This window comes from Rhinatrema bivittatum, chromosome 12 (assembly GCF_901001135.1).
Source record: "Rhinatrema bivittatum chromosome 12, aRhiBiv1.1, whole genome shotgun sequence".
Lineage (NCBI taxonomy): Eukaryota > Metazoa > Chordata > Amphibia > Gymnophiona > Rhinatrematidae > Rhinatrema > Rhinatrema bivittatum.
In genome coordinates, this window is record NC_042626.1 from 29,489,250 (window position 1) to 29,557,514 (window position 68,265).

General features: G+C 44.3%; 3 protein-coding genes across 6 annotated transcripts; 1 reads left to right on the plus strand and 2 right to left on the minus strand.

Moving 5' to 3' along the window:
• Positions 1-626: 626 nt before the first annotated feature.
• On the minus strand, positions 627-31,538 carry SDHD (succinate dehydrogenase complex subunit D). Of its 2 annotated transcripts, none has more exons than XM_029572259.1 (4): positions 31,390-31,538; positions 25,844-25,951; positions 21,326-21,470; positions 627-2,106 (listed from the first exon to the last, which is right to left on the minus strand). In XM_029572259.1, the coding sequence occupies exons 1-4, from the start codon at positions 31,436-31,438 to the stop codon at positions 1,941-1,943; spliced, it is 468 nt and encodes a 155-aa protein (XP_029428119.1). In that variant the 5' UTR covers positions 31,439-31,538; the 3' UTR covers positions 627-1,940. The 2 variants fall into 2 exon arrangements, with proteins under 2 accessions (XP_029428119.1, XP_029428118.1); XM_029572258.1 differs by having other exon boundaries at positions 21,326-21,473.
• A 44-nt stretch (positions 31,539-31,582) lies between these two features.
• On the plus strand, positions 31,583-35,707 carry TIMM8B (translocase of inner mitochondrial membrane 8 homolog B). The gene is made up of 2 exons (XM_029572260.1): positions 31,583-32,032; positions 34,998-35,707. Exons 1-2 carry the CDS (start codon positions 31,907-31,909, stop codon positions 35,163-35,165), a joined length of 294 nt encoding a protein of 97 aa, XP_029428120.1. The 5' UTR covers positions 31,583-31,906; the 3' UTR covers positions 35,166-35,707.
• A 2,419-nt stretch (positions 35,708-38,126) lies between these two features.
• On the minus strand, positions 38,127-45,255 carry LOC115074560. 3 transcript variants are annotated; one of them, XM_029574128.1, is made up of 2 exons: positions 44,581-45,255; positions 38,127-39,904 (listed from the first exon to the last, which is right to left on the minus strand). In XM_029574128.1, exon 2 carries the CDS (start codon positions 39,881-39,883, stop codon positions 39,227-39,229), a length of 657 nt encoding a protein of 218 aa, XP_029429988.1. In that variant the 5' UTR covers positions 39,884-39,904; positions 44,581-45,255; the 3' UTR covers positions 38,127-39,226. The 3 variants fall into 3 exon arrangements, with proteins under 3 accessions (XP_029429988.1, XP_029429987.1, XP_029429989.1); XM_029574127.1 differs by having other exon boundaries at positions 44,639-45,250; XM_029574129.1 differs by lacking the exon at positions 44,581-45,255 and adding an exon at positions 43,864-44,115.
• Between the last annotated feature and the right edge of the window lie 23,010 nt (positions 45,256-68,265).

A 68,265-nucleotide genomic window follows, 5' to 3' on the forward strand; every position in this document is an offset into this window, starting at 1 on the left:
TAGGGTCCCCGACCCCTGCTCGTCCACCTCTGCAACCAGGTCCTGCCATCCTCCTGGGAGAGAAATCTCCATTCTTATTTAAATATTTTTCTCTTTCTTTTTTTTTTAGTTACAGAACTGCAGGTTTTGCACTACCTCCATCTGCTGGAGACAGAAAAATACTAAGGAGCTGCAGGTGGCACACAGCGTTAGAGGCGGTACCTGTGAAACTCTCTCTGTCTCTATCTGCTGGAAGGGATGCAAAACCCAGAAGTCTGGACTCATCTGGGTACGTACAGGGAAAGAATTTATATTTTTAAATGCATCTAGAAAGCCTTACTCCAGTTGCAAGCCATAGGATGCTTCTGTTTTGTAGTCAGGGGCTGCTACTGACTCTCCCTGCAGCAAGTTGCTTTTCAACTTTTTCTAAACTCTCCAGACAAGCAGTCCTTTGCCAGTCCCCTATTTGACAGCATAAGGGAGCATGGAATGAATGACTGGATCAATGCCCTGCAGGGCTTAACACTGTGAACAAAAGCCATTGCAAACTATGCATACTGCACCTGGATCAGACTCTTGCAGAGATACAGAGTCTGAACTACAGAATAAAAAAATACACCTATAGACTGGCAGTTTTATGTAAACTCTTTAATATAGCAATTAAAGAAAAAAATCATCCCTTATACATCATTTTGTAAATTTTTGCCTTTTTTTTTTTTTAAAGTTAAATGAATTAGTTTAATGAGAAAGATGTTCTGCAGGACTCAGTTCCAATGTTAAAATATTTGTAGTGATCGTTCAACCCTTTCATGGCCAAGTTCCTTAAAAGAAATTCAGCAGAGTAGGTGAATCTCAGAATGGTTATCTTTGTTAAATCAATGATTTGAGCAGTAAACTGTTCTCTGTTCTTGCATTGTCTGCTCTAACAACAAGCATTGGGTGGCCGGCTGTTTTGGACAAGCATCACTAGGTTTTAGGGGCCCTGTCGGTTTTTTACAAACATTGAGGAGACCCAAGCATTAGATCATGTACAGAAGTTGTAAGAACCAAACAGAAAGATGACAGAGCTTGGAATAGCCCACCAGGAGGTTGCAGAGGCCAGGACTGAATTGGAGGGACAAAACTGACAAGCCAAAAAACCAGGAAGGGGGGAGCTATGAAGAATGGGGATTTATATGCTCACCTACCCGAAGCAGTAGAAAACCAGTGAGGAAGCCATCTAAGCAGGCTGGATGGGCCAACAGGACGTTATGTGCCATAATTTTATGTACTGTGTCATGCATGGGGAGGCAGGCCAGGACAGGTGTACAGTAGCAAACAGATGCATCTTGGGCATTTTACATGAAAACACAGGGAAATGATGTTCTGGGCTCAACCCTAGCTAGATCCAATAAAGATGCAGCAAAGATTCAGTCATTAGAGTTACAGGAGAGGAACAAAACCAGAATTCTGTGATACTGAGCAGGAGGAGCATGCAAAGGAGCTACACCGAGGGAGACAGAAATAGTACGAGCTCCCTGCCACAGACCCATAAGTGCCGAGAATTTATTCTGAAAGAGCTCAGGCTTGGCTTCCAGCACCCAGAGGAGATCCCTTCCCCCCAGCCCCGCTGTGGTTTCAACTCCATGTTTTCTAGCTTGCCCATAAGCTGGAGATATTAATTAGCCTTCTGCACCAAAATGCTTTGAGTCTTTGCTGTAATCTTTAGCACTGATTAATACATTCTCGCTGTGACCAGCTGGTGATATAACCAATCATGCTGAATCTTTCGACAGTATTAAAAAAAAAAAAAAAAGAAAATCAGACATTTTCCATCAAGCTCTTTTTATGAGTGAAGAGCAAAACAGTACGAAGTTGCTGGTCTGCTTTGCTGTTTGTTCAACTGTCTCTTATGCATTAGAAGTGCGCATTAAAGTATTAGCGTCATCATGTGATCGCTTCTCCTTGTGTTCAGCTGCATCTCACACTTTCCACAGCATGGCCACCGCCTTGCAGATGCCCACATCATGATAATTAAAATAGCAGAGGCCTGCAAAGGTCACCACAGAGAGAGCAAACAGACCGATTTTGGCCATTTTGACCTTCAGGTCGCCATGGACGTAGTCAGTTATCACCTGCCCCAAGCCCCTGGAGAAGAAAAAAAAAAAGGAAAAACCTTTGATAAGAAGCAGAGAAACAACTCAGCCTTCAGTACCACTGAGAGACACAGAAGCTGATAACATCACTTGACAATTTCAGCGCAGTTTCCAGTACTTCTCTTGCACAGTCTTGCTGGAGACTCTGCGCAATGTCAACTTCATAGGAATAAATACACTCTCCTGTTTTTTTTTTTTGTTTTCAATTAAATGGAGATCATGAACAAAACATGCTAACAAGTTAGCAGCCTCATTTTCAAGGTCATTTACAGGCATAATGCCTGGATTTATAAAATAGCCCAGGCAGGGCGCCATGGCCATTCTTTTACATGACTTAGGGATAAGCGTTATGGAAGATAAGAGTTGGGACTCGCATGCATATTTTTGAATTTTAAAATAAGGCGTGTAAGTCATGGGGTGGCCAGCTCTGTTCCACAAGAGTCATAAACAGGCCCGTTTTCAAGATATCCACAATGAATTTGATTGAGAGAGGTCTGGATGAACTGCCACCACTGTATGCAAATCTATCTAATGCATATCCATTGTGGAGATCTTGAACCCTGGCTGGTTTGTGCCTCTGGAGGACCAGAGCTGGCCACCCCTGACCCAAGTTCACCCAGACGAATTATGCTCTCGCTAAGTCTGGCCTAACTTTCTGCAAGTTAGTTTGTGTACACTGCAGGCCACCTACCCAAGAATTTCACAGCAAAGTAATTAATGTGCATGTGTTCGCAAAAAGAAATTCACAGATTTTATCCCAACATACCCAATTCTAAAATTACCCTCCCTATGTCTGCTCTACTAATACATACGCCAATCAAGCGAGGAAGACAAAGAAAAAGTGTCATCCCCACTAAGCATGACCTTTAAAGTTAAACCTCTCTCTTCCCTAAGAATTTAGCAATAGACTCTCTCATCTGCAAATTCAGCAAAAAGTTTTAAAATGGCCCTGTAAGAGTCTTCTCTCGTGTAGAGGGTCAACTTTTCCTCTGCACAAGTATCCCAGAGTGAGCGCATGCAAGATGCAAAGGAGGAGTTTCTCAGGGGAAAGGCCGTGTAGCAAAAATTTAAAAAAAAAATCTTAAGAACAAGTAGAGAGGGTGAGTTTGCTTTTTACAGCCTGCTGTCCCTTGACTATAATTGCAGTAAAATCTAGGCCAAGCCTTAGTACGGTTTATCAGCCTCAGCAACTTCTTCCTTGCTGCAGTAGTAGCCAAGTTTATACTTATGGTAGCAGTTTTCAAAAGGATTTTGACAGGAATATAGGCATTTACCTGCAAGCAAAAACCCTTTGAAAAGTGTCCCCTCACTCATTTCAAGTGAGAAAAAGCAAACATGCTGTTCACAGCAGGGTTAGGGCAGGTCCAGTGAAGAATGCACAGGGATTTTGTTTTGGAGTCTCCACCCCTTCAAAGCACACAGGTTAAATCCCCCTGCCCCACCAGCCTGCTGAAGAATGCACAGGGATTTCGTTTTGGAGTCTCCACCCCTTCAAAGCACACAGGTTAAATCCCCCTGCCCCACCAGCCTGCTGAAGAATGCACAGGGATTTCGTTTTGGAGTCTCCACCCCTTCAAAGCACACAGGTTAAATCCCCCTGCCCCACCAGCCTGCTGAAGAATGCACAGGGATTTCGTTTTGGAGTCCCCACCCCTTCAAAGCACACAGGTTAAATCCCCCTGCCCCACCAGCCTGCTGAAGAAGGCACAGGGATTTCGTTTTGGAGTCCCCACCCCTTCAAAGCACACAGGTTAAATCCCCCTGCCACAGGAGCCTGCTGCAGGGTTTTCAATGGGGAACTCCACAGGGAGTTTCCCTTTCAAAACTGGTTTGCATGTTGGCAGGAACAAAGTACTCACGGGCTTGCAAGCACTGTGGGAAGAATGACTACTGCTGTCAATTTCCCTAGCGAGAACGATGGCCCAGAATGTAATTCCGAAGGAGTTTTAAGAAAAGAAGCTACTCATTAGAAAATGTGCTGGAATGACAGCTGCACAGGAAAGAAAAAAAAAAAAATCTGACATGCATCTGTTTCTTTACCAACATGGTGATAATGATGGTGGTAACCCAACCAATATACCACAAAGCCGTAAACTGGCTCTTTCCAGTTTCTTTTCCTTCTGAGAGCCGGATCTAAACACTGAAAGGTGTGCTGTAGGGCAGGTCTCATTTCTCCAACTCTCTGCCATCAGGACAGATGTGGCTCTTCTGCCATCATTTCACTTCAAAAGGGAATGCTTAGCTAAATGGTATCTGCCATGAAATAGCAGTGCAAAAATAAGATCACAATACTCCCATTCTTTAATTATAAACAGGGTTGGAAGGTTGCAGTATTGTGTGTCATATTTTGTGAGTGGATAAACAAGGCCCATCCAGTCTGCTCCCCCGCCCTGCCAGTGCAATGCCACAGACCCCAGCTGCTCCCCAGCCTTCCCTCACACCTGCTTACCACTAAGGATCTTCTATACTTATCCCACGCATTCCGTCACCATTTGTGTGTCCACCACCTCCACTGAGAGCCCATTCTATGCACCCACCACCTGATGTTGCTCCTATGCCCCCTGGCGATTCATTCTGTGATCACTTGCTCTAGGGCATTCTTGCCTCTGAAAAAGGTTTGCTTCTTTTGCCTGATTTATACTTTTGAGGTATTTGAATATCTCTATTCTCCCTCTCTCTTGCCTACATATTTAGGTGCTTCAGTCTCACTGCGTATGGCTTTTTATACAAACACCACACCATTTTGATAGCCTCTCTCTAGACTGCGTCCAGCCTATCTTGTTGGACAATATTCTAAGTGAGGTCTCACCAGCGACCTAGGCAGAGCTTCCTCCTTTTTGCTGTTGGCTATATTTCTCCCTATGCACCCTAGCACCCCTCTGGCTCTGGCCACTGCCTTGCTATATTGAGATGACTGGACATGATCAGCCTAATGTTTCTCTCCTGATCAATGCATATCTGTACCTGTGCCCCTATTGTATACCGCACTATTAGATTTCTGCTCCCCAAATCCATGACTCTACCCTTTTTTATAGTGAATCTTAACTATCAAGGACTCGATATCTCCTGCTTTCTTAGCTCACTTCTCATTCTGTTTGTTCCCTCAGTAACATCTATTCTGTTGCAGGCATGGGGACAGTGCCCATCTGTGCTGACCGACAGCATAAGCCTAGTTTATGAGCAAGGAGCAGTCCCCAACTATGCTGAGACACACAACACGGGGTGAGTTTATACAGGGGTGGGACAGTCTCCAACTGTTCTGAGACACACAACACGGGGTGAGTTTATACAGGCCTGACAGTACTGCTCAGTCTGACAGGAGTTGCACTGGCAAGTAGAATGGGCATTGTGAGCATATGCATCTTTCAGGACCAGTGAACACATCCAACTGTTGTGTTGTACAAATGGAAAGATGGTCCCCCAAGGAGAGCATCTGAAACTTCTTTTTTGGAGATAAGGAAGAATTGAGCGTAAAATCCATTCTGGGCTTCTGAGATAGGGATATACTGAATTGCATTTTGTTGAAGTCTTTGTCAAACCTCAAGGTACAGCTGAGAAGTCTGAGATAGGTCAGTTGGGGGCAGTAACAGTTGGGGGCAGTAACAGATAAGGAGTTTAGGCAATATCCATTTCCACAATGCTCAAGACCCACTGGGCGCTGGTGATCAGCCCCAAGGCTGGAAGAAAGAGATATTTGTCCTCCCACTCGAGAAGTCAAGGCTAGGGGCAGGGAAATCCTAAACTAGGTGGTTTGGCAGGTTGTTGTTGCTATGGTTGTTTCTGCTGCCAGCACTCCTTGGGCACAGGGAGGGTCACTGGCCCTGAAATGGCTGTCTAGTTTGTTGTAGAGATTAAATATGATATTGTTGGTACAGCCTGAAAAGGTTCCCTGGGGTAGTACAATCATTTGTAGGAATAGTAAGGCCATCCCCTGAGGCAAAATATGGACTGCATTCCAACATTTTGCTCCTTAATCCAAGACACAATCGCCCGGAGTTTCTCTCCGAAGAGGTTATCCCCACAGCATGGAAGATCTGCCACCTTCTCATAGATGCCTTCGCCGATGGTGCTTGCCCGTAGTTAGGCCAAGCAGGGGGCACCTATTGAGCCTAACCTTGTAAAGTCTGAGGTGTCAAAGGCCTCATAACCAAGTGCAGAAGATGACACACAGCTCGATATAGAGGGGCTGGAGTGATAGTCTCCTCGGAGAAATGGTTTTAGGTTCTGGACGCAATTGTAGATATAGTGTACCATACAGAACTGGTGCTGTGTTAGTGGGCAGTCAATATGGATCCTTGAAATCATACAGCAACCAGTTATTTTTTCCAGGCAGAGCACTGGAGTGGAGACAGGCCTTTTTAGCTCTCTTCATGGCCGATTCTATGACAGAGGTGTGGGAACTTCAAAGATTCCCAACCCCAGTGCCTTTTCCATGATGAATTCGAGGTCCAGCTTCCGGGCCACCATAGGTCCCGAGAAGGGGATTTCCTCACATCTTAAGCAAGACGATGTCTAGTATCTTATGGGTAAGTAAGGCAGTGGGTTCTGATAGAATGGTGAGGATTTTGAGTATATCCAGGGCTTCCGCTCTGGCGTGTGGAGTGTTGCGAGCTTCCAGTTTGAGCATTGTTCCCATCTTTTCAACTAAATGCAGGTATGTTAAATCCTCAGCGGGCAAGAATGATCTGATGATTCTGGGGTGGAATTGGAAGAAATACCCATAGAACTAGAAGAGGATTCCTCTAGTGAGACCAGTGCCAACCATGTAGGCAAAGGAGATCGGAGGGCTTTGTGGAGATGGAAGTGGAAGCGTGATCCGTTTCGAAGCCTCCAAAAAGGAGAAGCAGTGATCCGAACAGGGTGAAGGAGACCAAGGTGGTGCACTCATTCTAACCTTCTCTGGTTGATTGGGTAGGCTGGAGATAAAACCAGAGGTTCCAGTATGGGAAAAAGGAAGAGAAAAAGGAGCAATATCAGTGATCTGCTCCATCACCTGCAGGTGAGACATCTTCCTCCGAAACCAGAATATTTATGTATTTCTCAGTTCTCTATACAAACAATCTGTAAAAATATACAATCTTAACAGTTTACAATACAATAAGTATGAAAAAAAAATACAAAGTAAAAAGAAAAAGATACATCCAATTAAATATCTAAAATAATGTTGATCAAATGAAAATAAACATTTAAAAATTTAGATTGTCCATCTGTGAAACTGTTCTCTATTCATAGTTGCAATTTAATTCTCACTTATCATAAGCTCTTTTAAAAAGCCAGGTTTTAAGGGATTTTTTTAAATTTTGTGGATTCTTTTTGAAATCTCAATTCTGCCAGGAACATATTCCATAATTTTGGACCAGTTATCAATAAAGCTCTTTCCCCTTACCTCAGATAGGTGTGTCTGCCGATCTTAGATTCCTTTCTGGTACATGTAAGTGAAGAGCAAAATTTTACCATTTTATCGTAATTTAATGATTTATGAACTAAGCATAATACCTTGTATTAGATTCTATCTTTAATGGAAAGCCAATGCAGAGATACCAAAGTGGGAGTAATATGATCAGATTTCCTTCCTCACGTTAGTATTCTGGCAGTTGCGTTTTGCAATAACTGCAGTAGTCTAATAGTAGAGGCAGGCAAAGCGAGATAAAGAGCATTACAGTCATCTACAGTAAAAAAAACAGACTGAAGAACTGTTCGAAAATCATTGAATGCTAAGAGTGGCTTTAAACGTCTAAGAACTTGTAATTTAAAATAACCCTCTTTGATCTTTCTATTGATATCTAGTTTAAAAAGGATTCACCTTCCAGAGATGATAGGAGCAGAAGCCAACGCAGTGGATCCAGATTTGGTACCAAAGACCTTGAGACAGGAGCTGTGGTACTGGCAAAGCCCTGGTGATGGGTGGGGGGTAGATGCAGGGACAGATCGCACAGAGGAGCCATGTACCTCTGTGTAGGTAAATGTAGCTCACGGGATATCTCTTGTGGCCACTACTCCTGGATGCCCTAGAAGCACTGGGAAGTGCACGTCCTGACCCCACGACTCCTTGCACGCCGTTGACTGGGGAAAAGGCAGATAGATATCGGTCAGGGTCGTTGTTAGAGCTGGTAGAAATCAGAAAGGCAAGTCCCAATGACTGCATCCAGTTTGATGTAGAAACTGGTGTGGGGTGAGCTCAGGACTTTAAGGTCAATTTTGATTGTGTCAAGGGAAGCGCCATTTGCACTGAATGCTCTGGAGCATGCAAAGACGCTGGCTTCGAGGAGGTTCAGCACTTCTTGCCAGAATGCAGTGCCGACACCAGATGATTTCAGCACATCATGCGTCGACTGAGCCAGGGCATCCTGCTTCAGCCTCTTGGTCGCAGAGTACATCGGGTGATGCGTTGAGTGACTCCACGCAGAATGTGTCAACACATTCTTTGGTCGATGCTGCGTCAACTGTGTAGCCCTTTTTTGGCGGCAAAGAAACAGCATGCGAGGTGAGTGTCAACCTTTCTCAATATATGGATTTTGGGGTCTTCTGGCCAGCTTCCTCCAACACATTCTAACGTGGTGTTAAAGCAACTCTGCCTTCACAACTCAGTCTCTAGCGCCTGACTGCTTACTGTTGCTGCTACCAGGAGTGGCAAGAGAGCTGGGTCACACTTGGAGTCGAAGAGACACAATCTTTGCTGCTCTCATCTGCTGCATCGGTTGGGACATCTGGCTGCAGGGCTGGCACTTACCTTGGTCATGATCTGGGTCCAAGCATAAAGTAGCAGTGGTCATGCCCATCAGTGAGGGACATGATCTGGCTGCATGAGAAAGCCTTAAAACCATTAGCAGCTCTCTTCAACAATATATATATTTTTTTTTTTTTAAAAAGGTAGCACTAAAAAATATTGTTTTAGAGCCCACAGAGTGAGGTAAGAGAGAACTGAAGAAAAGGTGTCCCAACACCAAAAAAAAAAACACTAGAGAAACAAGTAATATTGCCAATGCGGAACATAGACAAAACAGACTGAGAAGCTACATTGATGTCTCCTATGCATGCTCAGTAGAGCTAAAAGCTCTAATAGCTTGGAGAGACAGGGGGCGCACTATCACAGAACATAGCTAGTTTAGGTCTGCTTATCAATGGAAAAAATTCTCTCACTCAATGCACAATTAAGCTCTGGAATTCATTGTCAGAGGATGTTGTTAAGGCAGTTAGCTTAGCTGGATTTAAAAAAGGTTGGGACAAGTTCCTGAAGAAGTCCATATACTGCTATTAGTCAAGTTGACTTAGGGAGTTGCCACTGCTTATTACCAGCATTAGTAACATGGGATCAGTTTCATGTTTGGCTACTTGCCACGTACTTGTATCCTGGATTGGTTGGAAACAGGATGCTAAGCTTGATGGACCCTTGGTGTCATCCAGTATGGCAATTTATGTTCTTATTGGTCCCCAATATATTAGGGAACACCTAATATCTTACACTCCATCTCAGTATTTATAGTCTTTCAGCTACATTCTTTGCAACTTGTCTGAAGAGCTTTCTTTGTTATTGGCTCATCCCTCCGGAACTGTATCGTGGGGAAAGGGTATTTTACTCAGAATTATTTGGCTTTTAGTAGGATAATTAAAAGCACCAGGCCTTTGGATGAATAATATATGGAATTTATTTCTGTTTGTTGGGTTTTACCTTTGTTTTCTAATTGTTAGTCTATTGCTTTTATTTTACTGCAGTTCTTGCTGTTTACCTTGTTTGTTTTTATTGCTTTTATTTGGTTTTTAAGATTTTATTCTTTTGTTACTGGTTTTGATTGTCTTGTTGTACTTATCTGTATTGTTGAAAATCACACTTTCAGCATTTGGAAAGGCATATTAAAAGGAAACTATGCTGAGATGCACAGCATATAGGGCAAGTTCACAGGGCAGTGTCAAACTGAGATGCAAAAAGAGGCAGAGATATTTAAAAGAATTTGCTTTTCTGTATTGTGCCCGCTTTATCCCTCAAACACAGGGACCTGAGAGACATTGGGGGGAGGGGGGGGTCTTTTCTTAGTTATTTTAATTTTTTTTTAGATATTCCATAGGATCCTACCACTTACTAAAAATGCTCTCCCCCATGATGGAATGAGCCTGCCACACTACTATGTCAAGTCCAGTTAACTCGCTGGAAACTTTTACTATTAGGAGAATGGCTGACATATCTATTCACAACATCCTCTAAGAAAAAAACAAAACATGAGTTTCTGGAAATCTCTCCCTGGGTTCATTTTCACTTCTGTTTTATGCAGAATACAGAGGATCTGGTTTAGGAGAGAAAAGCTGTTCAGACACTGAAGTTGGGCATCACTGCTTTGTTCGCACAGAGCCACATAAGCACTGTGCCTTCCTATTTCCAAGTAAAACAAAAAATAAGTATGACATCTTGCACATTCACACTGCAATAAGCTGAGACATGCTCCTGGAAGCACATGGGCAGTTTTAAGAACCCGCTGTACAATTTTGCTAGTGAAGAGAAAGCACAGACAGTGGGGCTGATGTAATTAGCCGAGCTTTTAATTGTGTGTTGAAACTCCGCACACAAGCTAATGGGATACTAATACATCAAGAGTTAAAAAAAAAAAAGTGCCCAAACCAGAAAATGTGATCAAAATACACAGAAAATATGCTTTTTGTGCACAAGGCATGTTTTCTGTGCATAATACTGACTCTACAGAGGTCCCAGCACTGGAATGCTTGCTTCTGGCTCATAGATTACTACTAACACCGCAATCTTCTCTACCTCAGACCAGGAGCAAAATTTTGAGCATTAAGGAAATATCAGTTAGGCCACAGCACATTTCTGCATGGAGGGCTAATAGCTAATGCCTTCATTTGTATGGGATTTCCATGCGAGGCTGCTAAGAGGTACATGTAGTTCTGTGCACAAAGCTTGCTGCATCGGGAGTAAAGTTTGTGCACACAATTGTGGGGAGAGCCACTGCTGCCTTTTTTTTTTTTTTTTTTTAAACAGCACCTACTGTGGAGGCTTTGACCATCTATTTGTATGCAGGCAGGTATGGCCATGGATCGTTTTGGAAGTGGCTGCATACGTTGCAAGTCAGGAAGCCAGGGCCTGAAAGGACAGCAGGCTGTGCAAAGGGAGCCTGTGCCAGCACCACTGCCCATCTCAGTGGGGGAGCAAAGGGGGGGGGGGGAAGAGAGGAACATTGGCTGTCCATCCCGTAGTTGCCACTATTCCTCCAGCAATTCTATCCCTGCAAGCTTTGGTAGGGGAAGGATGGAAGTTAGCTAAGAGAAAAACACCACTGCATGTAGGCCCCTTACAATTTGTTTATGCTGGAAAAAGAAAACTTTTTTTTTGTTTTTTTTGCCTCTAATGAAATTAATCTCAGATAAGGATCTTGAGGCTCTTCCTGTGCAGGTAAAAAACAGAGCTCTTAGTGAAACCGAGACTTTTGGGAATGGAGTAGCCTCACATACTAGTTTTGATCGTCATCTATTTAGTGTGTTGAGTGAAAACGCTACACAAAAATTCAGGTCAACTGATATCTATGCGCCCACATCTTCCTACAATTTACTTCCCTTTTCTTATAGGGGGCACAGGGAAGAAGGTAGTGGTGTACCAGAGTCAGCATTCCCCAAAAATATCTTTGTTCTACCAGAATTTGGGGCAAGGAACACAATAGCCTATCACACTCTCAACAATTCACCTCGCCTGCAAACATGCACTCTGTCCTCTCCACAGTTCCACACCCTGCTCCCACATGAGCGCAAAATGGAATATTTCCAGTAAAGCTCATTCCCAGAGCTTCTGCAAAACAGGGAAAAGAGAAGAAAAGGAAAAGTGGTTCTTACCTTCTAATTTTCATTCCTGTACCACCACAGATCAGTTCAGACTCCAGGGCTTTACCTCCCTTCCAGCAGATGGAGAGAGAACAACTTTGCAGGCACTGCCTCAACCTGTGGTGCCACCTGCAGCTCCTCAGTATTACTCAGTACCCAAGTCTAAAATATTTAACAAAACTTCTAATAAATCAACTCTATAATATGCCCCAGAATGAGCAGAGGAAAAGATGAAACCAAAATTTGGAAATTTTCTTAAAAAGACTAATGAGAAGCCTATGCCATTCTTCAAATTCTCCATAATCATTACGGTAAACAAAACAGAGTGGACGCTCCAAGCCTCCCCTCCACTACCAGGTGGGACTCTGGACTGATCTGTGGTACTACAGGAACGAAAATTAGCAGGTAAGAACCAATTTTCCTTTCCCTACATGTACCCAGATCAGTCCAGACTCCTGGGATGTACCAAAGCTTTCCTAACCAGGGTGGGACTGTGAGAGTCCCGCTCAAAATACACCTTCACCGAAATTGCCAGCGTCCGAGGCCTGGACATACAATCAGTAGTGTCTGGCAAAAGTATGCAAAGACTTCCAAGTAGCTGCCCTGCAAATCTCTTGTGGCAACACTAGCTGACATTCTGCCCAGGAAGCTGCCTGGGAACGAGTAGAATGAGCCCTTAACCCCTCCGGGACGGGTTGACCGCAACAAATATATGCAGAACCAATAGCCTCCTTCAACCAATGTGATATAGTGGCCTTTGTGCTTTCTGACCCTTTTTTTGCATCACTCCATAGCACAAAAAGGTGATCCGAAGACCTGAAACTGGTCGTGACCTCAAGATACCACAACAAGGCCCTTCTGACATCCAGATGTCTTAATTCCTTTGCATGAAACGTACAATTCTCCAAATCTGGAAAGGCCAGAAGCTCCACTGTCTGGACTGAAGTGGAACGCTGAAACGACCTTCGGCAAAAAAAGAGAGACGGAACCATCCACAGAGACACTCCGGAATCAGAAATCCTCAAAAAGGGTTCCCTACATGATAGGGCTTGAAGTTCAGAAACCCTTCTGGCTGAACAAATCGCCACCAAGAAAACCACCTTCAAAGTCATATCCTTGAGGACCAAATTAAGGTTCCAAGAATGACATCTTATGAACCAGGGGATGCAAATGCTTCTCCCCTCAGAGGAAACATACCACATCTGGAAGTGCCGCCAGAGTTGTTCCATGAGCCTTGCCCTGCAAGCTGCCCAAGGCTGACACCTGCACCCTCGGGGAACTAAAGGACAAACCTTTCATCAGGCCTCTCTGCAAAAAGGCTAGAATGTGTGCAATTCATGTTTGGCAAGGATCAACCCCCTGTTCCATACACCAAGACTCGAAGACTCTCCAAACCCAGACATATGCCAAGGAAGTAGAGGTCTTGTGAACTCGCAACAGAGTAGAAATAACATCCTCCAGATATCCTCTTTTTTTTGATTGCCTCCTTTCAAAAGCCAATCCGCTAGACAAAAATGATCCGCAGAAGATTTGGAAGATAGCCCAGCCTCAGGGGACCATCCACTGCTAGACTGACCAGGTCTGCAAACCAAGGCCTTCGAGGCCACTCTGGAGCCATGAGAATCACCTTTCCTGAATGGACCTCTATTCTCCTTGCAACCTTCCCCACCGGAGGCCATGGAGAAAACACGCAGATCAGAACTTCGTGTGGCCAAGGAAGTACCAGAGCATCGACCCCTTCCGCTCCTTGCTCTCTTCTGCAACTAAAGAAACGAAGTGTCTTGGCATTCCTCCGGGTTGCCATCAAATCCATGTGAGGCATGCCTCACCTGTGAGAAATGAGGATCATCGCTTCCTGCAATAGCTCCCATTCTCCGAGATCCAACTGTTGTCGGCTGAAATAATCTGCCTGCTCACTGGTCGGACCCCACTATGAGAGGGGCCACTATTGAGGCCAGATGCTGTTCCGCCCAGGACATTAGCATTTCCGCCTCTTGAGCACCCACTTGACTCTTGTACTTCCCTGGTGGTTGATGTAGACCACCATAGTCGCATTGTCTGGCAGGACTCTGCCTGCACGGTTGCGTAAAAGGGGAAGAAACTCCCGCAGAGCCAACTGCACCACTCTAGTCTCTAAACATTTGATGGACCAGGTTGCTTCCTCTGCTTTCCAATCGGCCTGCACGGACTGGGACTGACCCACAGCTCCCCAACCAGAGAGACTGGCGTCGGTAGTCACCACCATCCATTGAGGAACCTCGAGATCCACCCCCCGGCACAAATGGTCCCGACCAAGCCACCATTAAAGAATGGACCTGGCGAACTCTGTAAGCGGTGGCAGGAGATGAAACTGCTCTGACATCGGATCCCACCGAGATAGCAACACTTTCTGAAGAGGTTGCATATGAGCAAATGCCCATGGGATCAGCTCCAAGGTCGAGGCCATGGAACAGAGGAACTGCAAGTAATCCCAGACCCTGGCACTCGGGCTCCAACAGGTTCCAAACTTGAGCCTGCAGCTTGACCATCCACTCCTCTGTGAGAAACACATTCCCCAGTTGGGCATCTAAGCGTGCGTCCAAGAACTCCAGCAGCCACAAAGATGAAAGGTGATTCTTGGACAGATTGACTATCCATCCCAACGATCTCAGGCATTGCAACACCACTTCCACCGCACCTTGGCTAAGAACGTCCCACTTCGCCCAGATGAGCCAGTCGTCCAGATGCAGGTGGACCAGCACGCCCTCCTTTCTGAGAGCCACCGTCACTACCATCATCACTTTGGTGAAGGCCCTCACGGCTGTTGCCATTCCCTTCCGCCATTGACGGGAATCAAACACGTTCCCTTTTTTTTTTTTCAATAAACTTTAGAAAAAACAGACAGAAACAGCCAGAAGCAGCAACTAATAGCCTTATCTGAAAGTGGCAGAGGCTTCTCTCAAGTCTCCTGAGGGGAGGGAACCGGACCACCAGCTGTCACCCCTGACAGGGATCAGCGAGCTATGAAGGGTCCCCAACCCCTGCTTGTCCTCCTCTGAAAAACCAGGAGGGATGGTCCCACCAGGACTTGCCAACCTCCTGGGAGGGAATTTCACCTAATCTATCCTCTTCTATTTCTTCTTCCTTTATTTTTTTTTCCTTAGGTACAGAACTGAAGGTTTTGCATCTCCTCCATCTGCTGGAGACAGAGGAATACTGAGGAACTACAGGTGGCACACAGAGTTAAGAGGCAGTGCCTGCCAAGTCTCCATCTGCTAGATGGGAGGCAAAACCCAGGAGTCTGGACTGATCTGGGTATGTACAGGGAAACACAGGTTTGTGGTTTTCAACATTTGACAAGCTCTGGGCAAAAACTACACATCCAGAACTAGCTCCAAAAGAGAGGATGTCAGGTTAATGGATGAACTCTCATCGCAGTACACACTGTGCAGATTCTGGAGCAATCTCTGCTCTCAAGTGTTTGCTACATCTTACTTAATTTCAAATATTCTGAGCTTCAATTGCACATCACAAAATGTTTGACAAAGTCTGACCACTTCAGCTTGTCAAGATAGCATTGTGCAATCATCTGCTGCAGAGGTTTAATGCAAAGTCAGCACATCAAAGATGTGTTAAGCAATAGGAAAATCTGAGAGTACTATAGCTCGGCTTGGGGCTGTGGACATCACAATATGCTCCATTTCCTCTGCTGTTTCAAGCATGCTGGCTGAAAGATCAGTGAAAAAGGTTTAAAAGCTAAAGGAAAATTGGTCCTTACCTACTAATTTTCGTTCCTGTAGTACCAAGGATCAGTCCAGACCGCTGGGTTGTGTCTCCCTTCCAGCAGATGGAGTCAGAGGAAAAACTGAAAAGGCACCACCTGCGATCCTTCAGTATAAACGATACCATAGCAGAATAACCAATTAGAGAATAAAAAAACCCCAAACATAACAACCAATGGCTACAATACGTTCGGTCAAAAAACAAACCCGTATAACATACATATAAGGAAGACTCCTTCCTATCCCTGTGAAGAATTCTGCCGAACAACATACAGAACGGACTCTCCAAGATACAAGAGCGGACATCTGGACTGATCCTTTGTACTACAGGAACAAAAATTAGCAGGTAAGGACCAATATTCCCTTCCCTGTACATACCCGGATCAATCCAGACTGCTGGGATGTACCCAAGCTGCCCTAATTGGAGGGGGGGGGGGGGTACCTGGAGAGTCCCGCGCGAAGAACACTGCTGCCAAAGCAATCGACATCTGGATCACGGACGTCCACACGGTAATGCTTCGCAGAAATATGCAACGATTTCCAAGTCGCTGCTCTACAAATCTCCTGCAGCGAGACCAACTGGCTCTCTGCCCAAGAAGCCGCCTGGTGGAATGCGCTTTCAGGCCTTCAGGGATTGCGCGGCCAGCACAAATATGAGTGGAGGTAATGGCTTCCTTCAACCACCTAGCAAGGGACTCCTTGTGACCCTTCTTAGGACCACTCCATAAGAAACAAAATGATCCAACAACCGAAAAGCGTTGGTCACCTCTAGATAGCGAAGGAGAACCCGCCACACATTCAATTTATGCAGATCCCTATCCGCCAAAGAAGCAGGATCCAAATTCGGGAAAGCTGGCAACTCTACCGTCTGAATCAAATGAAAACCGGATACCACTTTAGGCAGGAAAGATGGCACGGTTCGTAGAGAAACTCCCGAATCAGAAATACGGAGATACGGGTCCCGACAAGACAAATCTTGAATCTCCGATATCCGCCGTGCGGAGGTAATTGCCACCAAGAAAACAGTCTTGAGAGTCAAGTCCTTCAATGTGGCCCACCGAAGGGGCTCAAATGGAAGTCCACATAAGCCACGGAGAACTAAATTCAAACTCCACGAAAGACAAATCTTTCTGACCGGAGGATGCAAATGCTTGGCCCCCTTCCAAAAAACGGGACACGTCCGGATGAGCTGCCAGCGAAACCCCCTCAATCTTGCTCCACAGACAACCCAGGGCTGCGAGCTGCACCTGGAGAGAACTGCAAGCCAGACCTTTCTTCAGGCCATCCTGCAAAAAGGCTAGAATTTGCGCCACAGAAGCTCGACGCGGTGGCACATTCAACCCGCAACACCAAGAGTCGAAAACTCTCCAAACACGAATATAGGCCAACGATGTGGATGTTTTCCGTGCTTGCACAAGGGTAAAAACAACAGAATCAGAATACCCTCTCTTTCTCAATTGTCTCCTCTCATAAGCCAGGCCTCTAGACAAAAGCGATCCGCGAGATCGAAAAATACTGGACCTTGTCGAAGAAGATTCGGAAGATGGTCGCAACGCACCAGACCGATCGCCAAGGTGATCAGATCCACAAACCACGGCCTTTGGGGCCACTCTGGAGCTACAAGGATGACAGACCCCATGTGGGTTTCTATCCGACGCAAGACCTTGCCCACTAGGGGCCAAGGAGGAAACATGTATAGCAGAACGTTGCGAGGCCATGGAAGTATGAGGGCATCCACCCCTTCCGACCCGTGATCTCTCCGACTGAAGAACCGAGCCGCCTTTGCATTTGTCAGAGTCGCCATCAGATCGAGGTGCGGAACCCCCCAGCAATGAGTGAGAAGCCGGAAGGCTGCGGACAATTCCCACTCGCCGGGATGCACACGCTGTCGGCTGAGAAAATCAGCCTGAATGTTGTCTACCCCGGCTATGTGCAAGGCCGCTAGCCGGACCAGATGGCACTCTGCCTAAGCCATGAGCCGGTCGGCCTCCAAGACCACCAGTCGGCTTCTGGTTCCCCCCTGACGGTTGATGTAGGCCACCGTCGTCACGCTGTCTGACAAGACTCGTACCGAATGCTGAGCAACCAGAGGAAGAAAGACGCGCAACGCCAGGCGTACCGCCCTGGTCTCCAACCGATTTATGGACCACGTTGCCTGATAACTCGTCCAACGACCCTGAGCAGACTGTGACTGGCAAACTGCCCCCCTACCAGAGAGGCTGGCATCCGTCGTGACTATTACCCACTGTGGTTCCTCCAGGTCCATCCCCCGTAACAAGTGGGCCGGGATCAATCACCAATCGAGACTGGACCTGGCTGGTTCCAAGAGGGGCAACGGCAGGCAGAACTCCTCCGATTTGGGATCCCAATGAGAAAGCAACGCCCATTGTAATGGTCTCATATGCGCAAACACCCAGGGAACCACTTCCAGGGTAGATGCCATGGAACCAAGTACCTGTAAATAATCCACTATGGGAAGGGGCAGCAACAATAGCCGACGGATTTGTGCCCATAACTTGTGCATCCTCCCCCGAGTGAGGAAGGCCTTGCCAACCAAAGTATCGAAGCGTGCGCCCAAGAAGTTGAGGACCTGAGATGGTACCAACTGGCTCTTGGCAAAGTTGACCACCCAACCAAGAGACTGGAGCCGGAGCAGAACCAGGCGTACTGCCAACCGACAGAGGCACTCCAACTTGACCCGGATGAGCCAATCGTCTAGGGAGGGGTGAACCAAGATCCCCTCTCGCCGGAGGGCCACTGCAACCACCACCATCACCTTGGTGAAGACCCGGGGAGCCGTTGCCAACCCAAACGGGAGTGCTTGGAACTGATAATGCTCTCCTAGAACCATGAACCGGAGAAACCGCTGATGACGCTCGCGGATTCTTATGTGACGATACACCTCGGTCAGGTCCAAAGAGGCCAAATATTCTCCCGAGTGGACGGCCGCAATGACCGAGCGGAGAGTCTCCATGCGAAACCGGGGAACCCGAAGAGCTCGGTTGACTGTCTTCAGGTCCAATATTGGACGGAAGGACCCCTCTCTTTCATTGGGACTACAAAATAGATGGAGTACCTGCTGGACCTGCGCTCCTCCGGAGGAACCGGAACAATGGCCCCCCAGGGATTTCAACCGATTCAGCGTTTGCCCGACCACTTCTTGCTTGGCTAGAGACCTGGTGGGAGAAATCAGAAACAGATCCCGTAACGGGTGGGCAAAATCCAACTCGTAACAGTTTGCGATGATATTGAGGACCCACTGGTCAGACATGATCTTGACTCACTCCTCGAGAAACAGGGAAAGGCGGCCACCCACCACTGGGACCGGGGAGAGGGTCTGAACACCTTCATTGGGACGACTTGACTCCTGCGGCTCCTTGGGAGCCCCCATCACGAAATAGCCTGCGGCCATGAAAGGAAATAGGCCAAGTCTGAGATCTCTGATTCTGTTGTCAGGCGGGAAAGGCGGGGGCCTAGCCTGCCGAAATCTGCGCTGTGCCCGAAAATGGTAACGCACCGCAAAGGCTCTGGAAGACTTGGGCTTAATCTTCCGGCAACTTATACACCTTGTTCTCCCCGAGAGACTTGATAAGGGTGTACAGCTCCTCACCAAACAACAATTTTCCTTTAAAAGGAAGATTGCTCAACTAAGTTTTGGAAGAAATGTCAGCCAACCAGTTTCGAAGCCAAAGAAGCCTCCTAGCCGAGACCACAGTGGCCAAGTTGCGCGAAGAAGCCCGTAGCAGATCATATAATGCATCCGCCGTGTAAGCCACCGTGGACTCCATCCTATTCGCCTGATCGGCCTCCTCCGGTGGTAACTCCTGGGAGGTGAGCAATTGCTGGACCCACCCGAGGGTCGCCCGCTGCATGAGGCTACTGCAGACCGCTGCCCGAACACAGTGCTGACACCTTGAAGATTCGCTTGAGGAGAACCTCAAGCCATTGATCCTGCAAATTCTTAAGCGCAGTCACACCTGTTACAGGAATGGCTGTCCGCTTAGTGACCGCGGAAACAGACGTGTCCACCTTGGGGATCCTGAGGATGTCCAAGGCCTCCTCGGGCAAGGGATAGAGCTTTTCCATCGCCCTGCCCGCTCGCAGGGTCGCCTCAGGAGATTCCCACTCACAAGTTACCAGCTACATGAGCATCAGATGAAAGGGAAAAGTCTTGGAGGGGCTCGTAGCCCTGAGAGTACCGGATTCCCCTTAACCAGCTCCGAGCTGGGGATTGGCGCATCAGAACATGGGGTATTAAAGGATCCAACTCCTACCGCCGAAATAAGTGGAAAACCCGGGGATTGTCCCCCTCTACTGGGGTAGACTCATCAACATCCCCGTCTATATTTTGGAGGAGTGGATCCCAGGAAAGACCCCAAAGGACCAGGGTCCGGAGTCACATCAGGGACCGAAGGGGCATTTAGGGCTGTGGCACGTCTCGCGACCTTTGCGGGAGGAGGTTCCGCATCCTGCTGATGTGCTTCCACCTCCAAAAAGGCTTTATGCATCAATAATATAAACTTTGACGAAAAAGTTGCCTGGCCCTTTAAGGGCTCCGTCGGGGGAGGGGGAGGGCCCCGGATCGTGCGGCCAGACCGGACTTAAGCTGGGAGGAGAAAGAGGAGAATCCTCTCCCCCAGCAGGCAGGCAGGGAACGGACAAAATGGCCGCGTTCCCACGCCAGCTGGTGACGGAGCTGCGCGCGATCAGGAGCGCCAGCCCGAGTCCCGCAGCAAAAGCGCCCCGAAACCCTCCTCCCTGACGAGACTTCCCCTCGGGGAGGCAGCGGGCGCACACCCTGTCCCGCGAAAGACGCGGCCCCGACTCCCCACATGCCGTGCACGACAACCCTCGTGGCATCCTGGAGGCATCTGGGCAGCGTGGTAGGAAAGAAAGTAAGAGGCACCAGCAAAAAATAAGCTCTGCCGAACTACGGCCTTCCGGAGATCTGGGAGAACTGCGCAAGGGGAGCTCAGCACAGCACTCAGCACCCGAGGAAAACCTCGTCTCAGGATGCTGAGGGGAGGAACCGGCCCACCGGTTAATCCCCCTCCAGAGAAGATCGCGCCTCAGGGGACAAGGCTCTCGGAGCGTCCAGCCCCAGCCTTACCTCTACTGCAGCTGGTGTGGAAGTGAGAACTACCGGTAAAACAAAAAAGTTCTGTTTTTGTTTCTTTTTTTTTTTTTCAATAAACTTGATGTAGCCAAAGGTGTTAGGGAGAAGAAAATCAGAGTTTAATAACTCTGGAAAGGAAAAATGTAAAGGATCAGGACTCTCAGCAGAGGAGGTTCTGTCGACCTCCTCTGCTGAGAGTCAGAGAAAATACTGAAGGGTCGCAGGTGGCAAACCAGGGTAAGAGGGGCTGCCTTTTCAGTTTTTTCTCTGACTCCATCTGCTGGAAGGGAGAGACAACCCAGCGGTCTGGACTGATCCTGGTACGTACAGGGAACATCCCTTTTTATCTTAAAAACCAAACTGGAAGGGTTTTTTTGGTGAAAAAGGAAATTAATAGTTAATATGAAGAAATGCCAGCAGGATGTGTCCTGCTTGTAATCTACAGAAACAAAGATAAGGTGCAGAGATCCCAGAGACAACCTGTACTGCTCTGGGCAAGTCCCTTTACTTACCAGTGGCCGTGCAGGGTGAGAGCTGCAGCCAGTGAATAGTCTGCAACCGGCCCAGGGCAGAAGTAGGCTGCAGGAAGAAGACCAAGGAGCACAACACCGACGACTCTCTCACTCGTCCAGTGCAGAGACGCAGCCTTGGAACTGGCTGCTACATAAAAGACAAGATCCACAACAATGCAAAACGCAAGTTATTTGTTTGAAGAGCTTCTTTCGAAGATTGCTTTACATTGCCAAAAAAATTAACCTTTTTACATAGTGCTCTGCTCTAACTGGAACTGCATGTAAATGGGTAAGACCCAGAGTCACAAATCAGGAGAATTCACACTATGACCTTGCATTTATAAGTGATGATTAGAATGGAAAAATATTTAGGAAACTTGGGAGCCAGCCAAGAATTCTTAAGAGCCAGGGAAATTTGTTTTGCTCTTTTGGACTATTTTGCATGCTTATTTTGCTTTTTTCTCCCTAACTTTTGATTCTTTCCTGGCCTTTTCTTCTTCCCTCCCACCTCTTTTCAGCCTCCCCAAGCTGCTCTCTCCCCAAAAGTTTCTTCCAGCTCAGTGCTTCTCAGATATGCCTGGGAAACTCCATTTGCTATTATGGTGGCAGCCAGGAGCACGTATACCCTGCCTACTGGACAGTAGGATGCGCAGCCAAAAACGGTTTGTTTTTTGGTTTCTTCCCTTCCCGTTTTTATTTTTTTCTAAATTTTTGTTTCTTTTTACTGCACACTACTTTCCAATTATTTTGGTTTAGTGCTCACCGAGTGAAACAAAATGAAAAACAAGGGCCCATTCCTACTGGCCAGCCCTCTGCTTCCTGTTCCAGTCCCGCCCCATCCAGGCAGATAATGCAGGGGCTAGGAGGGGAGGGGGCGAGGCTGAGTGGAATGAGCAAAACAGGGCTATTCTGATCCCCTTCTGTCATGCGGGGACAGGAGAGGAGGAGAGCAAGGCTGGAGCGACACTGCAGAGCAGAAGAAGAACAGCCCCTGTTCTCCTGTCCTCTTGTCAAAAGACAGCACTTGGGGGGAAGGTGATAGGAGAGGAACTGGAGCAGAAAGCGGCTCTTCTTTGTCCTGAAGTGTCAGTTTCAGTCCATGCCCTTCCTTCCTCCCCCCCCCCCCCCCCCAGACTGCCTACAGCCAGCAGATACAGGAAGAGGGGGCAGGGCTGTAGCACAAAACTCCAGGCTGGGCTGTGATTTCTGGGAAGGGACAGGAGGGGGATAAGGAGGAGTGAATACTGTCCCCTTCCCATTCCCCTTTAGTCAGCCATGCAAGCTTAGGGCTGTTTGCAACTTTTTCCTTCTCAAGGTCCATGCTGCCACATGTTTTGCAGCAAGGGTAAAGGAATAGGTTTGGGAGAAGAGACAGGCAGAGCTAGGGCATGCACTGGCGGGGGCTTGTGTGTGAGGGGGGGGGGGGAGAGTACAGGGGCACAAGAGAGCTGGTGGAAGGGGATAGAAGGGTGAGAGAGAGCTGGAGGGTGTGTAAAAGAAAGTCAGGAGGTGGTGATGGATGGTGTGCATAAGACAGACAGATGTGGTGACGAGGGGTAGGGTGACTGTCAGAGGTGGGGAGGATGACAGATAACCAGAGGAGATGATTTGGGGGGAGGAGGGGGGGGGGGAGTAGTGGAGGAGCTGACTGGGAGGGAGGAAAGGCTGAACAGGCACACACAAGAGTGGGGTGGATGTGTAAAAGCCAGGATTGATAAGGGAAGATTATGAGAGAGGCAGGGAAGGGGAGCACGTGGGCAAAAAGGGCTGTTAAGGTGAATCAGAGAAAAGAGTGACTGGGGTGAGAGGGGTATAATGGAGTCAGACTGGAAGGCAGAGGTGAGTGAATGAAATGGCTGACTGTAATGGGAGAGAGTGTCCAACGGGGATGATGGGAAGTGGTGGGAGAGCTATAGAGTGTATGGCTGATGAAGACGATAGCAATAGGTGAATGGGAGATGAATGCAGTGAAGGGGAGATGGAAGTGTTGGAACAAGCGTTCCAGATTCACCAACTATAAATCTCCCTCCCTGCTTCCCACTGGCAAGAGGCGAGCACAACTCTCTGCTGGCCTCATTCTGATGTCTGAAGGTGCCAGGACCTGTAATCTTGCAGGATCCCCCTGGCCCTGCATGTTCAGATGTCAGAATGAAACACATACAGGTTAAAAAAAAAAAAAAAGTGATGCTCTCCTCCTGCTGGAGGGGTCAACTTTAGAAGTGTGCAGCCTCTGCAGTCACACAATGCATTAGGGGCACCACTGCACAGCAGCACTTTGGAGGATATTCTGCCTTCTACAGAGAATGCTGCTGTGACTTCAAAAGGACTCTTCCAACCACAGCGCTCCCAGAAGCAACCCTCCCCTCCCCCATGGGGGATTTCACCAACTGCAGTGCTCTGGGGGAGCCCAGCCAGCACCAAAGCCAGCCCTGACTGCCTGTGGGAGGAAAGGGGGAGGGGTGAGGATCACGCAAAACTGATTCAGACTGCCACTAGGATTCAGCAAACTCAAAAGTGTGCCATAAAATGACGACTGAGAAGCACTGCTCCTAGCTGCTCCCCTGCCTCCCACCTCTCTACCTGCAGTGACACGGCTTCCCTTAGTCCAGGCACAGCTTCAAAAGCAGCAGCTCCCCTTGGCTCAGGTAGACACCAAGCACCAAACTTTGGCACCCAGGGTTTTTCTGGCTCTGCTGATGGCAGGCACTATATTAAAAAATCTCTTATTTCCATTTACAAATTTTCAGGAACTGTATTTGAGAGAAGAGGAAACTGATGACTGTAGAAGTTGGACTTGGCTAGTGCAAGAGTATTTGGTGCCCTAGGCAAAACTTTAGTCATGCGCCACCCGCACCAACTTATCTATTGGCAGCAGCTCCACACAACTTTCCCTCCTACTAACAGGAGCGACTCCAGCACAGTGCCCCCTTCTTCGGCAGTATTAGATCTGGCCCAACACTCTTCTACATCTCATACTGATAGGATTTTGCCACCCCTAACCCCCCCCCCCAAAAAAATCAAAGAGATATATATATATATTTTGGTGTTCTAGGCAACCGCCTAGTTTGCCTAATGGAAGCACCGGCCCTGGAGTTTGATGTTTCATTAACTTAAGAAACAAAACTTTACATCTAGTTATCCACATTTCATTTCTTTACTGATAATTGGCTCTCGGACAAGTATGACTGTAAGGCACATTCCTGGTTGTTAAGAAATGCTTAAGTAGCAAACAAGAAAGGATGTTAGCCAACCACACGTTCAACTACAAGACAAAGTGCTGGTCTGATGAAGTCGCCAAGCGTTTGTGTGCTTTGGATAAAGACATCGGTTAAGGCATCCCCTGATGTAAAGCTGACATAATATGGCCATGTTGGGTTTTTAGGGTCCCCAGACTTTTTTTTTTCCCCTTTACCACCTTTAAAGTTACTTATCTCTTTGATTAAAGTCACACGTGCATATATTAATTTTTCTTATTTTATTTAATGGTCTGTATTACAAACATTTGAGTGCTACTTTTGTTAATTTGTTGTTTGCCATCTTATTCAGGCTACCTGCCTTGCTGTTAAAGATATTTTCTGTGGTCATGTTTCTGCAATCTATAAACTTTAACCATGTACAGAACTCCCAGAAAAATACGATATACAGAGACAACGACAGAGGTCAATTAATTTGTTTTCTAGTTCCCTGAGGAAATAAACACCCAGAGAGGCAGCTAAGGGTGAAAGGAGTCCAATGACTATGAAGCATTTTTATTAGGAATACTCACAATCCGATATATTAAATCCCTTATGGCTTCACTCTACAAACTTAGGGGTCTATTTACAAAAATGCAATTAACGTGTCAAGCTAAAGAAGCAGCTCTCCATGCTGAGCTAGTAGGAGACCCCTCACATTCTCACTCTCTTCCCCTTACTCCCTTCTGTCACAGAGGTATTACACATTTCTCCTAAACTACCACACAGAGCATAAAGCAGTTTCCAGAGCAGTCACTAGGACCTAAAAACACTTGAGATACGATTTCCCCTGTTGGCAGTTCTTCTCACCACTTCTTCAGGCTCACCCACATGTAAATGGATGCCTGATGAAGTATTTCTGTGCAAGACAGGTTGGTGGTAGCTGGATAAAGTCCACCAAAGCTACAGAGACAGAGGACGCTGAATGTTAGGGCAACCTCTCCTTGTTAATTCTGGTAGCTGTTCGGATTACAAAGGCTGGTGGATAAAGTATAGGAGTTTGTATGCTCATCTACCCAGAACGGGAAGACAAAAGAAAAACTGACTTGGATATGAGATATGCTACAAGCAGGTAAGCTTCTATGACTGATAGCTGGGATACACCCTTACAGCATAGACAGGAATAATTAGGCAGACCAGACGGGCCAATTGATCTTCATCTGCCATCATCTACCATGTTAAGGAAGTGAATTTTCCATACAGCAAGGTCCATTTGTCTTACTACTCAAGGAAAAGCTGTATTCTGCCACTTTGCTAAGAAGAGACCAAATGTATTGCTACATACCATGATGATTTGAAGAAACGTGGATCTGAGATGCCAGCAGAACAGGGCAATTCTGGAGACTGGCAGCAATCAGAGGTCTGGTCAAGAGGCTTTTATTGAGGAGAAGAGCTAAAGGATAAAATCCAAGAATGATTTGGTATCTGTGTACAATTGAGAATGTAACAGATTTGAACTCAACCTAACCAAGAAGTTAAAATGGGGTAAACTTCCTCTGCAGCCAAAAAGAACATCCAAGTGTGTTTCAAATAATTTGCATTTATAAGAGCATCTTGAACACAAACAGAATTTCTTAGTGCTTTACTATTAAATAATTTAGGAACATACTCACAGCCACCTCTGAACTGAATGGCCTGGTAGCATATTTAAGTTATCAGACTACTTTTAAAAAGGCGAGAAGAGATGACAATTAAGGAAAATATTTTTCTCGGTTCCTAAAATTTGACAGCATTTAAGTTTTCTGAATATATTTCCAATCCTCCCTATCCCAGAGAGCTTACAATCTAAGTTAAATAGATGGAATTCTTCTCCCTTTCATATTTACACATCTCAGTCAGGCCGATATAGTAAAAATCGCAGGAGAGTGGGCGAGCGCCCGCTCTCCCGGCGCACACACAGGCCACTCTCCTGTTCGCGATACAGTAAATAAATTTATTTAAATTAGGCCCGGCGCCTCTTTTCAACAGGAGCGGTGGCTGTCAGTGGGTTTGACAGCCAACGCTCAATTTTGCCGGCGTCGGTTCTCGAGCCCGCCGACAGCCACAGGTTCGGAAACCGGACGCCGGCAAAGTTGAGTGTCCAGTTTTCAACCCACGAGCCGCGGGCTTATTTCAAATTTTTTATTTTTTGTTTTTTTTACTTTTTTTAAACTTTCGGGACCTCCGACTTTCTCCGGTGCCCAGAGAAATTAGCGCCTACCTTTGGGTAGGCGCTAATTTCTGAAAGTAAAATGTGCGGCTTGGCTGCACATTTACTGAATTGCGCGGGAATACCTAAGAGGGCCATCAACATGCATTTGCATGTTGCAGGTGCTATTAGGTTCAGAGGGGGGGTTGAATGCGCGTTTTGGATGCGCTATTACCCCTTACTGAATAAGCGCACTGTACTGTATCGGCCTGTTTGTTTGCATTGGTTTGGAGTACCAATTGTCATTTGGCCCTGAAGAAAAGTGGATTGTGATACCTCTTACAGCAAGGCTTCCCAAACCTGTCCTGGGGATCCCCACGGCCAGTCGGGTTTTCAGGATAGCCACAATGAATATGCACGAGATAAATTTGCAAACCACAGAGACTCAGTATATGTATGTTCATCTCGTGCATATTCATTGTGGCTATCCTGAAAAAACGACTGGCTGTGGGGATCCCCAGAACAGGTTTGGAAACAAAAATGATGTAATACAAGACCCTTTGAGACCTCACGTCCTTTCTTCATATGTCGAGGTCTACAGAGACTCAAAAGCTCATGGGCTCCCAGCAACTTTCTTATTGATTTATTACATTTGCAGCAGTAATGATATTTGTTTTTCTTGTTGTTGTTTTGCTTGGATTTTTTTTTTTTTTTGCTCTCTTTTGTCTTGTCCATTTTTAACCTACTTTTGGAAGGTAAGGAAACATATGCCATCACCCTGTATGCTTACCTGTCCTCTACTAATAATGCTGTCAATTCAGCATTCTAGCCACACATCAAATTTTCAGAGCTTGACTGGGGGCCAAGAGGAGTTTAACAAAGCTATTTGTTTCCAGATCTATGAAGACATGCACTCATCCAAGCCACACTAAAATTTTCACATCAGAGGGTCCACAAGTACCACCCAGGGTATTTTTTGTGGTATCCACATATTTCTGAACATTGCTATATAAGATTTTATGAATAACCCATCTAGTCTTAGTACAGTGTTAGTGAGGTACACACCATGATGGGTATTGGGCTTTGTGGGACAGAATCAATTATTCATTTCCTCACCTAGGGATTGCAGTCTATGGGCCCACACTGTGGAACATTTTGTCTAGCCAATTAAAGCGGAGATTGACTATTTAGATTTTACAAAGCATTAAAGGCTGTTCTTTTTAACCAAGTATATGGCTAGCTTTTATTGTTTTATGCAAGTTAATTATGGATATTTGTAGACACTTATTTAGGTAATTATTTCTGTTATGTCTTGTCTCTTGTGTGCATTATGTGACTGTGAATGTCATTTGTAATCCACCCTGAACAATCCCATTGGAAGTTGCAGAACAGAAGAGCATGTAAATAAACAAACAAGTTAATCAATACAATTATACTGTCAAATAACATTTTTGTTTTCCATCCAATCCATACCAGATTTCCAGGATATGTCAGGGAGGACTGATGGGGTATTTTTCTTTTGATCCATGTATTCCATGAATAGAGGAGTGCAATTATGCCACCTAATAACTTTTTCATTCTCCATTCAATCCACACCTTGTTTTCAGGCACACATCTGGGGGGTTCACAAGGAGCACAAAGGAATACTTTTTGGGGGGAATCTACCTATTCAACGCATGCAATCATGTCACTTCACTTGAGATTTGCCTCCGATCCACATCAACTTTTCAGCAGATGTGAGGATCATGACAAGGGAATTTTCTGGTGGCTCCATGTATTCCACAACTGTATGTGCATTACACCAGCTAATAAGATCCTGGTTGTGCATGCAATCTGCCCCAAATTTTCAGGCTATGTCGGGGGGGGGGGGGGGGTATCTATGGGAATCACAAGAGTGTTATTTTTGGGGAGAATCCATGTATTCCACAAACCCCTGTGTGCACTTGTGCCTAAGAATTTTTTCATTTTGCACCAGACCCACACCCAAATTTTCATGAGATTTCAGGGAGACCATGGAGTCAGAAGTATTTTTTCAGGATCCATGGAGCATGTGCAGCATTCCAAAAAGTAGGTTCAATTAGTTCTGTGTGGAACTTCTAGTTAAGCTTTTTTTTTTTTTTATTCTTTTTTGAATTTCAGGCACTAGGTGCCAAATTTTAAGCATCCAGGTGACCTGACTCCTGGGATTTTTCCAGCCCTAGGGACAGGACCTCATATCTGTTTGTAACTTGTTGTTATGATGCTATAGTACCTTGTAAAAATCTTTACATCCTTGTACATTTTTCACATTCTGCAATCTAAAAGATGCAAACTAAAGTAAGAATTTGTTTCTCTGATCTACACAACACACTCATTGTAAAGAACAATTATAGAAATATTACTAAAGTAATTAAGAATAAAAAGACAAAAAGTTGTGACTGCATAAGTCTTCATACTCTGTCATACCAAATCCAAATCAGCTCCAGTTCAAAAACGTATCCGATAAAAACAGATCCATAATAAGTTAAACAGAGCCCACCTGTGTCTAATCACAGAAGTCAAGTTGATCTGAATACTCCTAGATGCAGAATCAAGCTGTTTTGTTTATGACGTGGATTTGAAGCAGAAGTAAAAACATGCCAAACCAATAACATTATTCAAAAGGTACCTATTGGGGGAAGGCTATAAGAAATTTCAATGTGTATGAATAACCCTTGGGGCACTATCACATCCATCACTGTGAAGTGAAAACAGATTGACACCACAAGGACACTGCCATCCCACCAAAGTCAGTAACCATTTCTAACTGAAACTGGGTAAAATATTGACTATTCAACAATTTCAAGATTACTCCATAAACATGACCTGAATGAGAGAGTGGCAAGAAAGAAGCCACTGTGCTGCATAGTGTTTGAAAAACATTTAATGGGCACTGCACACATGTGGGAGAAAGTTCTGTGATCTGAAGAAACCAAAGTGAAATATTTTTGTCTCAGCACAAGTTGCTTAGTAGTAATACAATACATCACCCTGCTAACACCATCCCTAAAGTAAAGCATGGTGGTGGCAACATTATGTTCCAGGGATGCTTTGCAGTAGTGAGGGACAGGGAGGCTTTTGAAGCCCAAAGGAAAGATAGATGGTGCAAATTACAGGCAGACTGTGGAGGAAAACCCTATTCCAGTTTTACTTGGGAGAAAATTCACCATGCAGCAGAACAATGATCCTAAGCTCAAGGCAAAAGCAACAATGCAATGGCTCAGCAAGAAGACAGTGAATGTCTCAAGTGGCCAAGTCAAAACCCAAACCTGAATACTATAGGAAATCTGAGGCAAGACTTGAAAATTGTGGTCCACAGATGATCCCCAGACAATTTGAAAGAACATGAGCTGCCAAGAATGGGCGAAAATTGCACTAGCTTGCTGTGCAAAGTTGTTAGACACTTATCCTAAATGAATCATGGATGTTATTACTACTAAAGGGATGTCCACCAATAATTGAGTCATGGGGTATGAAGATTTATGCAATCAATACTTTTTAAAATTCCTAATTACTTTTGAAATATTTCTGCAATTGATCTTTCATAATTAAAGTGTAGAATATATTTATAGCTGTGAAACAAACTCCTGCTTTTTCTTTTAGAGAGCAGAACATGAAAAATGTACAAGGGTGTGAAGACTTTTAGAGAACTCCCTTGATATAAACGTCAAAATAATTTCAATTTGTACCCAGGTTTCTTTAAAACACTGGTCTTATGAAGTAATACCAGATGTTAAATTTATAAATTAATTTGCTGCTCATGTCTCAACATTCCAATGAGTGGAACTAGCAAAATTCTTGAAAATATCCAAAAGGGCTCTGAAAACCTTTGATTGGCAAATTATAAAGAACACCTCAGAAAACTTTTAAAGTTGAGAAATGTTGTTAAAGTCTACATAGCTACCAAATAGTTTACTTGTATTTTATACCACTTACATTTAAGTTTCTACCAGCAGTGGTGTATAAAATACTATATCATTTGTGTGCTACAAGTTTTAAATTATATCTTTCATAATTACCACGGTACTACTTAGATTTTGAGCAATATGAACGTGCGTCTCTCAAATAAAAATATTTCCTCTTCAGTCTCATTCCTTGAGTTCCTTTGTCCTGTCCTTATACATTTTTTTTAAATTTTGGTATAATAAACGTACATCATTATGGGTGGCTACTCCCCATTTTCAATTCTCCTCTCTCAAGTTCTTCAGCTGTTCGTACTGAAATTATACTTTACATGTATCAGTGCGACTCTAGTAAAGATGACGAACCGCTTTAAAGTTGGATAAATGAGATAATAGCGCGTGGCCCTGATGGCCAGCACAGCCGAATCCCGTTTTTACTTAAAAGTTGTAAGATTGGGAAGGGCTTATGAGGAAATTTTGAATACCCCAGAAACTATCTTTTTAAAGAGAATGGGAAAGGGGCATCTTAACTGTATTTATTTAGACTAGCATGTCAGAAAACCGGGCCAAGCTATCAGGCTCTACAGGTAACGCTCGTCCAAGACCAGCTGCACATCATCCTCGTAACTGCAACAGGAAACACATAACCTTCCCCTCAGGGGTGACATGAACAAGGTGCAGACTGAGGGCGGCGGCCGCTGATATCAGCACCTAGCGGAGCTGCCGCCCTCACCCACTGCCCTTTCCGCCACCAACTTCCCTTCTGGCTCCAAAGGGACTCACGTGTCAGACCCCGGGAACAGCACCAGCTCAGCCTCCCCAACGCTGCCATCCTGGCTTAACTCGAACCACCCCCCCAAGGTCTCCGGCTGCGACCCGGAAATACACAGCCTGCTACCGGAAATGGGTACTCTGTCACTGTAGGCCATCCTCGGGGGGGGGGGGGGGGGGAGAGAGAAGAATTGTGGACAAGAGCTACCCGAGATAAGGCTCGCCTTTACTGGTTTCCTGCTGCATATTTGAACTGATAACGGTATACCACATGGTTTTTATGCTTTTTAGATAATAAGAAACCATCCTAGCCCGGATGCCTTACGTCCACGGGAAGGAATCTTTCACCCCCAATCCCAGTTGGATGGTATGTCCTGCGGTCGACGTGATGCAAGATTCGCTTTGGCTTGCCCAAAGCTCCATTGGTTGAGACCCGAGGGAGTGGCAGATGTGTCCGTTTGCGAGAGCGAGGCTCCGAATACGCCGGGAAACCGGAAGACGCTGCTGTTGAAGGTCGTGTGTCGCTGAAATGTCGGACTTTGGCTCGGGTCTGGATTTTACCTCCGCGGCGGGGATGAATGACGGCGGCCAGGATTCGGCGGAATTACAGCGACTGCTGGCTGTAGAGCAGCAAAAGGCGCAGTTCACGGCGCAGGTGGGGCTTTGGGTCACTGTAAAGTGCATTGTGGTACCTGTAGTTCCAGTTTCGCTATGAAAATCATGACTACGGGGTCTAGGAAGCATGGGGGGATGCTAGGAAACCATGCGTGCATGTAGTCACCAGCATTATCATCCTTTATTTTTTGTCACGCTTTTCCTCTATAATAGACCAAAGCCTGTTGCATCAAAACTGGGGTATCAGCTCAGCTGTAGCAGACAAATATAGTAAAACCAAAGTAGGATTATAATGAGCACTTATAAAAGGCAAGTTTATTATGGATAATACTAATTATAAACAGGAATAACAAATGTGAATTACAGTGGGCTAAGATTATATAGTAAAGTGAAGTGGAAGATGCCTAAATCTGGGCGGTGTGCATATGGTTTGGGACTAAGTGCATTAGGGAGCTGATCAGGAGTTCGAGGGTCAGGCTGTAAATCATAAATTGCCAGATTTTCAGTGATTTCCTAAAATGAGGAGGTCTGAAGGTCTGTTAATGGCGGCAGTTAATGAACAGTTGGCCTATTTACTGTGGCCAAAGTCATTTGCCAGAAACCGGCTATTATGGCGTAAAGTTATCAGCTGACTCTAGAGTCACTTGATAGGGTTGATCCAGCGTATCCCATTACATGCAGGGACTTGTCTTATTTTCTTAGGGATTGCTCTAGGGACATCAGACTAGTCTGCAATGGAGTAAATCCAGGATTGGATCAACCCTTTCTAGAGAATCTGTAGCCAGTTGGCAACTCTAGATATCAGCTCTGCACATGTAGCTGTCAATTAGGGTTGCCAGTTGACTCTAGTTGTTCTGCTCAAGTGTGATGTGTCCCATGCAATGGGTTACAACCAAGACTATATCTGCTAACCAGTAGAACTGGAACCAGTTGGCAGCCCTACTGCCAGGTGCAGTAAGAGTGATCATTGAGACTTCAGTGGCCAGTGCCACCAGCCTAAGTCCAGTATTGCTAGAAGATAAGAGGTTTATAGCTCAAAGTAAAAAAATTGGAGCCTAAATGTAGCCTAGACTGGAGAGGTACCTCTCCAAAAATTTGACAGAGTGGGAAGAGACATTTTCCCTCCAAACAAGAAAATCCATAGGAGTGGAAGATGTCCTCTTTAGTAGTTCTAAATGAGCACTGGGAAGTTCCCCTCCAAAAATATTCACTATGTCTGGGTGCACAACAGAGTTGTAGTACATGAGGTGATGTAGGTAGCCCAGTCCCCACACAGAATTTATTTATTTATTTAAAGGCTTTTATATACCGGAGTTCATGCACTAGTGCATACCACTTCGGTTTACACAGAACAAGGATCAGAAAATTACATCAAACAGATTGAACAATTAAACAAATATACAAGTACATCCAACGATTGGGTATAAATAACATGGCTAACTTAGTAGGAACTTAGAGTTTGAGGTAAAGGAGAGAAATAGTACCAAGTGGTAACAGAACAATGTTAATAGCTAAATAATAAATATAAACAGTAAATACAAATTCTTATAATAAATACAGATGCTTACAGATTACAGTCTTCATGAAAAGTTTACGTCTACAGAATAGGGTTAAGTAAATAAGAACTGGCGGTTATTTCTTTAGGAGTGAAGACTTCAAAAACTGAGGTTACATCTGGATTAAGAGGTATTGGTGTAGCATGCTCAAATATTTAATGATTTGGAATTGTGAGACCAAGGATAAAATTAGGAGTTGTTTGATATGATTATAAAAGCGAGAATGATTCAAGTTCTGGGATGTGCCCAGCTGTGAGTTGTGGGCTCACCATTTCACAGCCAAGTGCCAGACTACACGGGGAGTGGAGGATCTCAGAAGCCAGCACTAGCTCAGTGTGATTTCAAAAACGAGGTCATCAGTCAGCTATGCTCTTATGGGGTGGGAGGGAGCAGTGCCAGTAAATAACATATTTAGCTTTGTGTCTGTCCATTACCTGAGCATTGCTGAAACTCTTCTTGCCCATCCCCTGGAAATGTTAGACAGTTTTCACATGCACTACAGTAAACTTTGAACTGGATCAACCCTGTTGGAACCAGTTGGCAATGCTGGACTGAAATTAAAGCCATGAAATTTACCACGTGTGGAGTTCATAAGTTTATTTTGGTACTTCCTGTTTTTCTTTGAGTCCCTGAAGCCCTGATGATACATGAGTGTTAACGGGGAAATCCCCGGATTGTAGGCAGAGAAATCTTTGTCTCATCTGTAATTTATTTTTTTCTTTGTTTTGCAGAGAAAATGAGATCAAATGTTCCAGATTTTCTTTTAGTAATCAATGTCATCAAACTATAGAATTTAATGTCTGATGTTTGTAATAGAAATCGCATACTCTTGCACTTTTAAGAGGTTGAAAGGAAAAGGAATAACTATTAGATCAAACTTACACCACCAACTAATCTCACATTTATCAAAACGTCTGATACACTGTTTAAAAAGGGGGAAGGCAGATAATTAGTACAACATTATTTGCTTGGGGGGGTATTTTTTTCCTGCAGTCCTTTTGGATGTAGTGATCAAAGAGCACCATGCAGAGTTCCTGCCTGGTTTCCTTCATCATTGCTTGCTCAATGCTCTTAAAAAGATTTGTATCTTTGTGGACCTAAAAGAGGCTTTGTCCCCTAATAATTGGTTTATTATTGCATTTAGTGTGCCAAGATGGTATTTAATTTTGAAAACCCTCTGATTGCTGTATATACTGTTTTATTATAAATATTCTCTATTATGCCTTTTTGCATTCCTCTATTAAGGCTTTCATTACTGGTGGAAGGCTACTTACTCCAAGAACCATTTAGTACTACTTAGCAACTGTAGTGCTGTTTTAAGTTCCCAATATATCATCTCAGCCATGCAACCAGACACATTGTTTTCCTTATTTCAGTGCGCAGCATAAGTCTAAGTGTGTATTTCTCTATGAATGCTAAGATTTATTTTTTTTTTCATTTTGCATACAGGTTCATAATTTTATGGATGTTTGCTGGGATAAATGTGTGGATAAACCTGGCTCAAAGCTGGATTCAAGGACAGAAAGCTGCCTAGTCAGCTGCGTGGATCGATTCATTGACACAACACTGTCCATCACCAGCCGGTTTTCTCAGATTGTACAGAAAGGAGGACACTGACAGTGGCTCTTCCCTCTCTAATCCACCATCTCCAAGAAAAAAAAGTTTTTTCACAGGACAATTATGCATCCAGATAGCTGGGCTTTTTTCAGACAACGCTGTACTAACATACCAGGAAATGTCAGCCCCAGAAAATGTGTATAAAATAAACTAGTAATTTTACCTTTTAATTATAGTTGTCTTTGGAGGTGCTCTTGTTTGCATGCAATCAGATCAGCACCCTGTCATTTCCACTGTGACTTGACACAAGTACACTTTCTGCTGTCATACTTCTATGGCACATGAGGCTCATTAATGCTGAATGTACCATCACCCTCTGATACCCCGTGAGAATGGGCCGTGACCATTTCATCTCGGGAATTATTAGGAATGTGTGTTCATTTTTTTTTTTTACCCATTTTGTTTAGTGCATACTAAAATAAACAATACACAAAAAATGTATTGGCTGTACATCCCTGGTTGTTATGTGATGGGTACCAACTGAATAATAATATCAGATCATTTACTAGAATAAAAATAAAAGCAGTAAATCATGGACTTTGGTTTGACAATGTATGTGAACTGCTTGTTTGGTCATGTTAACTGTGTTTATCTGAAGATTTGTACTGTGCTTTTCTATGATAGCGGTGGGGAAAATTCATAGTAACATGGTATGGATGGCAGGAAACGACCAACTGGTCCATCCAGTCTGCTCAGCAAGTTTCTTATAGTAGCAACTGCCCCTCAGTGCCAGTTACCCCCAAGCCTTTCGTTAAGGGTAGTAAACCCATAACAAACTTACTGCTGGTAACATTTTTACAGGGTGAGCAGCCTTCTTGATGATCCAGACAATGCTGCTTGAACATGCTTTGCTTTTGGACTTGGCAGTTGAAGCAGTCTGGTGCTTTTTCTCTGTCTGCCTTGCAGTACCCTGGATCCTAAAAGGCGGGGGCCTAGCCTTGGCTGTCTGACTTTAATCCCCCCCCCCTTTTTTTTTTTTTTTACCCCTGTCCTTGATCAAAGCCGAGAGCAATATTGCAGTTGCATCAAAAACACCACTAATTAGTTAAGAATAGTAATCTCCTATGCCTTCTGTTAAGGGTAGTATCTGCTGCGCCGTGCAGCTTACTCTCATGCACTTTTTCTTCATTTCCAGCTTGATGCCTAAAGGCTAGAAGTTTTTATCCCATGCCCTTTTCAATTTGTTTACTGTTTTCATCCTCACTTCTTCTTCTGGAAGGGTATTCATCACTCTTTCTAAGAAGAAATATTTCCTGATGTTGGTTCTGTGTCGTCCTCTTGGTGTTTCATTTCATGACTCCTAGTTATAGTTTCCTTTTCAATGGAAAAAGTTTGATGTTCGTGCATCATTAAAACCTTTCAGGTATCTGAAGGTCTGTATCATCTCTCCCCTGCACCTCTTCTCTTACAGGCTCTACGTATTCAGAAACTTCAGCCTCTCATATGTCTTCCTATACAAACCCCACACAGTTTTGGTTGTCCTCTAGACTGCCTCCATCCTTTTTCAGATATGATCTCCAGAATGGAACATAGTACTCCAGTTGAGGCCTCAACAAGGACCTGTGTGCTTACCTGCCTGATGCTGCTTATCCTGGGTCAACACTATGGGCACTGTCAAATATTTACATATATGAAGTTGCCTATTCTGCAGAGTTGGGATACACATTACATTTGAGTATTTAGTAAGGTCTGAATTAGTCTTTGATGTGTCAATTGTTCTAGGCTTACTAGGGTTAGGATATGGGTTATAAGGCTTGGAAATTACTGCACGACGTGGCAGTTGCTACCCTTGAGAAAAACATGGGCGGAACCAGCACAGTGTGGGAGATACTACCATACATTTCCTGGGTAGACTGGGTGGGCCATTTGGTTCTTTTCTGCCGTCTTTACTCGTATTAGTATGGTGCTGAAGCATTTCAAAGCCTCTTTAGAGTGAGGTTGCTTTATGGTTTGTACATAATACAAAGTCCAATAACCATAATTGATTCTTTACCCTCTGTATTGTACACAGTGGAAGTAATTTTCAAAAGGCTTTATGTGCTTAAAACTGGGTTTTATGTGTGAAATGGGCTTTTGAAAATTGCTACGATATATTCTACCTCTACATAGGTGGGGCTGGATTTATATATCAAGCAGCCATAGGCAGTAGGGGGAGGGATCTGACTCCCACCCCGCTCCTCATGTCATCACTCTGATCCTCCCCCTATCTCTGAGTCACAGCAGCAGCAATACAACTCGAAAAGGAAAATCCACGGCAGGGCCTCTTGCCACAAGTCACATTCTCAAGGCTCTGCAGCACCCTGCCCCCCCTTCCTCCCACACTGGCTTCCTATTACTATGGAAGGAGTGGAGCTACTGCCGGGTCTTGCAAGCGTGAGCGGCGGCGAGAGGCCACCCCTGGATTTTCTTTTTAGAGGTGTATGGCTACCAGTGCTGGAGCTGGGCCCTGCTGCATCTCGGAGGCAGGCTCCCATCGAAGCATAGGAGCAGTGGTGATGCTCCGGCACCTATCAACATGTGGCACCATGTACCCAAATCCAAGCCTGTACATGCGTAAATCCTTTGGAAAATTACCCCCAGGGCTTTTAGTGAGGGTGGGCCTGGTCTTTTTTTGGGTTTGTTTTTTTTTTTCATCTTTCAAAGACTGGTTTACTGTACACTTGTCAAGCAATCTGATCAGGATCTACTCTTTGCCAGCAGCACACGTGAGAAATATCTTCAGCGTTTGCAGACTCTGGGTATTCTTCCACCCCTGTTGGTTCTCAAGCGCTGTCAGATCTGAACAGTTAAAAGAGGTGTGTCAGCTAGAAATGTGCCTGAACATACTGGTGAGGAATCGCAGTCAGGAACTCCGCGCGTAGATTGGATACTTACGGGCTGGGCAGAGTTATCTTGATCCCTGGATTAGATCGCATAAAAACCATCAGGGGAAATCAAAAGAACACAAACATGATCGCAAAGCTCATTCCTAAAGTTTTATTAAACAGCCTAATATACCTTTTGCATGTAATCTTTATTGGACAGGTTCTACAGTTTCTGCTAAATTTCACAAACCTCCCTGGTTCTCATGTTCCACCATTTCACCATGCAATCTGCACGTTTTAATTGCGATGTTTCTGTAGGATTTGTTACTGGGAGCCTGCATGAAGCAGCCTTTACAACCTTACATGGCAGTGGTAAATATGCGTCAGACTTTCAAGAAGGCAAGTTCGTAACCTGCCCAGAGTAAAATGGGGTTAAAACCAGCCTCAAATTTTGGTTGCTCTGTGTTTTGTTATAAAACCTTCGACATGGATGAAGGCCTGGGTGTTACACTGAATCTGTAAGACTCAAAGAGGAAGGTGCAATGTCTGAAAAAGTCTTAGCAGTGGAGGCGGTGGCGCTAGCACGGATGCAGAATCTGGATATACCTGAGCCAGATGAAGGAGGGCAGTGGTGAGGTTTAGAAGTCCACTAAAGACAGCTGGGAACTGATTATTCTAATCTACCTAAAGTGATAGAGAAGGAATCCAGACTGGATGGACCAACTGCTTTTTAGCTGCTGTAGTTCACTTCATTTACTAAAGTTATGTGCTGGCTAGGAACTAGGGCTGGGCAGTTACGATTTTTGTTTGTTTGTGGTTTATTTCATTTCTTTGAAATGAAGTAAACCAAACAAAATGGCAAACATAGCAATAAAACAAATTGCAGGGCTGGGGTCCTCCCCACCAGTAATTAAAAAAAAAAAAAAAATAATAGTAATCACTAGCACTGCAAAGCTGGAAGTACCCCTCCCCCGATCCGTGGGTCTGCAGAATTCTAATCAGGGCAGCAGTGAGCCCCAGGCATTCCTGACCTTCTGCGGCCTTTCCTAAAAATGCCATTTTTTGTATGAAGGTACAGAGGCACTAGCAGTGGGGGGGGGGGGGGGGTTCAGCTGGTGGCTTTTTGAAATTAAGAAAAACAAATGAAAATGTGTTTTCATTTTGAAAAGAAAATTTAAAAAAATGCACATCGGTCGAATGAACTGAAAGCAAACTGACATCCTGGGCAGAAGTGCAGTGATATTACTAAGGACGTCCTTAATGATGTCCATGGTGCTCTTCCTGTTTCTTCCTGCACACATGCCTGTCTAGGTAAGGGCAGATAGCCTTTTTACACTCCCAGCACTCCAGCTTTGGGTGGGTGTACTTCATATCCTTCTTGCAGATGCGGCAGCTCTTGCCCGAGTGACCTTTCCTCTGCCCTCTGATCATTTTCCTCAGCTCTGCCTTGAGCTGGGGGTCTTGGCAGAAAGCGATGCCCACGATGCTGATTCTTTTAGGGTCCCAGACGCAGTCCTCCTCCCTCCCACTTTTGATGGCGGAGATGTTGCTGTTCGGCGGCACCCAGGCTGTGTCGTATCCTTGCTGGTGCCAGGTCTTCTGCAGGGGGTGGTTGTCACAGTCAATCTTCTTGACTTTGCCCACCCGGACTCGGAGTTTAAAGGTGACCTTGTCGTTGGGACCCGTGTTTTGGGGGTAGCACTTGGCTTTGTCGATATTCCTGCTCACATACACCCCTTTCCCCAGCATCCCACCATTTGATGGTTTAAAGCCCGATGCAATGATGGTTTTTGCCACATTCTTGTGTGTCCCGTGGTACATGGTGTATGTGCGGCCTCTTTCTGGCTCCTGGTTGGATTTTAGACGGTTGCAGTCATCCATCTTGGTTTCCCAGCCATAGAAGGAGATTGCCATTGTGAAATCAAGTCTTTAGGCCTACAAGGAAAAAAAATACTGGTTAGGAGCTGTCTGGAAGTCAGGTAATGAGTCTCTGCATTTCTTCTCTAGCTATTCTCATTAGTTTGATGCTTTTGTTACAGCCTACTGGTATTTTATAGTGTGTTAATAGTATCACAGCAAAATATTTGCCTGCATAAACATAGCTGAAGAAATGAGGAGAGCGCTTTTCTCTGGGAAGGGGCCAGTGGTGAACCCGGTGGCACAGATAAAGCAGGATGCGCAGCAGCACACCTACCCTGCATGCACTTATATTCGAGGTCTGGGCTAGCCAGTGTAGTGGGGCACTGTAAGGCAAACACAGGAAGCCTTCACCTTCCAGCTGGGTTTCAAGCAAAACTGCCAACAGACCCAGTTCCAGGAGGGAGATTTTTGCACCGATCCTGGTTTTGGACCTACCTGCCAATGTATCCTGGTGGTTGTAATTCCTAATTTTACCCATAGAAATCAGCACTGTAGGAACCAGCATGCAACAGGATGGGGGGCTTGTCAGAAATCCAAAATCTTCCTCCTGAAACTGGTAGCTTTGGTTTCAAGGGAGAGGTTTCTGGAGGGCTTTTTGGGGAATTAACCTGGGAGTTTCCTCCTGTTCCTTTGTATTTCTAAGTCATTCGGAACCAGGGTTAGAATCTGGTGCCATGAGCTTTCATGTGCAACTACCGAGGGATTTCCCCCTATTTTATAAGCCTCTGTCCTGAACATACTTGGTCTAGTCAGGACAGTTACCAGTGGCCACGCACCAGGCCTCCTTCAGGAGAGCCTGCAATCATGGGCTCTGAATCTGGCCAATAGGTGCCCTCCTTAAGCAACGACTTCTACCACCCACGCACCCACAGGGGCTGCAAGCACTGCCTCTACAGCATCTTCTCCCCAGCTAACCCCTGCCTAGGGGATCGAACCAGGAGACTTCAGAATGACGCTGGACAGAACTTGTCACCTGAGCCACAAGGGAGATTTTATTAATAGCTTTTATTATTATTTTTTTTTTTTTGCCTGGAAGATGCATTTCAACTGGCCAATTAGAAAAGTTGTAATGACCATTCTGCTCTCCTCTCAATAAACACAGTGCAAGAGACCCCACGTTCAAGTCTCCTTTCTGGGACCAGTGGGGCTTGGGTGCGTCACCGAGGTAATGCGCTCATATCCCATGGAGAGCGCCCCTGGTCAGGGGTGGATTGGCCTATCGGGGCTTTGGGCATGCCCCAGTGGGCCGGTCACCCCAATCATGTGATAGGTGTTGGTCGCCGCGATTCTGTACTAGGCATGTGGTCACACCAAATGGCCACCCCCTCCCTCAAAAGCCCACTCAAGACTCTCCTCTCTTGCGCCCTGCCTGGATTTTCCCTGACACCAATGTAAGTAAAAATGTTTGTTTTACTTATTCACAGACAGAGGGGGAGAAAAACAAACATAAGTGAGCATGACTGAATGAGGAGACGGTGAGGGTATGTATGTCACCATGTGTGAGCATTAGAGTGCAAGTGTGCAATGGAGAGAATGACAGCATGTGTGAGTGTGCATAAGTCTGAGCACGTGTATGAGCGTGACTGGACAGATGAGTCAGAGTTTGTGTGCCAGTGAACATGTGTGAGTGTGACAGGGTGAGTTGTCAGTGAGCATGTGTGAGGGAGAGTGAATGACTCAGCATGTGTGTGAAAGCATGCATAAGGCCGTGAGTGAAAGCATATGTGTCAGAGCAAGCAAGCACGTCAGTGAGAGAGGGAGGCTGTGTGTGTCCATGAGTGAGCAAATGAGTGTGTGAAACAAGTATGCTAGAGAACATCTAATTCATGACCATCTCAAGGTGACTGGAATTAAAAGTTCCCAGGTATGGAGAACTAGGGATTTTTTCCTATCCTTATTAGTTTTAATTATTGGATATTATTTGATGCCTGCTGTTTTTGAAATATTTTATTGGTGTTAGAGAAATTTTAAAAAATTTGTATACGAGTTAAATTACCGGATGTTCTTTTCATCAGCTGTTTTGAAATATATATTTCTAGTATGATTTTCCTATTGGGATTGATGTTTTACAGCTCTTGATTTTATTGTTTGATGTTTTATGAGGAATGGTGGTATTTTCTGTTTTTCCATTGCTGCATTACATAGAGTCTGACTTATCATGATTTCCAGTTCAGTTTTTGTCTTCGCATTTCTGTGTATATTTGATGGTCCCTTTATTCTGTATTTGGTGAGGATCTGTCTGTGTTCTGCATGTATGGCCGAAGTGACGTATTCTACTCCTGTGTAGTTTCTGTGTAGGGATCTATAGCAGCCTGGCTTGTTCTGTTTTCCTAATAGGAGGTGTACTGATGTTTTAGGGCCTGCTGTCATATTTGAAGTGTTGCCTTTTCATAGGTAGGAGTGTAACAGTCTGAGTACTGGCAGTTTGTGCTGTTTTCACATGAGAGGTTTATATTCATGACTTTCTGAGGGCTATGCCCAAGCCCAACTGGCGTTACAATAGGCCTAATACCTTATAGGTTCCAAGAGTCATTTTTGCTTTTGCAAGAGTCTTCTGGTTATTGTTTTAAGTGATGGTTTTACCACAGGTAAAATGTTATTACAAATGCATAAATTGTAATTGTGTTTGGGGAGGGCAAAGCGGGGAGGGGGGGGGGGGGGGGAAGAGGAATGCAAGGCTGTAAGACTCGCCTTTGGTTCCTAGCAATGGAACCTGCTCCCTCCTGAACTGAGGCTGGAACAATGTCCAATCTCCTTTAAGAAGAGACTTAAGACTTTGTTGTTCGAACAAGCCTTTCCATAATTATTCACCTCAGCCATCTTCTTATCCGCATCATGAGTACACTAACCAACTTTAGGACTTCATAGTCCTCCCCTACTCAATTTTCCCTGTTCTTCACCCATGTTATACAGACCCAATTCTCTGTTTTACTTCACCCAACATTATGTATCCCAGAATTTGTTATTCCAGATTATTTCCCTGTTCATTGTTTTGTTACCCAGGTTATCCAAATTATTTCTACCCTGTTCATTGTAAAACAAGACTCAGTCTCTGTTAATGTCGCTAGTTGTAATGTAAACCGAAGTGATAATTAATCTTGTTAATTGAATCTCGGTATATAAAAGTTATAAATAAATAAATAAAACTCTTGCACCGGCCCTGGCTTTGCTAGCTGCACATGGGAAAGCAAGGTTCCACCTGGAGCTTTGCTGCTGGAGATCACCGACTCTCCCCAGCTTCGGCCAGGGATTACATTTTTTTTTTAAGTCCAGGGAACAGCATCTGGTTCCCTCCCCCCAGAGTAGGCATGCAGAGTAGTAGCCTGAGGAATCTGAAAAGCAGCAGACTGTGTAGCACCCAGTCAATGGGAATATGCTGGTGGGGGTGAGGGGCAGCGGCAAAGTCTAGGTAAGCTACAGGCACAGAAAGGAAGGGGGTGAGTCAGGAGGAAGTGCATGTGCGGTGCTGGTGAGGTGACGGGGCTGAGCTCTGAGAGGGGCAGCTGGAGGCGGAACCTGGGGGTTTCCTGAAGAGTGGGGGTGCTGAGAAGGGTTGTGAATGGGAAAGGGAGAGGCTGGCAGCAAGCAAGAACTTTACACAGTGATGTGGCAATGCTGGGGGCAGGGGCATTCACTGCGTGAGCACGAGGAGCAGTACCACACAACAGCAGAGTGTGTATATGCCTAAGAGAGAGAAACTGTGCAAGGGTGCGTGTGTCTCTCTCTGTCACAAAGATGCACACACTCTTTCTTGCTGTCAGTGTGTGCCTTTGTGCCAGACACCCACACGCTGGCAGTATGTGTGTGTCAGTAAAGTTTCCTCAATCTGAAAATATGTCTGAGTAACCCAGCACCTGTGTGTGTGTGTCCCTGACATTGGTTGGCAGTGTGGTTCATTACTTGGCAATTGGTTCAAGAGCTGATTGACTGACAAGCGACTTTAACACCCTGCTAGGATATCTATTCATACATACGATTTGTAACCAGACTTGTGAGGGGGATCTACAGCTCTGTTTGCTCAGTCCTCTACTTCTTATTTAGGAAAGAATGTAACATTTTATTTTGGACATTTTTTGGCTCAGTTCTGCCAGGCTGCAGGTCCCGTGATGTCTTTCTGAAGGGTGAGCTGTTGAAGTATGCGCTGCAAGGAACGAATATTGGAGGTATTCAGGTAGTTCCAGACCCAAAACACCACAGAGCAGAGAATACTGCACTTCAATAATATCCAGACACCAAAAGTGCAGAAAAGAATTTAGTCCAAACCACGTAGTTCAAAAAGCTCTACAGAGCGTAAACAGTTTTTATTCTTGAACGGCAACTCCACTGATTCACAAAATACCAATTTAGACCGCGTCCCCCTACACGGTCCCGTGTTTCGCCTAGGGCTGCATCGGGGGGGAGCAACAATTTTTTACATGGCACTGAATGCACAGCAGTTTCAAAATTGGCAGGGAGCGTATTCAGGTAGCCCATGGGCCAGTTTTGAGAAAAAAAAATCCCCCGGGCTGTTATTTTCCTGCAATCCGCCCCCTGCCCCTCCCTCCCCGTTCGGCACGGTCACCCCTCCCGGGAAAAAGGAAAAAAAGGGAGAAGAAAAGATTCAACTTGTGCTTTATTTTCTAGCGCACTAGTCAGCTTTGGTGACTTATAGCCCGCGGCGGAAGGGTTTAACGCGCGCCATTGCTACTCACAAGCTCGGAAAGTTATGCCCTTTGGTCAAGGCTCAGGCCAGGCGCAAGTTCCGCTTACTTTTCAAAGTTCAGCTCGTCGCTCAGCTTTCAGGAAAACTGCCCGGCGCCGGGGCTCAGCCTGGGTTTAAGCAGCAGGTTCAACTTGCCCTTTTCGCTGTTTTCGGGAAGAAATGCTTGGGCGGCGCCGTCTCCTGTTCTCTAACTGGTAATCTCAATTTAGTTTTACTTTTACTTTCATTTCTCCTCCTGAAAATTGCACCAGTCAGCTCTTCCAGATTCTGTGCAATGCCGATTGGTTACTCTGCCTTTTTTTTTTTTTCGTTTGTTTTAATCCCCGTACCGGTTAATTTAGGAGGGGACAGCGGCGTTTGCATAATCAAATTTAGGGGCATAGGCGCCAGGTCTGTGCAAATTCCTTCACCGTGACCAGAAAAGGGGTCATTTGTGTTTTGAAAAGTTGGCTTCTATGCTCGGGCTCGTGCAAATTTAGGGGGACGCTTCCCAGTTCTTTCCAAGTGGCTTCTCCTCGTATCATTTTCTGCTTCCAGGCTATTCTTTTTCTTGGTGTGAAAATAATCCAGCCAGGGCTCTCGGCTCACCAAAGGAGCAGCGTTTGGCAGAGATCACTGCCAGTCAAGGTGGCACGGCTCCTACTTTTAATTCTGGCACCAGTGAGCAACCGACTTCCTGAGAGAGGAAATCTCACCAGCCACACCCCACCAAGGGTGCAAAGTAATTGCAGCGTCTGAGTGTTATTACTGGATATCTGACAACTCGGTCAGTGTCTTCTTGCGCCCTGGGGCAGTTCTGTGGTTTGCCAGTATTTAGCATAGTAATATTGATACATGGTACAGATATATTGATGTATTTGAATGGTTTGGCATGGTGAATGTGAGATGTAAAAAAAAAAATGTCCATGCTAAATGAGAACTCTTTTTAAATCAGAATTTTCTCAGGCGTATGGCTGCAAAATCACTATCTAGTTTTGTACCTGACTTCAGAATTTGACTGGTTTAGTGTGTGATAACATCTTGACGTTTTCTTTTCTTCAAGAAACTAGTTCAGCCTGTCTCCTTTATGCATAAATACCTCAACCTTCGCCACAGGCGGTGAGAGGGAGGGGGACACAGAATAACCAGCACAGAGGGAAGGATTGCTCAAAGGAACAGCTCTCACACTTATTTACATATATACATCAATGTACGCATGACTGTTTTATTATTTGTATGGACAGAAACCTCTGCACAGATTAGGAAGATGCATGTTCAAAGATTTTTAAGGTAGATTTTTATTAGCAGGAAAGAAGACACTTCTTTGCTTTCCAGAATTACAGAGGATCTATTTCTCCAGATAACATGCAGTGTGCGGTCTGGAGGTGGGGAGGGAAGTCTGTGAATCAGTTTTCTTCCCTTCTCCTCCCGCTCGGTTCAGAGCACGTAACAGCTTCCATCTTACTGGGAACCTGCCACGTTCCACCTTTACGTTTTAGCCTTGACTGGGCAGAGCATACTCAGGTGCAGTAACCACATCAACAACTTTGATCCTGCTGGGGTCCCAGATGCAATCTTCCTCTAACCCGCTGGGCACCATCCCGCAGTCAGGAGGCACCCAGGCAGTGTCATAACCTTTATCATGCCACGTTTTCTGAAGTGGGTGATCCTGTCTGTCTATCTTCTTCACTCTCCCCACATTAACTCTTAGCTTCAATACCACACCATTGTGCAAGGCGTAATGTTTAGCTTTTGCTATATCCCTGCTGACGTAGACCCCTCGGCCCAGCATGCCATCTTCTGATTGTCTGAAGCCGTTCCGCCTGATTGATGCGGCAGCGGCAGCGCTGGTTCCATGGAACATCACATAGATCTTTCCATCAGTGGGTTGCTCAAAGCTCTGAAGGCAGACTTCTTTAAAGGAAGGTAAGTTCTCTTCAGCCCACATTGTTTGATTGGAAATGTGTGTGAAGTTAATTGGGTTCGCTTTTGTAAAATAGAAAAAAAAACAATAAGAGTGAAACAGACAACAGTATCAAAAAGCATAATCTATCACATTTGTATGTTTAGTGTATTTAGTTATTACCTCATTATTGGATTATGGAGTATTTAGATTTTGTGGAAAAACCATTAAATAAGATCAGAATGGACACATTTATTTGGAATAAGGTACTTATTATTAGTACACAGATTTCATCAATTCCTTCCCCATTGTCTCCCCTCTGGGACAGCCCAGTTTTTCCAGAGCATTTTAAAACACGAGTCTTTATGGTTGTAGAGCTCTACAGTTTAAGAGGGTCCAGTCGATGTTCAATATTGTAAATATTCTTTCCATTCACCAGCTGCAAAGAATAGGGAACGTTGATAAGCTACTGATGTTCCAGTATTTACAACTTAAAGGCTTCCTAACTAGGGTGTCCATTAGAGATATTTTTGCAGTAGGGGGTTGTCTGTTTTTGAGGAATTAGCTTATGGTCCTTTTCAAAGGAAAGGACTAATATAAGAAATTTATTGCCTTATGCTATCAAAGAAGAGGATCTGCTTAAGAAAATAAAGAGGAAATGGGAAGATATTTTGGGGAAGGGAATAACAGGTTTCAGTTGGGGAGAATTTTTGGTGGATTAAGAAGGGTAATTCCATATGTGTCACTACACATGATATTGGGTATAACATCCTGAATCAATGGAATTACACCCCAGAGAAACTAAAAAAGATGGGTGTAATACTTGATGTGATTTATGGGGAAAAACATCTTTTCCATATTTGGTGTCTTGTCCTAAAATACAAATATATTGGGCTGAGGTTTAATTTGTCATTAAATCCAATGAGGTGAGTCACTGGGGAATTTCCCTCTGGTTAGGAAGGGGGCTATTAGTGTGGCTAATTATTTGTTAGTCGCAGCAAGGCAAAACGTCGCCTGTCACTGGAGATCAGCCTCCGCTCTCTCCCTGGTTGCCTGGTGGAAGCTGCTTTGGCAGGTGTGAATATTGGAATTCATCATCTTTCAAATGTGGGATGTGTACCCCAATGAACCCCAAATATGGCAACTGTTTCATACCAAAATAACCCTTCTTTTTTTATCGGTGCCTTAATAGGAAGATGGGTGGTCTAGCTTATTTGAGAACTGCTTAGTTAAAAAGTATCCAGAGTGCATATGGGTATAATACGAAGGGTGCAATTTGTTCTCATTGATGTTTTTTATGATCAGTTGTTACTTGCAGATTTTTATATTTATTATTATATTGATTTTTCCTGTAGTTCTTCTGGCATTGTAATGCATTCTGTTCACTAAACATTTCAATTTTAAAAAAGCATGTAAAATCTTTTGACAATGCAGCCACATTAGGTGAAGTTTCAAAGAATTGTACACATAAAAGTAGTAATTTTCAAAAGGGGAATTGGATTCAGTCAGCAGCCAATGCGAGCTCCAGCTTTTATGGATTGGGGAACAGCACTCACCCTTAATCACTAAACTTGATGCAACTCCAACATTACTCTTTGATTTCACCGCAAGAGTTAAGGGAAACTGGGCAGACTGGGTGCATCATGTGCTCCTTTTCTGCTGTCATTTCTATGTTTCTATGCAAAAAACTGAGCTTATGTGCATAAATCCTTTTGAAAATTACCTCCAATGAGTCGTCAAATGTACAGGAAACCTGCTATCTGAGCATTTACGGGCCGTGCACCTCTACCCCACTCCTCCGTTATACATTATTGGGTTTTGCTTTTAAAACAGGCATGGCAATTTACCAAAATACAATTTACAAAAACCTTTCTCCAGTGATACTGCCCTCTCATATAGATTGTTATTTAAATTAAATACATATTCCTGCTGCTAGCAGAGATAATTTTGAAAAAATGAAAGATAAAACTCACCAGTAAGGAAGGATGAACTCTGACTGAGGTGGGGAGAGGTTCTGGTCTTTTATAGCAAAGAGAAAAAGTTTCGGTTTCACTGCTACTGCCCCCATCAACGCCCTGTTCTTGATTTATTTTTTTCCTTTTACAGTCAACCAGAGTTATAAGTTCTGTTTTCCTCTAAGCGTGTATCAGAAAGTTAAACACTGGATAGCAGAAATGCAGATGTTCTTATCCACCACTGCAGCAAACCACACTTTTCTCAAATCAATAAATAATAAAAAAAACCAAACAATTGAATTTAGAAATGATTACACAGCCCCCCTCCCCTGCCAGGGAAACGATGGCCTTGAGACAGCAGATCCCTTAACTCTGTGCAACAATGAGGATCACATAGGGCCTTTCATCCAGACAGGATCCCCAAATACTTTGCTCTCAACCGAAGGGAGAAAGAGGAAACAGAGAGAGAGAGAGAGAGAATTAGCCAGAACAACAACTAATTGGTGCTTTATATTGTACTTAGGATAAATACAATGTTTGGTTTTCATGCTAAGCTCCTGGAAAAGCCCTGTGAACTGTTACAAATGCTGGTACCGTCTGCTCTTGGCTTTAACATATCCACTTTTCTTGGGATAGAGCTGGGACAAGCCTGCCATGGTTAAACTTGCTTAGTATCTTGGTTGTGAGTAATAATTATTTTCTTTTTTTCCTCTCTTTCATGGTCTTAGAGTTCTGTAGGGAAATGCAGAATTTGTTATGATTGGGGTTTTTTTTGTTATAATAAATTATGGTTTACATATATTTTTTTATTAATGAGCTAAAATTTTTCCATTTCCCCATTAGAGTTTACAGATGCAAACTCCTCTGACCACAGGAAAAATAACTGAATATGAAACTTCTTTCAAAATAGGGAAAAGGAAAATATTACAGGATTAGCCATGGAACAGGTAGAGCACACAGGCCCTTGCAGTGTACGTTTTCCCCATGCTCCTCTCTCAATGTTCTTCCGTCCTGCTCTGCAGGCATCACCTCTGAGGGCGAGAGGGGTCATTTAGTCTCCATCTCTGTGCAGTCTTTGCCTCTCTCCTGAGACTGCTGATAGTAGTGGCAATTCGTGCAAAATTGCAACATACTTTTTATGATAGGAATGACTTTTCACTGTAAACAGGATTGAGATCAACAGCGCATGTCATACAGACTGCTACATCAGTTTCAGGTGCTAATGACTGTCAGTCTCTGCTACCTTGAACCAGATTTGAACCAGGGAACTAGAGGTTAAAAAAAAAAAGGCTCTATAGCTCTCTTCCAGTTCCTATCCTGCAGAACATAAGGTGAAAGAACCCAAGCCAGGAGCATGACCTGACATAATAACCCCATGCTCCTGATGTTTTATTTGCCTCGACTACCCTGGTTTCTGGAAGCACTTGGTAGCAATGGTTTAATTTCTGTAAATCCAAAGTGCACATTTTCAGCTTGCGTGTTAAAGAAAAACTATTCAGTTTCACTTCTTCACAAGGCACCACCCTAGAGGCTGAATCGCAAAAATCCAGATCTGCCACATGCTTCAGCAGTAAGGTGTGTTGGCATACAGCAGGAATAGGTGAGGTAGTGTGTGAACCAGCACCTGATATGGGCCACTGTTGGTTAAGGTTGTCAACTGGCCAGTTTGTGTCTGGCCTGGCTGGTTTCTATTACCAGAGGCAGGTGGCAGGACCTTTAAATCAGCAACATAGTTGTTAGCATTCCTGCCTCCCAGCTCTCTCTCTGCATAAATCCTCTCCCAACTTTCTGTACCCATGTTTTCAGCTTTATCTCATCTGAGAGAGGATACAGCTGTAGGATCGGATTTGCTGCTATCAGAAGAAACAGCTGTAGTCACAGAGCATGAGCTGCTCTCTAGGAATAACTTTCATTCAGTGATGTGCTGGAGGGGGTTTCCATGATAACCTGCTTCAATTATTTTACAGAAAAGGATGCAATATGTAGCAATGAAAGTTCCTTGCTAAGAAGCTGGTAGCACATCCCAGCTTGAACTCATAACCAAGAGCATCCATGAGCCAATGGTTGCATTTGTGCCCCCCCCCCTTCCCCATCTTTCTCATGTACATTTCAGTGTATAAAATTGGAAGTTACATAAGTAGGTTATTTGGATATCGGTCTGGCCCATTCTAGGTGTGTAGCAGGGATCCCCACACATCCAGGAGAAACACTATCAAGCAGAAATGACTCAACTCTTCAGTTGCAGCATGCAGGGATACTTTGCTTGGGAAAAAGAGAGAGGTTCTGTACATTGGGATTGTGCTGGTGTGACCAAAGCCAATAAGTAGCAAGAAAAGTTGGAGACTCAAGTCACTATTACAGGTTGCATCCTTTCTAGGTAACTCTTACAGTCCCACTCCCTCCCATGCAATGTCAGGTGACATAGTTGGGTATTGTTGATCCCTTGATTTCTCAACTGGAAGATGACTTTTTGAAACTCGTTCTTAAACACCCTTCTCAATTGATGGAACGGTTAACCTTTGAGACCCGCATTCTCCATGACATCCCTGAGGCAGCCTCTGGTGGAAACTACTCAACTTTCCATAGTGTGTCCCCTTGGAGAGAGTTTTTATTTCTTGTTCTATTCCTCCTCTCACTTCTGGGAGGTCTTTGCATGTCCTCTCAGGTTGACTTTTCTAGTATGTCTTAGTTTGCATTCTGTACAAGAGTCTGTGAGCACTATGCCCTTCATTGGCCGGGTAGATCTTCACAGTTCCTCTATGGACTCCATCCCCACAGTGTCATCTAGACTATCTGAAATCTCTTCCTTCTTTCTCTCAGGTGACTTCTCCACATTCTCGTCTAACTTCACAGCTGCAGTGACATGCAGTTGTTCTGCAGCTTCACCTTGGTTGGCACTAATGGCTACACCTGATTATTCTTTGGCTTCACCTTGACCCGTGTTGATGGTGGTGCTCATGGTAATTACCTGCTCAGAGTTTAGGTTTTATTCTGTCTAGTTAGGAAGTTTGTTGTGAATTCAATAAACGGTTACACATTGATTTAAATGTGATCTCTCTATTTGTGACTTATTGTTAATGTAAATTAGAGAGTGTTAGGAATTCAAGTACCCTCTGTGATATTTACCCCAGAGTTTGTTATAGTCATGATGTTTGGCAAGGGTACCTCACCAACATGCTCATTCTGGAATAATGTCATCTGGTCTGTACCAAGGAGTAGGGCTGTGTTCCCAGTCTCGTTACCTGTATCTCAATAGTGTGCCCTTGGTAGCTTTGCCTGTCATCTTGAGAGCATTCTTTTTGGGATGTATATATAGGTCTTGCAGTCAAATATTCTCAGGTGATTTATGCAAAGTTTTTACCATGCTATATTTTGTGTAGTATCACCTCATTGGCAGGAAATTCTACAGATAATTCAGTCATTAGTGCCTGTCCTCCGAACTTTTCAGGAAGGTTAACATTTAGCAGCATGTTCTTTGCCATATTTACCAGTGTGTGGTTCTTGCTTTCTGCTACACTATCCTGTTTGGGAGTGTAGGACACTGTAGTCTAATGCTCATTCTCTTGTCTCTTGAGGTACGCTTCAGTGTCTTTGTTCACATACTCTCCTCCATTGGCCATTAAGACGGTTCCAGGATTACACTGGAAATCATTGCTTGTCACTGTCGCATACTCCTTGAGTTTCACCTTGGAGTAATTATCACCTTGGAGTAATTATCAATGAAGATCAGAAAATAGCTGTTTTTAGAAGGGATAGGTGTTTTTTATATGTCAACATGGATCACTGTGGACTAGCTCCGATGGCTGACTTGCTCTGCTGTAGTTTGTAGCTGGCAGTGATGCACATGTTGCTTTCTATTTCAGACAGCACATGCAAGTCAATGTCTCTGTGCATGGGGGTATCTTTAAATCCACCAACATCTGCTGGCACAGCAAGTCATGTATTGTATCTGAGCCTTTGCAATGTTGAACCCACGCATAAGAATTGTTCTAAATGTGAACACTGCTTTTTAGAATCCCTGAAGCAAAAGATGCTTTAAGTAGAGCTCTCCAAGGTCCCTGAAGCAGACAATTGATGTTGAAACACGGCCAATGTCAGGCAGGCAGCTTCGACTCATGTGAAAGTCAACAGCAGTTGGGTTCTGTAATGTGGGTCTTTGGCCCACATTACAGAAGCAGATAAGTACTGATGTTGAGAAACATGTATATCACATGGGAGTCAGGTTGGCCGCCAGGGAGAGTGAAAATTAAGAATTCAAAATAAAATAATATAAATAAATAAATTTTGAGAAAAAATATATAAAAGAGTTGTTTTGAGAATAAAGATGGCAGCCATAGAAAGATATAATCATATGGTGGTTATTACATGTATATGGTTACTGCACATTACCACACATCATAAAGCTCCTTAGAAGTGGTTAGTAGTTGATAATATTTTAAGGTGGCGAACTGAGGTTTGGTTGTTGGTAGTTCAGTTTAGTTACAGCTGCTCTGAAATCTATACTGGAAGCCAGGCTCTCTGAATTAATTAATTCTCTTTTTGTTCTACTCACAGTTTCTTTGCCTCCGCTGAGTACCTGCTTTGCTCTGTAGCTTGTAGCAGCTTTCAGTATATCTGTGGATCAGCACAGCTTGGTTCAGAGCCTCTTCTGTAGGTCCACAGCCATCCCTGGGCCTATAACCTGTAAGTTTTTGTAGTACCAATCTGGCCCCTTTCTTGTCGTTCAGGCTGAGAAGCAGGTGTTTGCAACAGTACTCCTCTGTTACAATGTGCAAGAATATTTGGGAAACTGGAATAGAAAAATTTTTTAAATCCTACCCACATTGATCTTTCTAACACATGCAGTCATAACTAGAAATTAATGATACCTTCATAAATCAAAATGACCCAGTTAGAAGATCATTGCTTCAATTTCATTGCCAACATTATTTTTATAGATATATCTGTCGAGATCACTTCTTATATTTAATATAGTACCCATATACAAAGCAGTTCCCAATATAACAAGGACAAATATAATTGGACCATCATAATAAGCACTACTTCTTTGCTTTATCCATAAACATCGGTCCTTACAATGTTCACTTTTCCTTTTTTTAATAAACCTGTTTTTTTGTATATAAAACTTTTTTGTATATAAAACTTTTTTAAAATATGTGCACAAACTTTTATATGCTGCAATTATGTGCCGTGTTTCGAGTATCTTTTTCTGCATTGGGGATATTCATCATTTTTTTAAAGCAGCATTTCTCAATCGTCCATTTTGAGACCTCCTTCAAATCCGATGAAGCCGCGATCTCAGTTTGCAGAGAAATTTCTTTGACTACATACCACAACTTCCAGCATAAAAATGGGATTCAGCTCACATCAGTATAATTTTAGAACAACAGAAGGGGTCTATGAAGAGCTTACATTTGGTGACAATTGATATCACAGCATTATACACAAGCATTATCCCAAAAAGAGGTATGAGAAGTGGCAAAGAAAACATTGATACCAAGAGCAACTTTACAATTGGTTCCTAATGAATTTTTGATAGAATTGATAGCTCTACAAGAAAACTTTTCTTAGTTTCAACAGAATCTATTATAAACAAATTAAAGGCACTGCAATGGGGGCCTTTATGGCCCCTGATTTAGCCAACCTCTATGTAGAGGATTCTGAAAAGAAGTGGTTAACAGTTTGCGCGTATGAAGGAAATATCCAACTCTGGAAATGTTATATTAATACCAATGACTACAGTATACCAAACAAGTCCTCTTATTGCACACACAGTCAAAAGAGGCAATTAATTAAGATGCGGATTAAATGACCATCATACTTCGGTATATTGCAGACATTGCTTTCACGACTTACCAACAGTTCCATCACTGCGTGGTATTTATAGTAATGTTATATTGATGACATTCTTATGCTATGGGCAGGGGAAGCGGAAGATTTAAAGAAATGTTTATCTTGGCGTAAACCTTGTGATAAAAACTTGTACTTCACATCAACATCCAGTAAGGAAAGTGTGTCCTTGTTGGATATACAGCTTTCTCTTACTGACTAGGGTTTCCAATTTTCCATCCATCGAAAGAAAACAGATTGGAGTTTTCACCCAAGACATCACTGTGATAATCTCCCGTTAGGATAATTTCTAGTTGAAATGCCTCTGCTCTACAGATGAAGAGTTTAAGGACCAATCAATAGAGATGAAATGATGTTTTCTATAACGAGGCTATCCAAATCACATGATCAAAAAGGCTTCTCAAAGAGCAAGATGGGCTAACGGACAACTGCTTTGACCACAGCCCCTAAGGAAACTGATTTACAAGCAATAAAAAACTTATTTACAAGCAATAAAAAACAGTATTAGAAAACACTGGCAGGTTCTAAGTATACATCATATTTCAAGAGCCACTCATTTTTGCAATGAGCCATGCAAGAAATCTCCGCAATCAGCTAGTCCTTTCAGCTTACCATAAATGGGAACCTAGCATACCATCGAACCAACCACAGGGGCACTTTCCATGTGGCCACTGTAACACTTGTGAGAAGACGGTGCAACGATCAGAACTATGCTTTATGGTGCCCTTATGACTTTATCTATATTGGTAAAACAACCCAGATGTTTTGTACATGAATACAAGAACATCTGAGCTGTATTTGCTGTTGTAAGGAAGAGGCACTGGTAGTGGCACATTGGTTAGCAGCATCTCACACTGCAGACGATGTATGAGCAGCTAATTTTAATTCAACTGCAGTGCTCTCCTAGAGGAGGGATTTTGACATGCACTTAAGTCAGAACAGCGCTTTATTTCCACCTGGGGATTAAACAAAGAAATAGTATGGTCACTTTTATTAATTTACCACAATTACATAGTGCTCAGTGTATAGGTTGTGATTGACATCTAGGTTAAGTAGCCAGCAGCCAAAAGGCAAATAGTGACATCATCAAGGAGCGTAGCTTCAATTGGCCCATTTAACTGCCCTTACAATGAGGTAAGATGCCAAAGATCTGACCAAAATGGCGACCATGTGAAAGAAGCAAATTACTTCATAAGAATTGTGGTATAACTTTGTTCCGGATTAAAGATCTGATACATTTATGTGATATATGTCTATGTGTTCAGTACTCTCTCTAGCCCCTGAAGCATATGACGTTTGTCAAAACGCTGCCAGTGTTGGGCACAATACACTAAGCAGGACATTACAACTCAACAAGTGTGATAAAGATAAGTGCAACACATAAATCTAGCTTGCAAAGTGATTAAGTGACATCGAGAGAGTTTCTAATATAAAAGTGAAACTAATGAAAAATTGTCATAAAAATGATTTTATTTGCATAAAAAACTCAAAACAGAAAAATTCAGAAACATAGCAACACTGTACAATGCTGGAGTTTTGGTTCTAGCCAAAGGTGTGGCTGCTGCCTTAGTGTACCAGACAAAGTTAACCATTAAAGCTTTAACAACCCCCTTTTTTGTGGTATTTCCTGTTATATTAGGAACAACGTTGTACATTGGCAAAATTGTTTTTAATCAATGGTCTCAATAACTTGTTTTAAACTGTTGTTGATGCAATAAAAACAATACTTTCCTCACTATAATAAAGTAATATCTGTATCTCCACTTCAGTAGTATTCAAACTTCAATGCTCATTTTGTCAAAAGAAACTAAATTTTCTCCATGAATTCCAACCCTCCGACTCGGTTTATGTGTTTCAAGTCGCATCTTCTTATATCACTGCTGGTTTAAATATCCACCAATGACATGATCATTTATTTATTTAGGTGTTTAATATACCATCGTCCCAAAAGAAGATCACAGCGGTTTATAATACATATTCTTAGACAGTATTTACTAACTGGGTCAATGATCATGTTTTGGGTCAACATAACATCAGGAAGGAAATCAAAGATGTATTCAGACATTTTCTAGACTAATGTAACATTGTTTACAAATTCTAATTTTCCTAGCATTACACTTTACTTAATTCCATTCTTATTGCTCATTCTACTAAGTATGTGTCTGGTACTGATGGAGAAGCACGCCGTTGTTCACATGTGTATACATCATTGCAGGAAATCTCCTCATTTAAATCATGTTTATTTATTTATTTTATTTATTTAAATCTTTTCTATACCGTCATTAAGGTGGGTACCGTCACAACGGTTTTACAGTAAGGCACTAAAAATAATGGTATTAAAATTTATCAGTTTGCACAGGTGCCATTAGGTTCTGTAACATAATTTTTTAATCAAAGCTAGATGTTAAATGGGTGTGATCACTATTCTATCTAGGTCAATTCTATAGCAGTTTGAGTTCAGGACTCATTCTATAAATTTAACTTATCCTTTAGTGATGAGTTCTATTAAAAACGCACACCCTTATTGATTCCTTTTTGTGTGGGTGTTTTGGCTCTTGCACTTCCCTGTTTTGAACCTTGCAAGTCCTTGGAATCTATTCTCCCTTCTCTTTTTGAAAGGCTTGTTTAAATAACCAAGTTTTTAGATTTTTTCTGAATGTTTTGTTTTCTCCTTGTAGTCTTAGTTCCAAGGGCATGGAGTTCCATAGTATGGGTCCCGCTAAGGATAACGCTCTTTCTCTTACCTGGGTTAGTCTTGCTGTTTTGACTGATGGAATAGTTAGAAGTGCTTTGTTGGCTGATCTTAGATTTCTGTTGGGGATGTGTACGCGAAGGGCCGTGTTGAGCCAGTCTGCGTTTTCATTGTGTATTAATTTGTGTATGGTGCATAGTGTTTTGTACTGTATTCTTTGTTCAATGGGAAGCCAGTGTAACTCGGCCAGTGTTTCTGTAATGTGGTCTCTTTTTTTCCTTTTTCCAGTTAATACTCTTGCAGCCGTGTTCTTTAATATTTGTAGTGGTCTTATGGAGGTGTATGGTAAGCCTAGTAGAAGGGTATTGCAATAATCAGTGGATATTTATGGTAAATACAGTAGCTCCACTCTGCCTTGCTGCTATTCCACTTATGTTACACCTTGGGGGGTCTTTTTGAAACTCAGGCTTGTTGCCATACCACAGACCTTACACCTTGGGGGTCTTTCTGCCACTTCTCCTTGCTGCCGTACCACAGATTTTACACCTTTGGTTGTTCTTGCCATTGTGAGTGGCTGCTTTTCACCTCTCATCGTGTTTTTGGTCTTCATGACACGCTTTCTCCCTCGGTTAGTGTCTGGGGGGTTTTATGCACCATTGCTGCTTTGTTTTCCCTTCATGGTGCCTTAGGATGTTTATGTCACTCTTGGTGGCAGTTTGCTCTTTCGTGTTACCTTTGGAGACTCATGCAAAGGTTATCGGTATGCTTGCTTGAAGCCATGGAGTGTTCTAAACGCTCTTACTGCTCTGATGGTGCCTTAGAGAATTCCTGACACTGCTGGTACCCTTTTGCCTCTCTATGGTGCCATAGGCAACTTTTAGTGACACTTTCCTTGGAGTTCTCTTCCTCCTTCTGATTTTTGTCTACCCAAAAGTTTTATTGATTAGAAAAACCCAATTTTGAGGCTCAGAATAGGCTTCATTACGTCCCTCATTAACTCTAATGGCAAACAACTTAAACAAACAAATCATTTGTTTTTGTTTGAAACTAATGAAATGAATGGAGGTGATCTATGTAATGAATGAATGAACCAAAATGAAAATTTTGTCTCTGCACATCCCTACAATTTTCAAAACAAAGGCCACCTGAATCAGATTCTCAGGAATGAAGATTTTTAAAGAAGTGCGTGCACTTCCCAGTGCACATATATGGATGTTGTTGTGAACGGTGTTTAGTGTGCCCTTGGGCCTCAGCCCAACCCCAGACAGATCCAGGACCGAACCGAGGGTTGACGGCGTGCTTCGGCATGGCTGACAGTCTAACCCTGCGCCAGGCCTGCAAGCTCCCATGGCCAACAACAGATGATGTTGGAATGTGAATGGTCCTCCGACCATTCCGAGCCCTTTCGGACCTGCCGCCTGGAACGGCATGGAGCAGCAGGCCCAGCCTGAGGATGAGGGCAGACGGAAGCCTTGACACATAGGACATGACAGACTATGATTGATGCGACGGCATCACAGATGAGACTAGGGTTGATGCAACGGCATCACAGACGAGATGAGGAACTTGGCAACAGCTGGGAGGAAGGACATTTGCACTGTCTCTCAGGGCGCCCTACTCAGTCCACCCATGGAACTGAGTCACGGACCACCCTGTCCCACTGTGTGCCCTACACAGCCCGAGGAGGCTGGTCACAGACCACGCTGAGAACGGGACAAGTGCAGGAGAGGATCCAGTCGAAGCAGAACTCCAACGATGGAGCCGATGTTGTCTGAAGCTCCACCAATGGCTGGCAGGACATGAAGCTCAGGAGCACTGGGACACCCGTCCTCTTCCGGCATCTCCCATGACGAGCCGCGTCACCTGGAGATTCCCGGCCGGCAGTACAGAAGGCTCAAGCGCACCGAAGACGAAGACACAGGAGCAGGACACCAAGGAACCTGGAACATCAGGAAACAGAAGATCTATGACAAGACATCAGGACACCTAGAGGAGGACCTCAGGCACGAAACATGGCTTGATGAGGAACAGATGAAGAACTCCATGGAGAAGGCGAAGAAGACCTGACGGAGCTCTGGCAGGCAGGAGCCTCCAGAGTGAAGTAACTCCGATGCAAGGCAAAGACTGACTGGAAGTTAAAGTCCTTTTATAGGGCTGCAGACAGGGGACTCCCTGGGAGGAATTTGGAGGGCCCACACCTAGCTGGCCCTATAACTACGGAGGAGTGCTGCGGGCTGGCCCCTAGGGAGAAGGGTGTGGCTCAAACCAGGAAGTCCATGCAAATACAAGCAAGCCTCAGGCAGGCCCCAAGGGCATCGAGGCTTCCCAGGCCTTGGAGCAAATCCTGGATAGTTCGTAGGCGAGACCCCGGCATTGGAGCGGCCTGCAGGAAGAGGTAGGGAGCCTCCCGTAGCACTGCTACAGGAGAGTTCATAACAGATGTGGCGATTTTATAACATGTGTGCTGTTATAAAATACGTGGACCGCATGCACAAGGGGGGAACATTAATGCAAATGTCTTGCGGCGACGCATCCCGGCCTTCCCTAGTTCCCTCCCAGTCCGCTCCAATTAATGTGTAATCCGTGCTCTGAATCTTTTCATTTACATAAAGATTGTCAATAGTACCATTCTTTTCATTGAATTTCAACTTTTTCCCACTGACTGAACCCACTCTTTCACAAATGATGGCACTGAATTTGCAAATGAGGTTGTAAAAAAGAAGGCAGCAAAAGCAAAACAACTGTTTTGTTAAGGTAAATAAACCAGCCAGATCTTACCCACTTCCTCATTGCCTTTCTGTGAACCAATTATTGGTTAATTGGTTCACTTTCTGAATTTGCCGATGGGCAGCTGACTCTCTTTATTTATCAAATCTGCTTTGATCAAAGCATTTTTTCATTTAGATGGCACCACTGGACATTCCATTTCAAAGTAAGGAAGTCAATGTCTTGGTCTGCCAAGGCCAGATGTATTTTAACATCCTGCCGTCAGTGTGCAGATAGTGTCTCCAACCAGTCCACCCTCAACTGTCTCCTGCTCATTGCTTTTATGGTCCCCACTTGTAATTCATTGCCCTTGATGACTTCCTGGGGATCCATTTTTATCCAATTCTTATGGCATTGTACTGTCCACAACCTCATGTAGAAGTCTTATTAGTCTGTAAGCTCTATTGAGCAGGGACTTTCTCTTTTGTGTGTTTGCATAGCACTGTGTATGTCATGTAGCACTATAGAAATCTTAAATAGTAGGAATGTAGAGGGGACGTGCTGATGTAATGGGGCCATGCAATTACTCAGTGTATCTACCAGATGGCAGCAGTGAGGGCCACATTCATGGTGAGAGCAGTTCAGGAGAGCGAGATCCAGTTTTCAGTCAACTGTTGAAGGGGGGAATGGTGGCATGGTGGACTCAGGGAAGGCAGTGGGGATGAGTGAATGGCATAGGAGGGTTCAGTGAAGACGCTTCATCAACTCACAAAGATGGCACTGAGGGCTGCTTGTTGGGAAGGTGCACTGTCACTTAGACATACACACATGTTCATAGCCAGATTCTTTCCCTGTCTCGCACAGGCATATTCCTGCTCTGTAATGGAGACACATAAGTAGATTTCATCTCTGACATTCACACACACAGTCATTGTTTCTCACATATACATGCACAGACAAATTCCCTGTGTCACTCACACACACCCACATCCTCTTACACTCAAGACACTAGCGTAGAAACACAGATGCAAATACATTTAACCCTGGCTAGGGTTTCCAGAAGGAGTATTAGATTTGTTCTTCCTCAAAAGGAGATCAGTCAGTCAGATGCCAAAGAGATCTGTACGCACATTGATCTGCAGAGTGCAAGTTCTTTCCTGTGAAGGATGGGCTTCTGGGAGCTTCCCTGAGGCGGACATTGTAGTGCTCAGTGATGGTGGTGCTTTCCCTTAAAAGGGAATGGGTTAGAAATGAGGATATAAAACCAGTGGCGTAGCCACAGGTGGGCCGGTGCCCACCCAACTTAGACCCAGGCCCACCCAACTGGCACCGGAACTGCAAGGCTGTCGCGGGATCCCATCCCCGCGACAGTGAACAAGAGAACCCACGCCTCGCGCGCCATCACGGCACACATGGGAAAGCGCTGCTGCGGCCGTATGGCCAACCGGTCTTCCTGTTCGGGGGGGGGGGGGAGTGGAAGCGCCGCGCGCAGCTTCCGCTTCCTCCCCCCAATGCAGGAAGATCAGCTGCCTCTCCTGCTGCCACCCGTTCTCCTGCTATCTTCGGGCCAAACGGCCCGCCGAACTTCCTGTTTGGGGGTGGGGGAGCGGAAGCGCCGCATACAGCTTCTGCTTTCTCCCCCAAAGCAGGAAGATCAGCTGCCTCTCCTGCTGCCACCGGCCTCCTGCTATCTTCGGGCGTCGGGCCGATCTTCCTGCTGGGGGGGGGGGGAAGCGGACGTTGTGCGCTGCGCTTCCGCTCCCCCCCCCCCCCGACAGGAAGTTCGGCGGGCTGTACGGCCCGACGCCCGAAGATAGCAGGAGTCCGGTGGCAGCAAATCTTCCTGCTCTGGGGGAGAAAGCGGAAGCTGTGCACGTGCTTGAATGTGTATGTGTGGATGAGAATGGGAGTGTGTGTGAGTGAAAACTGGAGCCTGGGTGTGTATGTGGGTGAGAATGGAAGCTTGAATATGTGGGTGAATGGGAGCTCGAATGTGTGTATGTGTGGTTGAGAATGGGAGCCTGGGTTTGTGGGTGGGTGAGAATGGGAGCTTGAATGTGTGTATATATGGGTGAGAATGAGAGCCTGGGTTTGTGTGTGTGGGTGAGAATGGAAGCTTGAATATGTGGATAAGAATGGGTGCTTGAATGTGTGTATGTGTGAGTGAGAATAGGACCTTAAATGTGTATATGTATGGATGAGAATGGGAGCTTGAATATGTGTGAGTGAGACTGGGAGCATGGGTTTGTGGGTGAGAATGGGAGTCTGGGTTTATGTGTGTGGGTGAGAATGAGTGCCTGGATGTGCGTCTGTGTGTGCATAAGAATATAAGCCTGGGGAGGGGTGAGAAAGTGAGAACTTGTATGTGTGTCTGCAGAGAATGTGAGCTTGTGGGGGGGGGGGGGGAGAGAGCATATGAGAGTGACAGCTTGAGTGTGTGAGAGGGAGTCTGTGAGAGAAAGCGTGTATGTGTGTGTGTGTGTGTGTGTGTGTAAGGGAAGAAGACAGTAGTAGAAGAAAGACACTGAAAAGGAATTAGGAAATGAGCTATAAGGGAAAAAATGGGAAAAAGAGACCAGGACCAACTGATTAGAAAAATACAAAGATCAGACAACAAAGGTAAAAATATATATCTATATTTTGAGATGTTAGCAATTTAAATATAAGCAACACAACCGCTCTCTCAAAATTTATGGACAGGTAGGAGCCGTGTATAAAATCGTAATAATAAGAAGGCTAAAGTACCACAAATCACCGTGAATTATGTTTGTATCATTAAGTAAACCTCATACTTAGGCGTAGATGTGAATGCTATGCTGCATAATTTGGCATTATTTATCAGTAAAAAAAAACAACTAGTAGACCTGCATGCCTACAGCCCACCCATGTTAACCTTGTGCCCACCCAAAAAATCAATTCTGGCTACGCCACTGTATAAAACTTGCTGTGCATGAGGCACAGGAGATTTGTGCTGCTTAGAGTTAGAGAAGGAGTGTAAGGGGATTTCTAGCCCAGGAATCCTGTCAGGGAGAAGAGTGGAATAGTGAGTTTGATCAGTGACACAGCAATTGCACAACTTTATCTGAGCCTACGGAGAAAACAAGTCCAGAACAGTATTTAAGATCCTGTTGTCTCAGTGCAGGGGAGCCAGCTGCAGCTCTTCCTTAAATACCTCAAAATTCCCCACAGGCGGTGAGAGGGAGGAGACGGAATACCCTGCACTGAGGAAAAGATGACTCATGGGAACCGCTCTCATACAAATTTACATATATATTGATGATATTTGAATGGTTTGGCATTGTGAATATGAGCTGTTAAAAAAAAAAAAAATGGCCATGCTAAATGAGAACTCTTTCATCAGAATTTTCTCAGCGTCTGGCTGCAAAATCACTATCTAGTTTTTGTACCTGACTTCAGCATTTGATTGGTTTACTGTGTGATAACATCTTGACTTTTTCTTTTCTTCAAGAAATTAGTTCAGCCCATCTCCTTCATGCATATGGCTGTCATCATCCCAAAACCTTGACAAGAAATAGTCCTGTAGGTCAGTTATCGCATGTGAGAAGGCTTGGTTTCAGCTGATCTGATTTTCTGATTGTCTTGAAAGCATGCAAAGACATTTATAGAGAGGGGACTTATGGGCCGGTACAATAAAGCGCAGCCATTGTTGCGCGTTTTTTTACCCGCTTTGGACGCATGTTTTGAGCGCGTAAGATGGATGTGCGATTCAGTATCGGCTTTTACGCATCCTTAGTGCTTGCTGAAAAAGACGCGTATCACTTTGCGCCCGCTGCATGTATAAATGTTAATGATCGGATTAGCTATTCCCCCATATACAGTAACACACACCCAAATTATTGTGTCTTTAACCAGCTTATTTACCGCGTCTTTAACCTTTACATTTACCGCCTACCCTGACCCTGGCATTAGTGTAGTTTTCAGCCAGCTTCGGACCGGACAGCGTCATGGACAACAGGTATATATTGGCTCTGGCGATCTTTTTCATTCGGTTGGACGTCCAGCTGGGCGCTCAAGGCAGCGGCCATGGACATTGAAAGGCAGTGGGGCCTCTGATCATGGACACCCAGATAGAGGTGGGAACGTCCATGAACGGAAGCCCCGACGTTGGACGTCCTGACGGGCACTCAAGGCATGGACGTTGGAAAGCAGCATTCCTCTCTCTCTTGGGCGTTCATGCTCGGAGGTCCCGACCTTCACAGAAGCCCGGACGTCCTTAAGCACCCGGATGTGGAAGGTTGGGGGTGGCCTCCAAACAAGGATGTCCGGATGCTCAGGGCAGCGGCCCCGGTGTCCATGCGGGTTCTGTAGAAAAGAACCATCCACATACCTTTTCAAATGACATTTGAAATGACATTTGACAGGTATGGCGCCAGCGCACCCAGGATACTGTATAGACGCTGTATACTGCTCTATACAGTAAAATCGATTGCGAATGCCTACCGCTTCATAGGTGCGCTTTGGAAGCTCGTTTGCCGCCACTTGGATTTGCGTCTAATTTGAATACTGAATCGAGCGGCTTGTGAACCAAAATATGCGCGCGTCAAATGCGCAGGCGCCCGGAACTGCCGCGCTTTTTTTTTTACGCGTCCTTACTGTATCTGCCCGATAGTGAGCCTCCTGTGAACAGGATAAAAATATGGCAAGTTCAAACAAATAGATTTTACGTTAGCAGGTGGGAGATTTGTCTGATAGATTTATTACCCAGTATTGCTACTTGCTGTAATGTTGGTAGGCAGATAAATTTAATGTGCATAACTGCAAGGTGTTGCATATAGGGAAAAAATAACCCTTGCTGTAGTTTACACGTTGTTAGGTTCCATATTAGGAGCTACCACCCAGGAAAAAGATCTAGGCATCATAGTGGATAATACTTTAAAATCGTCGTCTCAGTCTGCTGCAGCAGTCAAAAAAGCAAATAGAATGTTAGGAATTATTAGGAAGGGAATGGTTAATAGAACGGAAAAAGTCATAATGCCTCTGTATCGCTCCATGGTGAGACCGTACCTTGAATACTGTGTACAATTCTGGTCGTCGCATCTCAAGAAAGATATAATTGCGATGGAGAAGGTACAGAGAAGGGCAACCAAAATGATAAAGGGGATGGAACAGCTCCCCTATGAGGAAAGACTAAAGAGATTAAGGCTGTTCAGCTTGGAAAAGAGACGGCTGAGGGGGGATATGATAGAAGTCTTTAAAATCATGAGAGGTCTAGAATGGGTAGATGTGAATAGGTTATTTACTCTTTCGGATAATAGAAAGACTCGGGGGCACTCCATGAAGTTAGCATATAGCACATTTAAAACTAATCGGAGAAATTTCTTTTTCACTCAATGCACAAATAAACTCTGGAATTTGTTGCCAGGGTATGTGGTTAGTGTAGTTAGTGTAGCTGGGTTTAAAAAAGGATTGGATAAGTTCTTGGAGGAGAAGTCCATTTCCTGCTATTATTTAAGTTTACTTAGAAAATAACCACTGCTATTACTAGCATCAGTAGCGTGGGATATACTTAGTTTTTGGGTACTTGTAGCCTGGATTGGCCACTATTGGAAACGCGATGCTGGGCTTGATGGATCCTTTGTCTGACCCAGTATGGCAATTTCTTACGTTCTTATCTTCTTATTAGGAGTCTGAGGGTAAGAATAATATATAAATTTGGTATTATACCAGCTATACCACCACACTGTATTTATTTATTTACATTTATGGACAACTTTATTGCATCAAACAGTATGCTGCAAGCAGGGTACAATACAACATGAAATAATACAAAAGCAGCATTTTATTTCATGCAGAAGTAAGGGCCAGCAAACAAGTTGTAGCTGAGACTGTTTTATTGGACTAACTCAGTACATCTGTGACAAGCTTTTAGAGAGCTTCATCAGCTCAGTGAAGAGACAGAGCAATTACAGTGGGTTTAAATATTACAGATAAGCTGAGGCAGAAACTTTAGCATTAAAGCTGCACTATAATTCAATGCACAGTTACCTAATATGCAGGCTGATATTTTTATTTTAACTCCCAGTGCAGTAAGCTAATGGTATGCTAATACATCAGGAGTTAAAATATGCATTTAGCATTGGCGGAATGCACATTTTAACTCGAGGGGAGGGGGATTAGGCAGCTGCCAGCGGAAGAGTTCATCTGATATCCTCCACCATGGACTTATCTGGCTGTCTGGCCTTGGTTAGCCGCTGCCACTTAGCCCAATAAGTTAGTACTTATCCTTTTATCTGGCACAGTTCGCTGCTACTTAACTGGACTTATGTAGCACGATACATTTTATTTTTTAATTTTATGCACTTTCACAACAGCGCCTCTGAACCAAGCGTAAAATTTCCAGCATTAAAAAAAAAAGAGTTCGACCAGCGCACCTTTCTGCCTGCTGAAGCAGCAACAGGGCACCTACCTAGACCCTATTCTGACTATCCCCTGACCACCAATGAAGAAATACCTTCCCGGTGTTTAATGCCCTCTTTAATATGAAATTTCCATGTGAGGGCACTAAGCTGGCCGAACGTATCTTGAGCGCACATTTTGTGAGTGTAAAACCTCTTGCTGCATCGGCAGTAGTTTAGACGCCAAAAACGTGCGTTCCACTGCTGGTAAACCTATGCATCCTGAGAGTCAGCTATCGTCTGCGTATGCTGTCGGAGCTCAATAGAGAGTGCGGGCGGGGGTTTGACAGTGTGGACTGACACGGCAACCACAACTTCTTATTTCCTGCATGTGTGGAGAGTGATTATGTAGGCCACGCGGTAAGGAACCTGAAAATGCCTGTGCAGGAACATTTGTTAACAATTAAGGCAAATGAGAATAACTCAGTAAATGTCGGCAGCTATAGACATTCAGCCTGCCCAGCAAGGTATTTGGGGCTGTAACCGCCGTTCCATGCAGGTTACCCTAAGGGTAAGGAGTCCCCCTCCCAGCTGCACAAGCAGGTGATGGCCAAACCTCCCCCTCCCCGGTCCTTCTTACGGTGCACAGAGGGCCCTCCCCGGCCGTAGAAATAGAAGAGTGAACGGCCCCTGCCCGATTTGTCATCAGTGAACTTGATCAAATGTCATTGGAGTCATTTAAATGGCCAGATAGTTACAGCACGCGTTAGCTCTAAGGTATGCCCAGATGATTCCCTTGCATGCACCACTGGCTGCAAGTAACAGCCACTTTCTGCAGGTTACCCTCATGCAGAAATATTTCGCCAAAAGTTATCTAGGTTAGTACCCCAGTTCTTCATTTCCATCCTCTTGCTACTAGGGAACCTCTGTGTTTATCCCACACCCTTTTGAATTCTCTTACTGTTCATGTCCTCACCCACTCACCCGGGAAGGTATTCCAGCCAGACAATACTCTTTCCATAAAAAAATATCCCCTGATGTTGGTGCTGAATCTATTCCCTTGGAGCTTCATATCAAGACCTCTGGGGCATGTTGCTTCAGTGATGATTATGGGGCAGGAGGGTGACGTCAGTGAAAAAGCTGATAGGGAGCAGAAGTGGTGAGAAGGCAATGGGGTGGGGGTGTCTATGTACTAACATTAAAACTGTCACGATAACGCAAATTACCTGCCAGTTTTAATGCTGGCGGTACATTGGGTCTTAACATCTGTTGTAGTAAATCAATGAGATGCAGAATGCTAGCTGATCTACCATGGCCATGTCAAAAAGTGGTCGTAATAATGCTGCTGCTTTCGGCAGCTCAGTTTCGCCAGACCAGCAAATAGGAATCATGCTTTTGGATCCATAACCATCCCCCTCTCACTAACTGTCAGCACACAGAGTTTCAAGCCTATCTATAAAAAGGCAACATAGTAAATACCACACCAGACTCTAAAACACCAATCCACCTTTTATTAGGAAAAGAAAATGTCAGCCTGTTACAGATCCCTAAACAGAAATTACATGCCAGCAGAATACTTCAGCTCTCTTGCACATGCAGAACACAAACAGACCTTCAAACACAGAATAAAAGACCATAAAGTATAAACAGAAACTACATGCTAGCAGAATACTTCACCTTTGTTACAGGTGGAGAACACAGACCCTCAAAACACAGAACAAAAAGACCATAAGGTATAAACAGAAATGTGCTGTCAAAAACTAAACTGGAAACCGCAACAAACCAGTGCAACAATGGAAAAACAGAATCACCATCTTTCCTCCTAAAATAGCAAACAAAATTTAAAAAAATATAGAACATCAACCATGAAAGTAAAACCATACTAAAAAAAAAAAAAAAGAATAAATATTTCAAAACAGCTGACAAATAGAACATCCAATAATTGGGAAACAGTAAAATATTTTAAAACAGACAACACATTTAATAACATCTAATAATGTAAACTACCTGACACATTAACTGTTGTTAATTTCCTAATCACTACGTTCCTTAAACTTTTTTGCTTCTAGCAGTCTTTGCTTCCAAGTTTACTACCCCTGTTAAATGTAACTTTGTTCTTCCTATTTTTTATTTATGGTTCTTGTTACAGTTCCCCCTTTCGATGTAAACCGATCTGATATGGTCCTCAACCATGAAGGTCGGTATAGAAAAGTGCTAAATAAATAAATAAATA

Excerpts from the sequence above, each read along its gene's own strand:
- TIMM8B (XM_029572260.1), top strand. The coding sequence starts at position 31,907 with ATGTCGGACTTTGGCTCGGGTCTGGATTTTACCTCCGCGGCGGGGATG. Across the intron at positions 32,033-34,997 it reads AGGCGCAGTTCACGGCGCAG|GTTCATAATTTTATGGATGT; the intron begins GTGGGGCTTTGG and ends TTTTGCATACAG.
- SDHD (XM_029572258.1), bottom strand. The coding sequence starts at position 31,438 with ATGGCAGCGTTGGGGAGGCTGAGCTGGTGCTGTTCCCGGGGTCTGACA. Across the intron at positions 25,952-31,389 it reads CTGTTCCCGGGGTCTGACAC|CTCTTCTCCTCAATAAAAGC; the intron begins GTGAGTCCCTTT and ends TTTATCCTTTAG. Across the intron at positions 21,474-25,843 it reads CGTTTCTTCAAATCATCATG|CAGCCAGTTCCAAGGCTGCG; the intron begins GTATGTAGCAAT and ends TCTTTTATGTAG.
- LOC115074560 (XM_029574128.1), bottom strand. The coding sequence starts at position 39,883 with ATGGCAATCTCCTTCTATGGCTGGGAAACCAAGATGGATGACTGCAAC.